Below are 72,089 nucleotides of genomic sequence, written 5' to 3' on the forward strand. Positions count from 1 at the left end.
TATTTATAGGTAAATGAGACAAAAAAATAAAACTAGAAGAAGAATGTGAAGAGGAAGAACTTGTGGATGAAGAAGATTGGTAGGGATGAACAAAACCTTGTAACCAAGAAGGGGGCTTAATGGTTCTGCTAGATCTTCTAAGTTCAACAATGGGCAGATTAGAAGAGACTAGAGGGTGAGATGTACTTACTGAAGCTGGGACAGATTGGGGTACAGTAAAGAAGAAGTGGAGGGGTACTTCGTAGAGGATTTATTGGAGAAGAATGAGTAGGGGTGGAAATGATAGAAGTAGGAATGAGCAAGAATTCTGAATCTGGTATTACAGGGGTAGGCGAAAACAAAACAGGAAACTCAATAGAATTGAACTGAAAAGGAAACACATCTTCAACAAACTTGACATTTCTGCTGACAAAATCTTTTAGATTCCAAACAAAACAATACATAACCTTTTTGAGAAGAAGAATATCCTAGAAAAATTGAAGAAAATGATTTGGAAGAAAACTTATCAGAATAATGGCGTTTTACCGCAAAACATAGACACCCAAAAACACGAAAGTGGGAAAATCTGGAGGTTTTTTATAGAGCAGTTCAAATGGTGTTTTCCAAGCTGGATTAGAGGAATGGAGCCTATTTATAATGTAACAGGCAGCTAAAATGCAGTCACCCCAGAATTTAATTGGAACATTTGATTGAAAACGTAAAGCACGAGCAATTTCTAATAGATGTTTATGCTTACGCTCAACAATGCCATTTTGCTGAAGTGTATCAACACATGAACTTTGATGGAACTCAGAACCATTATCACTCCTAAAAATTTGAATTACAACAGAAAATTGAGTTTTGACCATCATAAAGAACTGTTTAAAAGCTAAAACAACATCAGATTTAAGCTTTAGCAAGTACACCCAGGTCATTCTAGTGTGATCATCCACAATGGTTAAGAAAAAACGATGTCCACTATGGGTGGACACCCTATAAGGCCTCTAAACATCAACATGTATCAAACTAAATAGAGTCTCTACCCTAGAAATACTTGTTGGAAAAGACAATTTAGATTGTCTAGCCATGGGACATATAGAACAAGTGAAATCTTTATTAATTGTCAAATTATCAAAGAAAGACAAATGATATAACTTGTTCATAGGCACATTCCCTAATCTAGCATGCCATAAGGGAATCTTATTTGCAATAGAGGTCATACAAGAAACAGAATCGGGTAAAAAATAACCATTATGTAACAAAGGGAATTGAGGTAAAGAAACTGAGTTGGACAATGATAGAAGAGAACCAGGGGACCTAACTAAAGAAGAAGAAGGCTCAAATAAGTAGAGTCCATTCAGGTCTCTACCAATCCCCTTCATCCTGCCATTGGAGAGATCCTGCAAGAGGCAGAAATCAGGGTAAAAAATTACTGCACAATGCAAATCTTGAGCCAATTTGGAAACAGAAACAAGATTATGGTTAAAGGTGGGTATACAAAGAACATTAGTGAGGGTAATATCAGGAGATAAAGGAAAAGAACCAGAATGAGTGATAGGAGAGTGTTTACCATTAGGAAGCTGAATAGAACGGGAATTAGGAGGGTAAGCAATAGGCAAATTCAGACCCTTAGAATCAAAACATATATGATTAGTTGCACCAGTGTCCAAAATCCAGGAAAAATTACTATAAACTGAAAAAAGAATAGAAGGTATACCTGCACAATTTACAACAGGTGCAATAGCAGCTTGATTCTTATTCAGCAACTCCAAGATCCAGGAATATTGTTGAGGAGTGAAGACAGGGGCACTCTGAGGATTAAGTACAGCTTGAGGACTAAGTGGAGACTCATCAGAGGAAACGGCAAGAGTAGCTTGAGAAGCATTCTTACAGTTGAACTTAAAGTCAAGTGGGAATCCAATCAATCGGTAACAGGATTCTTTCTTATGCCCCTTCAACTTACAAAAATCACATGTACCAATGAACTTCTTATGGTTTCTAGATGCTGTAGAAGACAAAGTAATAGGATCTGGAGTATGAGATAAAACAGAGGAAAAACTCCTTTGAGCTTCTTCTTGGACAATCATGGAATATGCCCGATTCACTGAAGGTAAAGGTTGCATAAAGAGGATCTGGCTTCGAGCTGTAGCATAAGTCTCATTGAGACCCATCAAGAATTGGAATAACTGCTGCTGATGAATATGACTCAAATTTTGCTGAGCGACTTCTCATTTATAAGCGGAAAAAGATACTAGAGTAGTGTATTCATCACAAAGCAACTTTAATTGCGTGAAATAAGAAAAAACAATAGCATCACCTTGAGTAAGATGTACAATGGATCAATGGAGAAAGAAAATACGGGAACCATCCACCTTGCTAAATTGATCCTTGAGATAGACAAATCCGGATTCACTGTGTTGAGAATCCAGGAAAGCACAAAAGCATTACACCGATCCCATTGAGCACGAAGAGATTCAGGATAAACTCGACAACCACTGTCGACGAACCTTAGCTTGTTCTTCGCAAACAAAGCAATTCGAAGCGAACGGCTCCAAACTGTATAGTTCTCAACACCGGTAAAACTATGAGAAAAAAAGATCGTTCCCGGTGTATCTGATGGATGAAGGAACAAAGGATGGTGAAATCAATATCGTCCATGAAAATGAGGATTTGCGCCTAAGAAGAGAGAAAAGAAACAGCCCAGAGCTAAAAAAATGGCTCATCTGATACCATGTCAGAAAGTGTAAAGAATGTATCTGTATTCTCATAAATCATAAGGTTACAACTATTAAATATTTATACAACTTAGGCTCAACTAATTCATAACAAAAAAACTAACTATTCTAACTGGTTCAATAACCAATAACTCTTTCTACAAAGACACTTACAAATAGTCTTGAACCAAATGAGGAACCATTAAGGTTCCTTCCTTTATGATGAATCATGGAATCAAAGGATGAGGAGTTAAGGGGATATGAAATGGTGTTACTTCAATCAATAAAGCAATATTGGAGAAAAGCAGTTACTTCAACCAATAAAGCGATATTGGAGAAAAGCAACAACCAAATCCGAGAAAAACAACCACTCTAGTACACCCCTTTCCTTGCATTGCCATGTGCCAACTGGGAAGGAAAAAACTTCACACTTCAAATCTTCTAAGAATTCCAATCAATCACCCTTAACCAGAGGACAATGACGAGGAAAGGATAAAAATATATGTAAGAGGGGAAAGTAAACAATGATTGACAGAAACTCAAAATGATTAGAAATAGAAAAAGATTTGGGAAGAAGAAAAGGAGAAGTCTATTTGCATTAGGCTAAACCCCAAAGGAAAAAGGAAGGATTGCAAATGTTGATGTACTATCCTTGAAGGAAGGATTCCAAATGTTGATGTACTATCCTTGAACAAATGGTACCAAACTTGAACAAATGACCTTTATTCATGTTTATTTATTTTTAAGCTTGAACATATTCACAAGCATAAATGAATTAAACACGCTTTCTTTGTGTTCAAATGTTTAATTAACGAGTCTCAAATTTTTATTTATTTTGAGAAAAAATATAAACAAATAAAAATTGAAATGCTCACGAATTGTTAGCCGATCATTCTGTTCATTTACAACCCTAAACTTAAACTAGACAATCTGCATAGATTCCATTAACACCAAAGCGTGTGCATACGTTGAAAAGATAACCATCCTTAAACAAGTTTTTGGTGAAACTTGTTGTGAGGTACAAACGTTTTAACAAGGTGAAGATATACTTGGCCAGGCCGGCTGGCATGAAAGAAAAGATCAGGCAAGGTGACTGCCCGAGATCCAACAAAGTTTTTAGAAAAATGTCATACAAAATACAGTACACAACATATGATATTACTATCAAAAGGACAATGGCAAGCCACTCGGCAAATCTATGTTTGTTGACCAACTTCATTAACCTCTGAGCATTCCAAACTAGGGCTTCTGCCGAATGTTCTGTTTCCATTCATTAACATAGAAATCTTGAGTCTCTAGTATTTAATGAAGATGCATTAAGCCTTTACCATAGTTAAACAATACCCACCATTTTCATACCAATTATTACTCCGATCATTGCCTTAAAAGTAAAATATATACGTTTCAGCTTTAATTTACTCTTTCCAAAAACCAAATTTACAAAGTTAACCAAATTAGATGTTTGTATTGGACAGAGAGAAAAGGAAGTAGTTTCCAGGTTGGTTGGGTGGTGGATGATACAAAACCAATCCAATTCCAGTATAACAACATATGCTACAAGGGACAAATTGCATGGCATTACATTGCAGCCGTCCAGAGCCAGTATTTGAGAAGCAAAATTGTTTCACTTGGTTCTGGGTGGCTTATCTAATGCAAATGCCAAATCTTTTTTTCACTTTGGGAGGCTTCCATGGCGGCGTATATCAAACAACAAAAAACACAATTTCCTTATGTGAACAGTGGACAATATACGTGGTATGCAACAACAAACAATCACTCCAATCTTGTGCACTTCTTATCATTAGTTCTCAACAAATAGATATTCCTGCCAGCCTAACCAAGATTTGGCATGAGAAACTTAGCTAACCATGTCGATAAACCTCATATTTGCACACCAAACCTCATCTATTCCAACTTTCTGGTTAAAGATTCAACCCGTCACAAATGAATCAGCTTTCTCAGCTCCCACCTGCATACACTCCAACATTATTTTCTGACAAATAGTAATCAAATACCCTACTTGACAAACCTTTTCCCTCCCAATCATAAAACATAACTAGACTTTTGGCAGATAAAAAAGAACGGAAATAAAAATGCCAACTTGCATAAAAAAAGGTAATGGAGCCTCAAGCCTGGAAATACCTCTGATTTGGCCAGAATGAGATGCCACTTCAGAAACACTGGGTATTGGTTTAGTGGGCATTGACGAAGGCAATGCAACTTCTCCATCCTTATCTGGAACTTGTGAAGCCTCCAAAAGCCTGGAAAACGTTGCTCTTTGATTTCTAGTTGGCATAGAGAAGCTTCTCGGTACTATCAAAGGTGGAGTCGGTAGACGAGATGCTCCACTTACTGCCAGTGGAGAAATATTACTTGCAGAAAGCTCTTGATTTCTCAAGATTAGAGAAGCAGAGTGACCAACCAAGGAAGGAGATTTTGCTGACTTGGCAGCTGAACTATTAGGCGGCCTTGGAAGCTCATGAAGCTCGTTTAATCTGGGTGAAGAAACAAGGGGAGGTGATGCACTTGGGGATACTCTGGGAGGTGATAATGATCGAGGAATTGTTAAATGAGAAAATACTGCAGAAGCTAAATGAGGAAGTTCAGCTGATGGGATGGAACTGGTTGCCGATAAAATTGGCTTTGTTGACAATTGTTTACTAGTTAATGGACCAGAAACAGCTTTTCTTTTTATTTTTTTGGCTTCAGTGGAATCCAACTGGGTAGATTCTCGTCCTTCAGACAAAGGAGGGGGTAGTTGTGTAGAGGTACTATTACTACTGTTGGTCTCCTTGAGACCTGACTCAGAATTCAAGATGGTAAACTCTGATGGTTGACCGTCGCCAGAATCTTTCTCACGATTCTTTTGCTCTAGCGGGGAAGAATGCCATGTATTGTATGGATGCCCAGCTACATTTGTAGGTTTTGTGTGTGAAATGGAGCTATTTGTTCTTGAAGAAACTGCAAATGTTGAATCATTTGGTGTTGGAAGAACATATGTGTTGGACGTTCTTGTAGATGACTGAAGCATCTGTTTTACTCTTTCAGCAGCATCAAGCTTCCTTTCTGGAAATATGGGGGCTGAATGGCTACTCACTCTATGATCCCTACTTGAGACCTGGAAATCCCCATGGCTTTTCACTGGGTTTGCCTAAGGCAAACAGCAGAAAATAATAAAAACATATACTTCAAAAAACCACATAATATGAGCAGCAAACTTGACAAATGTACTAATAGAGAATCAGGAAACAGCTCTAAATTAGAAAATAATAAAATATATACTTTGAATGCCAGTTTTTCGAAATAGGGCCAAAAATGACAATTGTACCAATGGAGATTTACCTCTGCATTTTCCATCTTCAAAGTTTGGGGAAATGAAGTACTTACTTCATCTACCTGGAGAATAAACCACTATATTTTAGGAATAAAAGGAAGGTGTCAACGACACAAATGGATCATGATAAAATATCAATGTACAATATCATACAAACAAAAATGACATCATCCCCATCCACTAAAACTAGAATGAATTGAACCACTAAACTGACCAAAATAAACTATTATTTGTATGGAATTCTGGCTGAAGAAACCAATCCTACTAGTAGTTAAAAATGGAGAAAAAATAGGGGATAAGGAGAAAGTGAAATATAAGTTTTGGACCTCAATTTTCCAAGTCTTTATGTTTAAAGGTGCAACTCTAGCTTACAACAATAATAGCTTCAAAAATGAATTAATAAATTTGCAATAGCATAAGAATCTTACCTCCATTGAATTCATTGATGCAGAAGTAACATCAAACTCCTTCTCATTAGCTCTATTGTCAAAACTTAATTCCACATCCTTGTTTGGGTCATAAGCAATCTCACCATCTTCCCCATCATCATCTTCAAGGCCACAGAATTGATAATCAATGTGATGCTGTTCTGTAACTTGCCTAACATGAGGTTCAATTGCCTCAAGTGATTTAAGTCCTTTCCTAAAGAAATTCAACTGCACCCACACAAGAAAGTGAAATGAAAAGTGGGGAGGAGGTTATCTGCATTGAACTTAATGATAAGGCAGAAGCCACTGACATTTGAAACTTGTGAAAATAAATTCAGAAACCTGAGCTGCATGGTAACGAGCAGCTTGTGTTACAAGACTTCTGGATTGACCTTGCTTCAGAGATTTCAATCGGAAAACACAAAGGGTTGCCACTTCAACATATTCGTCACGAGCTGTTTGCAACTGTTGCAAAGTGAAAGTTTCCCCTTTTCCACCTTTGGACTTTCCTTTTTCCTTCTGTTGTGTCACCATGTATTCATAGACATTTCTGAAGATCATGAATCAGGTTCAGAAAACGACTTACATAACCAAATAAAAAAAAGTATGCAGAGAAAATGTGATGGACCTTTTCTCATCACACTGCCGCTTCATATCCTGCATCAGCAAACAAGAGAAAGGCCACTAAGCATGATAGTTGTAACAGAATATGTACAAAGGTAAAATTATTATCATTGGCACAGAAGAAATAATGTTGAAAATTCCTGATTTCTTGATTAAACAATAGAGATTCAAATGAACAAACCTCAACAGTCCTAAGCTCATTTAGAAGTGACTCAGACGGATTTGTAATTGTCAGCAATATATGGGAGCGCTGAAGCACAAAGAGCATCAATTTGGCTAAACAAAGGATTATTGGAAAAGGCAACATTTAACAAATTGCAAGAAGTTTATTTTGTTCAAGTTACAAATATGATTAAAACTCACATAATTATCCACAAGTTTCCGGAGTTCAAACTGCAAGTTCCCCAACATTAACAGGATCCTACCTGCAAATAAGTGCAATGTAATTACAGCAGAACCACTATACCACAATAACTTGGGCCAGGGAAACCATTTTCTGACACTCCCTTGCCATTCCACCAAAAAGAAGGTAACAGACTATACAGAAGCTTGCAAGTGCATAGTTACTTGATGAAATTGTTTCCCAGATGCAGCATAAGTATTTTTATGCAAGAGAAATCAAACATTGAAAGAATAAGAATTTAATGAAAGGCACGAAGCCTAAGACATTGACTAAGGAACATCATTGTATGCACTGCCCACTGAAAGTTGCTACGTTCAAGTAGAAATTCTGACCCATTTCGTTCTTTTTTTTTCTGTAAGGGGGATATCAGGGCATGTAAATGTCCACGTGCAAATTGGGAGGGGATACCAATGAATATAAGTACATAATGAGAGCATTAAGGTTAGACTAGAACAAGTTGTTTCAGATGTTACTTGAACCAATTGGAGGTTCTATTGCAAGGTGCGATCTGCAGCCTCATTTAACAAAATAGGAATATGTCAAATGAAATGGTCAATTCCTTAATTTGGTTTAGCTTTTCAAGTTCTGGGTTAAATCATACACAACATATGTGTCTATTAATGATCTAACAGCACAAGCAACTTAGGTAAGCAGAGGACTCTACTTACGGCTTTCTTCATCATCAGGTAGCAGTCTTTTTTCTTGCAGACAGGAGCCCATTTCTTGCAGTGACTCTGAGAATTCTGAACAAAAATCTCGTCAAAGGCAGATTCATTCAACACTATGTTTCATTAAGCTTAAGTTTCTCTGATTTTACTGTAATCTAACAGCTTGAGTAAGGTGGCCTCTAGATTGTGCTACAGGGTAAAAGTAAGATTCTTTTGTGTGCAACTTATGTTTCTATGGATTCATATGGATTCCACATTGGCAAACATGTCATGACCACACAACAGCTCATATTGAATCATTTTCTTAAAAATAAAAACTTGATCATGTTATTTCTAAAACCAACTGTTTCTTCAAAATTAACAATTCTTTTTGGCTAGAAACATGTAATTGCCATAGCCACCCATTTAGAAACACACAGGATGACAAAACATAGTGATACCTAGGAATCAATATGTATGACAATATAACACATAACATGTTTACCATATGCACTGTTAGCTGTTGCTGCAGCTGCCAAAAGTAAGCTATCATAGCAATTTCTCATCTCCTGCATATCCTGTAAATGCATTCAAATGAAAAAAAAAAATCCAATTATTAATCTTTCAAATTGACTAAAGACAATCTCCAAGAAGCATTAGTCATTTAGAGGAAGAGGATGTTAACTGTCCTATAGCAATACAAAAGCGTAATGCTATCATATTTCACACCTAAAGTTTAAGAGTTTTCTTTCATATTGGAATCTAGTACTCCATTATTTTCTGCCTCATTATCAAAATTAAGATATTAAAACCATCTATTATGAATCTAAGGGCTCGTAAACTATCATTAAACATAGAAGCCTACAACTTCCCCGTAGATATTCTTATCCGGATTTAAATTCTCTCCTATCCTTAAGCATTTCAGATTCTCTTAACGTTGAACTATACAGGATTTAGACTAATCTGATTTACAGAATACCAATAATAATAATAATAAAGATTCATAATTTAGAGTATTTGAAACTTAAATTATTCAAATTTCTACAGTTCTCCCAAAGCAATAATTCTCCAAATATGTATTTCTAAAATCTCCGAAATTACGGCATTAGAAAATCGCTTCACTCAACCGAACCCGATCCAACCCTAATTTAATTACAGTTGAAATAATATCAAAACCCATTTCCCAACTCGAAAAGTAACTTTAACCTGCACTTAAATCAAACCAAAGCCAAAGCATAACTTTAAAAAGAGAAAATAAAAAGGTAATAATATACAGGAAAAGTACCTGAGCTGCTTGAGCGAGCTCATCCAAATGAGCCGCTGATAAAAAATCTAATTTATCCTTTCCATCGTTCTTGTGGAGAGCAAATCTTCGAAGTTTACCAAACGAAGACTTCATTTAAAAAAAAAAAAAAAACCCTAACGCAATGAGCCAAATAAGAGAGAGAGAGAGAGAGAGAGAGAGAGAGAGAGAGAGAGAGAGAGAGAGAGAGGGAATCAGTGAGCTCTTTGCTTGGAGAATCAAAATGAAAAGCGAAGCGAAATTTGGAAATTTCAAGTCTGGGGCAATGGCAAAACCCGATTCACTTGGAGCGAAGAGATTTTTAAAACAGGTGGCTCATTTCTTAAAAATATTATTTAACTCGTGAAAATATATATTTGAAAGTTTTGATATTTAATATCTTTATCGAAATTAAAATCAAAAGCTCTAAAGTACGTAAAAATTACTTTAGGTTTATCATATTTTGCTATTTTTCCTATGTGACAAGTGTACAATTCAACTTTATTATGTGATTGAATCCTACACAATTTCCCATCAAATTTATTATTCGGAGAAATTGTCTACCCAAATATTTTACCTAGGTAAACTATTAAAATTTTCACCTACATTTTTGTCACTTGTGTTTAAAATTTTATTTTTTGTCACTTAATTAGAGCTAACGTAACATATTAAATCATCATTTGAAATAAAAATTTTAGGTTAAATTATAATTGGTAAATATGATTTTTTCGTTTTAAGCAAATTTTTTTCTTTTATGTTAAAAGAAATAAAAAGGATGAAAATAGAGGAGAAATAGAAGATAATAGAAAATAAATTAAAAATTAAAAAACATAAAATAAAAAATTAAATTACTCAAAACAAAAAATATAGGGACCAATTATATAATTTAATCTAAATTTTTTGTTTGAATTGACATTTAACGTACCATGTCAGTTTACCCATTAGATCATTAACGGTAATGAATGACATGATGACTAAAATGTTATAACACGTTAAAATAAGTGACTAAAACGTAACATTTCAAATAAAAATGACTAAAATATAACATGAAAGAAACAAAAATGACTATTTTGATAATTTACCCCTTACTCTAACAAAACATCATCACTAATGCATACATTTCGAAAATAATGATATATTTTGAAAATCGAAATTTAAGTTTGGAATTTTTAAGATGCATCAGTTAAAAAATAAGCAAAATAAAATTTTACATGTTCATGACTGTATTAAAATTACAACGATTATGCATTAAAAATGTTTTCTCCTGAATTTCCTTAATGCACAAGAATTATATATATAATATAAAAGAATATAGGAGGTAAGGAGAAGCCAAAAATTATTTTAAAGGGATTGAAATTAAATTTTAATTTTTACAATAATAAAATATAATTTTAAGAGATTAAATTAAAATTTTATCATTTTATTTTTATTAATTTAAAATTTTAAAAATTAAAAAATCTAAAAAAATTTAGATTTTAGGAGTTCGGCCTGCCCAACCCCTTGACTGGGAGCATTGAGTTTTAATTTAATTTTTGAGTTCTGAATTTTTTATCATTTTAATTAGAATTTATTTACAATTTTAATAATGATGTACAATTACATTAATAAAATATTTAAATATATAAAATTTAAACCCATAATTATATTGGTTTTATTGATATGTATTAACACAACAAATGGTACATCATTCGATAATGATAATTATATTTATTTTATTGATAATATATAAAATTGTATAATTACTTTTTAAAAATGATCTCATTAATCAACACCAGTAATAAATATCATAATGTATAAAGGGTTTTAAATTGCAACTAAGATAATATATTATTACTGATTAATTATTATCGGTTTCATATTTTTAAGAAAAATTATAATTATAGGATAAAATATATTGCTTTATTATAACTACGAGTTTTATAACCTATCAATCAAATATGATTTTACATACATAATTAAAAATATAATCAAATTTTTGTAGTTATTTGAAGATTCAACACGGATATTAAACATTATATGATAATCAAGATGTATAAATGGTTCAAAATTACAACCAATACAACTTATCATCATCGATTGATTATTATCAGTTTTATGTTTCTTAACCTATCAATCAAATATCATGATACAATTTTGTCAAAATAAATATAATTATATATATTATAAAAGAAGGTACGAAACTTGAGTTTCAAAATATTCTTTTAATTATATTTAAAGTGGGTCACATTTAATAATAATAACAATAAAAATAAGAAAAAATATATTTTATAAAAATTAATTAATTAAAATATTTTAAAGAATATAACTCAAAGCTTAGAAGAATTATTAAGAATATTACTTAAACGAGATAATTAGAACAAAAGAGTCTACTTAATATGAAATTGATATAATTAATAAAACAAGCAATGAATAGTGTTTTTTGCGGATTAGACATTATAGATTACCATAAAATTCAATTTCATCATTCCTCTCTTTTAAAAATTCTATCCGCTTAACTTTTTTTAATTAAAATTTTGCTTTATCGGCAACGTTGTCGGCCTTTGGGCTGGTCAAGGTTTCTCCAACATTCTTTTTCATAGTTTTATTTTATTTTTATTTTCAATTCATATTATTGTGATTTTCTTCTACAGTTTCATGGTTTTATTTTTTTTACTCTATTTTTTTTTTAAATCGAAAGTGACTTTATTTTTATTTTTAATTTTTAGTCAGATTCTAACGTCGATGTAAAAGTGCCACTAGGATTTACTCTCGAAGGGTTCATGATAGATCATAGTAATGATAATAGATTCAAGATGATGAGGAGAATGATAAACCATCTGAGACTTAGCCTTTTGTGCACCACTAATGCGGTGGGTCTATTGAGGCTTTTGGCAGTCTTTTTTTGGTTGATTGTTATTCATCGTTGGATTGATTTGATGATGACAATGCTAGGATGCAAATTTCAACGATTTGATCAAGTTGATGCACCTTTGGTTTGTTTTTGAATTATTTCAATGTTGAAGTTATTGTCAGTCTGTTATTCTCTTTTTCTTTTCTTTTTTTTTTAAGATTACTTTGAAGACATGGCATTTGTACATTATTTTATAATAATGTATTTATCGTTTATACTATGTGCTATGTCTTTTTATTATTATTGTTCATGACTCCTATTACTAGTATTTTATTTTCAAAAAGATAAAATTCAATTTCAATTTATAACTATAATATTGTAGAACAAGTATGAATATTAACCATTAAATAGCAAATTTGTAGGTAAAAGTACCATGTAAACATTTGTACCATGAGTTGAATTGCATTTTGTCCTTTCTAAAAAAAGGATAACTAAGGCTATGTATGCTAGAAAAAAAATACAAACTGACCATTATGTTAAAAATTCTATCTATTTGTGTTGTTAAGTGATTATTTGACTTTTTCAAAAAAAAATTAATGCAAGTGATGTGGAATTGAAGAATGATAGGATTAGATAAAATACCATAGAGACCCCTGTACTAGAACTCAGATTGCATTTTACCATTTACTAAAAAATGGGTAAAATAGTCCATGTACATTAGATCAAAGAGCAAATTGGTCATTCTTGTCATATCAAAAGTCTAACGGGTCCAAGATTTAGGCGTATTCTAGTGAAACAATCTATTTGGCGAAGTGTAATCTACTCAATTTCCTTTTTTGGAGAATAGGTGTAGGAGTATAGTAATCGTCGTATAAGTAAGTGAAGATTTTATTTCAAATTATTTTGTTATTTTATATAAATATTTTGTTAAGTGGAAAAGTAATTATGGTATGAGTTAACACTAAAAGTATAATACGCCATATTTGTCTTAAATATTGTGCTAATTAGGTTGTAAAGTAACTTGGTTAGGAACCAATTGGATAGATTGGTCTAATATCTATAATGTAGGATTTTCATTTATGTTTCTCTCGAAATCTGTAGGTCATTAAGAAAGACAAATTTTAAAATATGTGACACTTGTTAAATTCCACTAAATAGGATGGGTCATATTTAATGGGGTAAACTACAAAAATAGTTACTTTTGTTTGTCTCAGATTACATTTTAGTCACTTATATTTGAAATATTATGTTTTAGTCACTAACGTTATTATTTTGTTATGAAGTAGTCATTCTACCGTTAAGCTCTGTTACCTCCCTAACGGCGGTCTTCTGTGGCAGTCTAAATGGGTATTAAATGCCAACTTAGATGTCATATGTGGCAGTCTAAATTAAATTTATTTAATTAAAAACCTATTTTCATCCTAACAACTGGACATCCAAGTTGGCATTTAAAACCCATTTGGACTGCCATGTAGGACTGTCATTAGGGAGGTAATGGAGTTTAACGGTAGAGTGACCACTTTGTAACAAAACAATAATATAAGTGACTAAAACATAAGTGACTAAAACATAAGTGACTAAAATGTAATCTAAGGTAAACAAAAGTTACTACTTTTGTAGTTTACCCTATTTATATGAGTGAGAAGGGTTCTTTAAAAAGGTTTTTCTCTCTTGAATATGCTACACTCTGATTCTTTTTCTTTAGTCCAATATCATTTTTTCCTTCTCAAGCTGGAAGCTAAGGTTCTTGGTTTAATCAATGGTCACTCTATCTTCGAATAAGGATTACAACTTTGCATGTTAGGTGTTTTGAAAGAGTAAGTCTGTATGTGGTATATGAGCAGTAAAACTTTAAGTACAAGGCTTTGCATGAGGTTGTCAGTGATTGAGATGATGAGTAAATTGTATGTATAAGAGTTGTAATAGCGAATCTATGTTCTTTAACAGTTGTTGTTGCTGGTTCGAAAAGGATGTCTGAGTCTGGAACTTCGAACTACTGTAGGTGAGTATCAAGTGAGTCTCTACCCCGACTCTTATATGTAAAATGTTCAAGTAAAAGCATATATATAAAAGATGATGATATCTATGATAATTGGTAAGTGTATAAGTATAATAAAGATGAGATATATGTTGTAATGATATGTATAAAGTTTTGTTGAAAATAAGTTGATTAGTAAGCATGCAGGTAAAGTTTGATATACGAAAAGTATGAATTAGTCAAAAATGTAAACAAATCTAGGTAAGTGGATACTGAGCAATGTCCTTCTGTGATGCCTTTGGTAGGGCAATTAGATTGACAAATCACGATATGAAATTAAGTGTAAGACCATAAGGTTGAGGCCCATTGTATCGTATGATATGAAAACACTCATGGTGTAGCCTCCAGTAAGATAAAAACTAGACTGACAGATAACGATCTATAGGAGTGAGTAAAACTCGATTCGACTCGAAAAAATCAAAAAAAATATCGAATATTGAGTTAAACAAATAGAGTTAATCAAGTCAACTCGAATTTTTTTTGAATTTTGAGTTCGAATCAAGTTAAGTTTTTGAATTCGAATAATTTAAATAAACAAAATACCAAACTATAATATTTTACATTTTTACCCCAAACCTTCAAGCCTTTTTACTTTTCCCTCCAAAATTTTTACTCCCTCCCACTTCCCCCAAAACTTTTACTTTCACCCCAAACCCCCTTCCTCCACCCTAAACCCATCTACTCCCTCAAAATTTTCTAAATATTTCCCCCCCCCCAAAATTTACTCATTTATTTACTTTCCCCCTAAACTTTTTACTCCTCTCCTATTCCAACCCCTTATCTTCCCCAAAATTTTATTGAATATTTTCTCTCTAAAATTTACTCCATTATTTACTTTTCCCTTAAAACTTTTACTCCTCTCCTATCCTAACATCTCTTCTACCCCAAACCAATTTTCTCCCAAATTCTTTTTTGAATATTTTCTTCCCAAAATTTACTCCTCTATTTACTTTTCCTCCAATATTTTTACTCCCTATCACTTTCCTCACAAATTGTTTACTCCTCTACCCTCAAACCCATTTTCTCCCCAATTTTTTTTGAATTTTTTTCCCCAAAAGTTACTCCCCTATTTATTTTTCCCCAAAATTTTTACTCCTTCCCACTTTTCCCTTAACACTTTTACTCCTCTCCCATCCTAACCCACTCTCTACCCCAAACCCATCCCCCCCCCCAATTTTTTTTAAATATTTCTTCATCAAAATTTACTCCCCCAAACTCCTAAAACTTTTTATTTTCACCTTAAATTTTTACTTTTCATCATTTACCCCAAATCAAAAATCAAAATCATCCAAAAAATTTTCTTAAACTTAAATAACAATAATTTTATTTATATCTATAATTTATATTATTAAATTAAATTTCAAATTTTGAACTATTTATATTATTTAATTGTTTAATTATCTTGAATCTTTATAAATTTATGTTAAAATTGAATTATTAATGATACCATAAAATATTCCTATTAAAATTTTATATTGGTATAAATTTCATATTTTATCTTTAAAATAAATTTTATTAAAAATTACATTTTTTTAATTTCAAAATACACGATTAAAAGAATCGAAAAATAATTGAAGCAACTAAGCAAGCAAATAAGCTAACCCGTATATAAAAGATTAATAAATAAATTATGATGGGATGAAAGTTAATAACAAATTTAATTATGGTGGGTGACAGTGGTTTCAAGGACCCAAAGTCATTTTTTAAATTTAATTCAAACAAAAATATTCGATTCGATTTGAATTTCATTTCACTCGACTCGATTCGAAAAAATTTCAAATCGAGTTAGGATGATAAAATGGGATTCATCAACTAGATTAACTTAAAATTTTCCATTCGATTCGATTTGATTTGATTTGATCGAACACTCACCCCTAACGATATATGAAAGTGTGTAAGTCCATGTGGTTTGAAACCATGGCAACATATGACTGTATGCATGTTAATGGTGTAGCCTTCGATAATGTGTGGATCGAATTAGCAGATCATGATACATGAAATTTATGTATAAGTTCGTAAGGGAGAAACCTAGAGCACCTTTTGTGAAAATCCATCAGGACAATAAACACATGATTCTATATGATGCCTTGGTGGCGTATTTTGTTTGGCCCTTATGGTGTACTCGGTTAAGTCTGTCTGGTAGAATATGATTATTTGACCTTATGGTAAGTTTTGGATAAATTCTTATTGCTTTGTATTGCTATGATAATGTTATGATATGTCTGAAGTTAAGGTGGTTGAATAAGATCAGTGATGTAATTGAATAAGTCTTAAAGGGAATTTCTTGAAAAGAAGTGTGTATCTATATGTTCAGAAAGGGTATCTGCCATGATAACCTATTAGTTTGGAATTTGGGCGTGTTCGTAGTTATGAATGATATAAGTATCCATTAGTCTAAGTTTGTCTGTACTATGTAGGGTCGAATCTGGGTTATCCGGTATCCGCCATATCTAAACAGTATCATGTCTTCTTCTGAAATCTTATGGAATCTAAGTCATCATATTTCTGAGTATTTGGGGTTCTGTAATAAAATTGTGTGAATTTCATTTGGATTATCTATATAATTCATTATTAGTGTGAGCTTGTAAGGTATCAAACAAGAATATGATTTGACTAGTAAATCGATAGTATTTAAATCTGCGTGAGTATCCGCTAAATGTATATGTATCAGTTAGTGAATAATATCTGTAATCAACTATTCTGAGATCAATGTATGTATGAAAATGTGGTATGTATGTAGCGAGCTCTAAAGAGATATTCTTTGAAAAGCACCTTTGTGGTTCTAAGAAAAAGAAAAGATTAAGGTAATTTCTGGAAGGATCTTAAGTTAGTCAAGTAGTTAAGAGAGAATTGATATGATTAAGAGTATAAGTCTAAGAAACTGTGATAGTATTCGCCCAAGCAGAAGTAAGTGGTTAAGAAGGGTAGTTGGCATACAAATGTTCTTCTAATATTATAAAAGAATCTACCAATGTATTCTGTATTAACTCTCACTAGGTTCTCTTGAACTTACATTGTTTGCTATTGTTTCAGGTGATGTAGTAAGAGATTGCACCAAGAGGGACTACGCCAGGAGTACGTCAAGGTAGTGGCGAAGTGGACTATTATGCATACAGTAGAAAAGTGGTGTACTCTAGTACCATACACTAAGAGTCAGTCTTTAATAAATGTTTGTATTGTAATGAGATGTAATTGGTTTGATGTAATATTTTATTTCTAAAACACTTTCCTTAGTTTTATTGATATTAAGTCTTTAAAAGAAATGATGAAAATAAATGTTTTAAGTAATAAGTGTCTGTCTACAGTTCGAAAAATTTGTTAAGTATTATGTGATTTAACATCCGAGATCTGAACCTAGTGAATCGGGTCAGGTTGAGGGCGTTACAATTCTATTAAAAATTGCATTCGTTTCTAATGTTAAGTAATGGCATGACTGACGTAACAACTAGGTAGTGGTACATGATGCATCACGTGTACCTTATACTGATGTGATAAATGACATGTCAATAAATATTTAAAAATTAAAAATCTTAAAATAAATAAAATTTCCCATGGCGTGGTTTTTAAATAACTAAAAATTATATAAAATTATTTAAAATTATAAATATATTAAAATAATTTAAAACAACATCAGAAGAATTGATTTTCTAGATTTAAATAACTTGAAATAACCATTTGTCCAATTAATTTGGAATAGTTTCTTAAATAATTATCAAATAGTTATAAAAATATATAAAACTATAGAAAATTATTAAAAAAGCTTATATGTCGAAAAGACTCTTAAGAAAATGTAAAAAAAATCAATTAAGCCCTTGTTGTTAACTAAAATAACCAATTAAGCTCTTCCGTTAACAGTTCCGTCATTGACCACGTTGACCATTAAAATAAATCAACAAACTAATCAGATAGTGACACGTGGCAGTTTTGGTTTAATCTAATATTTTTCCAAAAAGGATTATTAAAAATAAAAAATTATCAAATAATATAAAAATTATTAAATATTAGAAATATGAAAATTGATATATACTTATACAAATTATAATTTTTATAAATATTATAAAAAATCTAATAAATTCTAGTAAATTATAAAAAATTATAAAAGTAATAAAACATATTTAAAACATTTAAAATTTTATAAAAACATATTAAGATTCTATAAAAATCATAAAAATTAAAAAAATTAAAATTATATATACTTATAAAAGATCATAAAACTTAGAAATGGACAAGATCAATAAGTTAGACCGATTATACCGAAATCAGAAAGGGTATCAGTCTGAAGAAAACCATTAGAGCGGTTGACCTGTGAACTACATGGTTGAACCGATTTTTTAATTTTTTTTATTTAATTGAACTAGATGAATTAGTCGAACTGAAAAATTAGTGACCATGTAACAGCCCGGTTTTAGCTAAATAGGAACAGTGATTTTGGAACCACAAATTTGAGGTCGTAAAATTATTTTAATATTATTTTTTGTGTTTACATCATGTGAATATATATGTGTGAAAATTTCGTGAGCTAATTTTATCGTTTAATAGCTCAATTTGATAAAAAGACTAAATCGCGTAAAATGAAAAAGTTGCATTCTATATGTTAAAAGTGCTTAATTGTCATGTCTTATTAAGTGAAAGGTCCTTATGTTGTAATTATACCATGGATAGTGAAAATTGACATAAATGACCAACCATTAATTGTTTTGTTAATGTTTTAAGTAAGGTTAATTAAATAATTTGTGAATTAAAGCTTAAATAATAAAAATAAAATAAAATAAAATGGTGGCCATTTTGTTCATATTTTATGGCCGAATGTAGCATGGAAGAAATCTAAAAATAGGGTTTGAAATTTCGGCTAGCATATTCCTTGATTAAGGTATGTTCTTTGCTCGGTTTTTGATGATTTTTACGTTTTTGTGATCGTTGCTTTGAGTACTAGCTAGCCCGTACCCTAGTTTCTGAAATTGTTGATGATTTTGTGAAATTTCATTGATGAATTCATGTGTTTTACGATGTTTGATGATGAATTATGAAAGCTTGGTGCTTGATATACATGTTTTGTAAAATGATTTTGAGTAAAAATGCATATTAGGGATTAAATTGTGAAAAGTGTAAATTGAGGGGTTGAATTTTGAAATAAATGAAAAATATAGGCTGCTAGGGACCTATAGAGAATTTGGCTAAGCATGGGCTTTGTTAAATTTTGTGTAATTTGTGTTTTTGTGGTTAAAGGACTAAATTGAATAAATGTGGAACTTTAGGGGCTAAAGTGTAAAAATTCCAAAATATGTGTTTGTGGACTAAATTGAATGTGTTGATGAATAAAAAAGTTAAATTTGATTGTCTTTAGATCAAGAAAAGAGGAATCCAGACTTAGATCGAGGCAAGAGCAAAGTACTCGATTAATCGACTAGTTTTGTCATTTTTACGTCTGAGTTAACTTTGTACGTGATAAACATTGTTACAATTATGTTTTTAATGCTTTGATAATGCATAGATTGTATATACGCGACTACGATTGCGTACAACGACAAGTCGACTATGTTTGGCACTTAGTGTGCGTTTCGAGATAGCTTCGGCTATATACAGCACTAAATGTGTGAATTGAAATAGCTTCGGCTTTATGTAGCATTAAGTGTGCGATACCGAGATAGCTTCGGTTTAATGTGATGGCACTTAGTGTACGATATCGTTATAGCTTCAGCTAAAGATTTATGCACTAAGTGTGCGAGTTCTTAAAGCATTGAAAGATTTTCGAACGATTTAACGTATTGAATAAAGAGGTGAGAATGAAATAAATAAATACGGGACGTACGATACCTATGTGGTAGTTGATACTATGTGCATGAAGCTTGATGAAATTGTATATACATGATAAATAGTCATGGATTAAAATTGAATGATGATATGAGAACTACTAAGTGTTTTGATGATTTGTATTTTATGAACTGTTGAGTATTTTTTGTACAAACTTACTAAGCTATGAAGCTTACTGTGTGTTATTTGTCTTTTTTTTTTTATAGAGTATTGAAGTTAGCACGAACATCAGGGATCATCAGGAATCATCATCACACTGTCGACTACTTGTTGGTATTTTTGGATGCTTATAAATATGGTATATGACATGTATAGGTTAGTGAGTTGATGATATGTTTTGAGACTTGATTTTAGCCATGAGATTTGGCTTGTAAATGTTGGTGTGGATTTGGTCATTTAAGTTGCCTCAAGTTATGTGTTTGATAAGTTATTTCTGTGATGTATATAATGCCTTATATGTTGGCTAGATTGGTATGGTTATAAAGTTGTTCTTTTAATTAGTTGTAAATGGATTAAGGTTGGAATAATGGTATGTTGTGAACTGATTATGGGATGTTGAAATGGTAAGTTTTGAGGTATGAAGCAAGTGATAAGATGATGATGAAATGCATTTAGAAATTATACAAGTTTGATGATTTTGGCATATTGTTTTGGTATGGTTTTGGTTGTAAATTTAAGTAGTGAAATGGTTGACTATGTAATGGCATGAAATGTATTTGAATTGGCATGTTTTTTGTTGCCTAAAGATGTATTGAAATGGTGTTATTTTGGTTGCTATGTGTGTTTGTGAAAGGGTGGCAAATTGGCTTTACAAATGGCTTATTTTTTTTCCACACGGGCAGAGACACAGGTGTATGTCTTAATTGTGTGTGACACACGGTCATGTTACACGGCCGTGTGTCTCCTAGGGTACCTTTCGAATTAAAATCAGTATACCCTACAGTTTTAGCACGGCCTAGACACACGGGCATGTCTATTGACCGTGTGTGGTACATAGGCTGGCACATGGGCGTGTGGTTGGCCATATGACCCAAGTCAGTAACCCCCTTAGATTTCACACCGCCTGGCACACGGGTGTGTCCTCGGTCGCGTGGTACAAGTCAGTATGTATGCCCTGTTTTCACACGGTTTGTGACACGGGCGTGTCTGGTGGCCGTGTGAGGTGCACGGCCTGTTCACACGAGCGTGTGATCCTGAAATTAAAGAAAATTTTCCATGTTTCCTAAAGTTTACAAATGTTATCGGTTTAGTCCCGAACCTCTTTTAAGCATGTTTTAAGGTCTCATAGGACCTTATAAGGGACAATGTGATTGATATGAATGGATTGTGAGTATGAATGTATAAATGTTTGTGAATGAAGTGTGTTATCCGGAAATGTCTCGTAACCCTATTCCGGCGACAGATACGGGTTAGGGGTGTTACAGACCAAACCAGATAGGTCGCCGATTTGGTTTTGAAAACATTGCTTAGAATATTTCATCCTAACATATGCTAATAGTTGGATAATGAAATTTTAGTTTGATAAAAGATATTAAAAAAATAAAAAATCGATTCAACCGCCCAATTTATTGGTCAATTGGTTCAAATCTTTCGAATCGACACCCTTACTAATTTCAGGCTAACCAGTCCAATTTAGGTTTTTATGTTTTTTTTTAAGTTTTATAAGTTTTTTTGCCATAATATTTTTTTTAAGTTTATAAGTTTACATCAATTTTATTTTTTTATAATTTTTTACATTTTAATTATTTTTAAGAATTCTAATAATTTTTAATTTAAATAAGTTTTATTAATTTTATAATTTTTATATTTTATCTATTTTATAATATTTACAAGTTTTTATATTTTTATTATAGTTATTATTATAATTTTAATAAGTTGATATCATTTTAATATTTAATATTTTTGTAATTTTTCTTATTTTTATAATTTTTAAGAGTTTTAATCATTTTATATAAAAAGATGTTAGATTAAACCATGAGCTACCATGTGTCACCATCTAATTGGTCCATCAATTTATTTTAACAGTCAATATGGTGAGGTTGAATTGATTATTTTAAATAACGACAGAGACTTAATTGAGTGCTAATTTAATCTGAAACTTAATTGATTTTTTTTATATTTTCTTAAGGACTTTTCGACATATAAGCCATGATTAAGAATATAAGAATTTATAAATAATTATTAAATTATTAAATAATAATAATAAAGTTATTATGAAAGGTTACTATCGTATATATTTTTGTATATATATTTGAGTTAAAAGAAATTATAAAAAATTAAGAATTATAAGAAATTAATAAAATTTGACTAATAAACATGGTTAATTAAAATATCAACTAGATTAAGAAGATATATATGTGTATATATGTGTTTATTTGAATTCTTTAAAAATTCTATATGTGTTTATATAGTTTTAATAATATTTAAAAGTTTTAAAATTATTTATAATTCTTAATATTTTTAAAATAATTTTCTCTATTTTGTATAATTATTTTTAATTATTTAAGAAACCGCTCGAATGATTGAACAATCATTTATTCAAGTTCATTTTAGACGTTGTTGTTTTATAATTTTAAATAGTCTCCATTAAATTTTAATAATTTATTATAATTGTTATTAAATTTTAAAAGATTTTCCATATATTATTTTTTATAATCATTTAGAAAACCATGTCCAGTATGGACAAATGATTGTCCATGTTCAAATGAATCCGAACAACAATATGTCTAAGTTCATCTTGGATGCAATTGTTAAATAATTATAAAAAATATTTTTTTACAGATTTTTAATTTTTTTTAAATATTAACATGTTAGCATCAAGCATGTGTGACACACTATGTGTCACTGTCTGGTTGCTTCATTAACCTTGTCAACTCTTAACTATAAAAAAGAATGAGATTTTTAATAGAATGACCAGATTGCTATTTGATTTAACTTAGAGGGACTAATTTGCCCATGCTTTTCAGTTGAAGGGACAAAATGCAATATAACTCCTAGTACAAGTGCCTCCACCATACTTCTATTTCTTTTGTTCAAATAAAAAAAATTAGTTCCACCTTGATTATTTCTTTCTATGTTATCATTTAACAGAATAAGCAATTTATATTTTTTTTTGGTAACATATAAAGGTTAATTTGCCTATTATTTGAGTAAAAAAAAATAAAATGTAATCCAAATGTGGGTAATAATTTTACCCAGATTTGTATTGTTTTTCAAATACAAAAAGTTGGTAATAAGTAACCATTTGAGATGTGTGTTAAAAAGGAAAACAACCCCAAAAATCTAAAATATAGAATTGAGTTAAATGAAAGAATAGAAGGGAATATAAGAGAAAATTACATGATCAGGTAATACCCGTATGGTTTTGAGAAGCAAGGCTACCACTACTAGACTAACAAGTTACATGGTAGCTTCGAAAATTACATGAACCGGTAATACCCGTATGGTTCTCATACCCCTCTTAGGTATCTGTATCCTTGCTCCCTGAACTAACCTGGACAACCATTCTGTTCCTGTGAAGAAACCTCATACATCACTTTTCCTGTTCTATATGATAGAAAAGAAAAAACACATCTCTGTATTTGTTCTAGCATGTACCACCAAGAAAGCCTTTTTTCTCAATGCTGCTAACATGAGGAGTGGAATATATTTCGAAATATATGGATCTTGAAAATCTTTTTTTCTTCTCCTTTGCCATTTGTCTTCCCTCGTCCTATACTTGATCTCTGCTTAAACAAATCAAATATTAGTTCTTTATTAACTTGAAAAACAATATATGCATACATTCTATGAGAGCTCTAGTAGGTTTATAGAATGAAAGTGCAAAAAACTCTACTTGGACTGGTAACTTTAAAAAATTTTAAAATTATTGAGAGGAAATTGGACTCTCTTTTGAGAGAAGTCTTCAAAGTGTCATCCGCTTGGGAGTTAACGAATCCCCTCAACAAAAGTTATTGTTCCTGTGTCGAGATTTTGTCCCCAAACCTCCACGGAGAGTTGCCATATGGTTCATGGAAAAGGGCACCTCGATTGGTAGAGTTACGATCAGTAAAACTCATGAGATAGGTGTTAGTATTGTGCAAATATTAATTATGAAGAATGTACGTGCCTCAGGTTGTATCTCTATCACATGAGGCGCCCTTCTGTGAGCCGTATAGTGACTCTCTACAAAGGTTGGGGACACAACCCCAACACAAAGACAATACCTTTCGTTGAGAGATCTAATGACTCCCAAGTGAACGACACCTCAAAGATTTCTCCAAAGAAAGAGTCCAACCTCCCTTCAACAAAAACCACAAGCCGTTTATGCATACCTTCTTGTCATTTTCAACATGTACCTGTTGGTCGTCCTTTATTTCCTCTATATTACAATCACATTCATTATTACCATCGTCAGATTGAGATGGAATGCAGTATACCCTAAAACTTGGTGATCGTGTGTATGAAATGTCATCGTCTCTATCATATACATCATCCTCAAAACCTTGTTTATCAACGAAGGCCTCTTCCTTTTCCCTTTGTTTGATTCCTTTTTCCTCGGGATTCACCTTCTTATTATGAATACCTTCTCCTTTTGCATGCTCTTCCCTCTTGTTGGGTAACGGTTTCTTTGAAACAAGGTGACTATGAGTAATGGCACGGTCATTGGGTCGATGAACGAGGCTTAATTGAGTGTATAACTGCGAGGCGTCTCCCTCTTTGGTGATGTCGAATCTGGAAATTCCACAACCCATTAAAAGAGGGAGAGGGACATGCAAAAGGAGGCGAAGGGTATAATCTAATAATTCAGGTGAGCAAAGGAAAGAGTCCACGACCTTTCTTTTGATAATGAAGTTTTGCATGCAAAGATAAAAATAAAATGAGAGATCCAACGAGAATTGTGGGATTACCTAAGAATAACCATAGGTGACTCGAGGGATTACATTGCATCTTTGGCTTTTTGAGGTTAGTTATGTTATTTGACTGCTTAATTAATCATTTTGATCGTTTATATTCAAAATAATTTATGTTCATAATAACCCTTATTTAGAATATATGTGGTTTATAACATATCTTCCAAAGTATTTTTTTTCTTGATTTAGCAATTTCAATACCGAGGAATAGAATGCCAAGGAGCATCAAAGGTTGTGTTGGGGATAAATCCAGTTTAAGCAGCAAACAAGTAAAATAATAAAAAAAATTGAAAAGATCAAACATAAATATTTTATGTGAAAAAACTCCTTTGAAGAAAATAAAAAATTACAGGCAAATATAATTTCACTGAAACGGCAAAAAACGAATAGTACAAATGATAGAGATAAAATTAAACCTTAATATCCGAAATAAAAACCCTCAAAACGTACACACAAACTTCTCTAAAAGTTTGTAAAAGGCTAATATCTGAATGTGTAATGGATTATCTTTCTAGGGTGAAAAAGGGTCTATTTATAGGCAAAATTTGTAGCTAAGATAATAGTAAAATAACATACACGAACAAGAGTTTAAATGAAATACTAATATTAAAATAATCTACACTAATCAAAGTTTAAGTGAGAAATTAAAAACAAAGTTAACTGGGAAAAAAAAGTCGAAAAATACGAGGCATAACTCCCAAAGTTGAATGCCTTAAAAAGAGTTACAGATGTTAGCACATCTTGCATGTATTTTTACAACCATATTCTTTAATTGCTTGCATAATTTGTTTGTATGTTCATTAAGGCCCCTGTGGATTCAATCTTAAGTCACAAAACAGAATGGAACCATCTAAGTCAGCAATAAACGCCGCAAGTCAACCCCACATATCTCTCTCTTGGCGTCTTTAACCACTGCCACAAGAAACTTTGGTCGGCAGTTGTGTAGCAACCCTACCTCTCACAACGCAAGCTGCCAACTATTTTTTAGTACTTCCCTTACACCAAATTGGCTTCATGTTAATGTCAACACACTCTATGACAAGCAAGAAACTGCTTATTGGGGTTTTCCTTAGAGACTTGATAACTTTTGAATTCACAGATTCTTATCCAAATCATACAATAGTCATGCAACTTATATCTACTTAGTGTCGTTTTGTCTAAATGTGGTAAAAATAATAATCAAACAAACAAATCAAAAATGTTGGTTAAGGTAATATGTTTTCATCTCAATGCATATATATGTAGTAAGGATATGAATTAGGTAGCTATCATCTCAAATCTACTGTCCTCTGTTTGTACATTACATGTAGTATAGACATTGTGATGTGCGTTGTAATTGAACCAACTTGCATTTGGGTCCTACTGAGGAGATTGCACGCTTTGTTTCATCATATCTAAACTAACAAATCCATTTTCTGCAGTTTATAATGCTCGAATTGCGACGTGTTTTCGACAATGTTATGTTTATTTATCGTAACTGCAAATGTAATAAATGTTATCTTTGTTTGTGTTCCATTCCTAACCACAATATTTAAAGAGAATCCTTTTGAATTGAAAGACAGTAAGAGAATCTCTTTTTTACTTTGCAAGTGTGGCTGAAAACCTTGAAATGATGAGAACAACAGAAGCCTGAGAAAGTCACATAGATTCGATAAGTGGAAAACATATTTTAGGAGGGTATTGAGTTCTTGTAACGTAAGGGAGAATCAGCATGTGCGGATGCCCTTAGCTTCCAATCACCATTGACACCATGCTATGATTAGATAATGCAGAACCTTTCTTTCCTTGGATGCCTTCTATTTTGTATGTATTTGTTTCATAGTATTATCTACTTTTGATCATCTTCTTGATGGTAAAAGCTTAGATACTGAGCAATAATTTATGCCACCACTTTCCCTATCATCATAATTGCTTCAAATTTGTAAGGAAAAAAAAAAAGAGAAAAGAAAGGAAGCTGGTTTGGGATTTGCTTGCAGAACACAATTTCTCAAGTCCTTTTTGCCCATTTTTTCTCATTTGTTTCACAACAGTTAAAAGGTATCTGATACAAAGTTTAGTGGAACTTGTATTTTTTTTTTTTACCGGTTCCTCATACAACCATTAGAATAGTAACTAGTAATGAAAGCACTGCTTTCTTCTTGATCTAGTCCATGGGATGAAACCTCAGTGATTTCAGTTGAACTTGGTGAAGTAGGTTGAGGAGGTAGACCAAACACAGAGCTGTCTTCCACTGTAAAATCAATACAACTAGGCATGTTCATTGCACTACTGGTCTCACTTTTGTGAGAAACCACTTCATGTTTTTTACCTCTTCTGCTTCTCTTCCTTTGAAACACTCGGAAAACTAACCAATCTGGTCCACACATTTCACTCCTGGATATCTGCAAACATGGGAAACCCATTGCTAAGATTATGGTTCTAATCAATATTTGGGGTTACTTGCAACTTATATTAATTACCTGAGTTGAATCAAGAGTTGGCATTGAGTCAACAAGGCGATATTGATGCAAGAGCCACCGAGTCTGAGTCCCATTAGAACACTTCCTTTGACAGAAAATAAAAGCTCTTCTCATCCCAACTACTTGATTGGTTCCAGAAGCTAAAATTGGCTTCTCTTTGCCAATGGGCTTCCAGTAACCAGAACCAGCTGCTCTCTTGCATTTGTTGTTAATGAAGCTGTCATGTCTGGTGCTAAAGAAATACTTGCTTTCTTTCATATCACCTAAAAAACCCCCCACAAAAAGTTAATTTCTTTTAGATAACATGAGAAGTACCACTTGTATTCTATACCACAAATTCTCAACCAGCAAATATATATATGTATATATAGACATTGTTCCTATATACTCCATAACTAAAGCATGGAATCCTCAAAGAAAAATAGAAATTAATGGGCAACAAACCTGGCATGCTCCAAGGATCAGTCTGAAAAACATCAAACTCAGGAATGACAGAAGCTGGTAATGGAAGGCACAAAGCCTTTCTCTTCAAGTAATGAACCACAAGCTCTTCATCTGTAGGATGGAATCTGAAGCCAATGGGCATCTTAACCCCTCCATTCACAACAAAGTTTTGACTTTCCATATTTGAAAATTCTCAGAAAACTTGAGATTGAAAATCAAGGAAAGTAGCCCATGTGAGATTGGAATAAGTTAAGTGGGTTTTATGGGGGGGGTAATATGGAGAAGAAGAACAAAGAGGGAGACCTTTTATATAGAGAGACCAAACAGCAAAACAACTCCCTACTCTGTCTCCCAACTCATTCCATTGCTTGCTTTACGTTGAGAAGGGGGGTGGTTTCTTAGACAAACGTGTAAGAAAACTCTTGGTTTGGGTCATAACTCTTAAGGAGTAAGAGAACCCAACTCGCCTTGTCCTTTTATGCTCCTTCTAATGTGAGCCCCACGTGTGGTTCATTTCAATCCCCTTAATTCATGGGTTTCTTCAAAAGGATCCAAGGGTCCATATCGTGCTCCATGTAATTGTTGGTTCATTTGAAAACCGAATCTGACATAGGATAACCAATAAGATAATGATTAACAAAAATGATGAATTAAGTTGTGTGTACATCAACCACTCTAATTTTTTTTTTTTTTGTCCAACTTGCTGCTACCCAATAAGCATTATTGTCCCCCTTTCCCATGTGGCTCCTAAACTATCCCATACTTGTTCTGTTACAATGGCAATTAAGAGTTAATATAATAACATGCTCCTTCGTTACGAAGCTCTTCATTCAACTTTCCCTCGTCTTTCACATAAAAAATTTCCCCAACCATATTCTTAATCTCATAAAATCAATAACAAAGAGTATCTTGCACAACTAAAAGTTAATGATGAGATGCCTCACTTGTCACGTGAAGATTTTTTTCTATCATATTTAAGTGTCATAACTTTACTACTAATTCTAGGTGATATGATGAAATTGTATCCTATTACATCTAAATAAGATTCTCCATAAATTTATCTCCAAAAGACATGATGAAATTGTATCCTATTACATCTAAATAAGATTCTCCATAAATTTATCTCCAAAAGACCCACATCAAACTCCTCATCTTAATAACCTCTATCCATCAGCTAAAAACATTTCATTTCTTTCACAACTCTAAACACACCTCTGACCTCCTATGTATCATCACTTTTATATTACAAGGATTTTGGCAATGCTTGCAGGAAATGCAGGAACCATGTCCGTGCATCTTCCCTCCGTTTCCATGTTCTTAATAAACTCCATCAAAAGCATGTTCCAATAAAAAGACAAAATTGAGTTTGGTATTGGGAATGCCGGAATTAATGACCATTAGCAGCAGCCCAAAAACCAGAAACACCCATTTCAAAACAAATTAAGCAAAGATTGTATCAGTCATGGACTCATTAATAACAAAACAACAAATAATGACTCTCTTTCCCATTCCTTTCTTAGCTTGGTCAACCATGAAAAATGAGCATAATTAGAAAATCCCATTTTGAAGAGCACAAGGCCTCTAGATGCGTGTTCCAACACACTAATCTTGATATATTAATTTCAAGGACAGACCAATATTTTTGAAAATGTATATTAATTAATGAGATTTGCCATGTTTGACAGACAGACACAGAGGCTGTCTCTGATGTATAGCCAGCCTTGAAGTTCTTCTAGTTGACAAACTGATTGGGATTATAATATATTATAATGGATTTGTGTCAGATTTTTTTTGTTTACATTATCATTAATATTATTCTTTTCTAATAATCCAACCAAACCTTACAGTTAATTTCCCATTTACTTTTCCTTTTTACTATATAAGGTGGTTGTAATCACAAATATTTTTGGTAGCTGATGTTCCCTCACATTCTTTGTATTCGGGCGCGAACCCACCGGCTGGTAGGTGTCTCTACTTAATGGAAAATTTTTATTTAAATTTTTAAAAATTTTAAAATTAATAAAAATAAAATTATATTTTAATTTTAAATGATTATTTCTTTCAAGTATATTTTTATTTTAAAATATTTGATTCATTTATTTTTTATAATTAAATTGATGTGTAATTAATTTATGAGATCGATTTAGTAATTTTATTATTAGTATAAATATATAATTTTATTTTTTTTCCCATGAATAGAAGCCTCCATCCCTATGTTAAATGGACTCATTTTAATTTTAATCTTTCCTCCATATTAATAAAGCCACTTTATTAGATGAAAAATTATATTTTATCCCTGTTACAAATTAATAATTTACTTTAAGCTATTTTAATATAATTTTTAACTTTCACCTCTCAAAATTTCTTAATTTTATTTTGGTCAATGATGAGCCCTTCCTTTAAAATAGAAAATTTTTATTTAGGTCTTTTATAATTTATAAAAATTTAAATTAATAATAGTAAAATTTCACTTTGACTCTTCAAAATAATAAAAATTTAATTTAATCTTTTAAAAATTATAAAGATATAGAATATTAAAATTATAAAATTACATTTTAAATACATGTTCATGCACAGTATAATAGTAAATTTAAAACCATGTATCAATTAATAATTGAAATTAGACACATGCTAGCTACAACTAGTCCTAAAAGTATATTATACATTTGCATCTGTCCCTACAGTTCTTGCCCTAATGCAAGTGTAAGATTTACAAACATTTTACTAGTCATTATTTTCCAAATAATTTGATTAGGTTAAATTAATTTAATTTAGTATAACATCTATAATTTATAACATATATAAAAATAAATAAATAAATACAATCGATTGAGTTTTAATTGATTAGCATGAATATTATTGTTAATACAGGAGGGCGTGGGTTTGAGTCCGTTGAAACGCATTATTCTCCTATTTATGAGTTGGAGAAGGACTATGAATAGTTCTAAACATTATGTCAATAAAAGCACAATTATAATCAGTTATACTGGGTTCGAGATATAGTTACTATAATTTAATTTGAAATAATTAGTTAGTCCAAATAATTAACACGATTAATAATTTCAATAATTTTTTCTTAAATATACTTATTCCAACAAAATAATCTATATTAGTAAGCTTAGTTAGAATTGGAATAATTGGCATTATTTTAAGAAAAATACATGACATTATTTTAATTGGCATAGTTAAAATTGTTAGAAGTTTGGAATAATAATGATGTAATAAAAATTAAGGACCAAATTATGTCAAAATTAAAATATAATCACTTAATCTTAAATTTGGATATAATAAAGGGACTGGCACTAGGTAAATATAATTTATTAATATTTTATTTTAAGAATTGATTGGCTCCTTCAATTCTTAAAAAAGGAAAAAGTGTGTGAAGTGTGAATAAAGTCAACTAAAAATAAATTAAAAATGGTGTTGGAATACTCCTCCTTACCAGAAAGAAGTCAGTTTAAAATATAGTTTGTAATTAGATTTGAATATTTAAAGTTTGACCCTAATTTAAACTCTTTTTAAAATTTATAATGTTTTATATTATATTATTTTATATATATTCTGTAATTTATAATACATAAAAATTAAATTTATAGTAATATATAATATTATTTTAATGTAAATATTAAAAAATTAAGTTGACTAAATATAAAATTTGATTAAATAAAAAATTAAAATAATTTTTAAAATTATAAAAAAATGGGTTTAAGTTAGACATTTATAAATATAAGCAAACTTAACGAAATTTTAAGCTCGTATTTTGAATCAAAGCTAAACTTTAACAAAAATAAAATATATTAATATCATATTCAAATTCGACTCATATCTCACCTATGAACAAATAAGAATACATACGGAGGCTCGAAGGTAGCAATTACATATTGCAATGAACATCCGTACAAAATGGATATTTATGGCTAGGAAAATAGGGATCCAAACTTAATTTCATCTTCTACCACTAATCTTTTGGATGAAAACTTTAATGTATCAAAACATGAACAAATGAGGAATCATTTATTAAAAACATCAACTTTGCGTCACATCTAGGACCAATGCCCATCACCCTCGTAACCATCTCCAAAATGTCTCCTTCTATACCGGTCGGGTTAGCTGGACCAATGTACAAAGAATAGACCCGTTTTTTAAATTTGGGTTTGGTACAACTGAAAAAATGTGTCTTAAGATTTTATTCAAATTCGATTCGGATAAGAAATGCTAAATTTGAACTTGACTCACTTGTATTAATTTTTTTAGATTATTTTTATATAATAAAATTTTAAAAATTTAATACATCAAATAAGCTAAAAACATTAAAATAGATATTTCCCAACAAATTAAAAATATATATAAAAAATCTTTATACTTAATAACACTAACATATTGCAACTTAACAAGTAAATACCTTTAAAATAGTAGCAAAATTAACAATAAAACAAGAGTTATACAATATCCAAATAATAACAATAAGATAGTAACAATATAATAAAGAAATGATAGCAAAACATCAACATAGCAGTAACAAAACAACAATAAACAATAGTAGAATTTTTTTTGTTAAATTAGGGTCGGGCCGAGTTCAGGCCAAAAAAGACTTGCCCGAGGTTTGACCTGTTTTTTAAACGGATTTTATTTTTTTGTTCAAACTCATTTTTTAATCTTATATTTTTATCTAAATCTTTTTACTTTTCGAATGAATAACCCGACCCATGATTAAGTGTATTCATGACTCTTAGTACAATGGTAAAACTCTTGAGAGGAGGAAAGAAGGAAGAAACCCCAAAAATGGGAATCAATAAATTAAAATCAAATCGAAAGGAAAGGAAAGAAAATTAGGAAAAAAAAGTTGACACTTTGGAGAGAGAAAAGAGGCAAGATGCATGTATAGTAAACTGTAAAAGCGGTAGTTTATTAGAATCAATGAAAGCCAAGCTTGTACTCACCTTAGGAGTAGCGGAGGACTTAACACCAATGCTAGTGCAACCTTGCTTCATGATTAAGAAGGCTATGTTTGGTTTTAAGAATTAGAAGGTATTTTCTTTTTATTTTCTTAGAAAATGAAAAGAAAATATATTTGGTTAAAAATTTTAAAATATCTAAAAAAAGTAAGTTGTTTTAATGTTTTCATTAAAAATGATTTGTACTATTAAAAATATAAAATCAAGGATTTTTAACTTAAAATAAATTGTTTATGGCTCAAATTCAGATTGAATTTCCAAAAAATGTCGAAAAAAACGTGTTTAGGCTATTTTCTCGAAAAATGGCGAGAATAGATTGACTTTACGAAAACGTTTCTAGCTGAAAGCGTGTTCTATGTGTAACATTTTATTTAAGGTTAGGGTTTTGTGGCTTTTTTACTAAAATAAATTAAAAAAATTTTATTTATCAAAATAGGTTGTCAGCCCGATTATATACGAAAATGAGATTTTTTTTCATTCGCATCTATCTGACGGGCGCAATTCATTATTTTATATTAATTTTTTTTAATAAAATATTATTTTTTTATTTTCGGGTCAGTATGACGTGTATAAATACGAATACAGGTTGCGCCTACCTGAGAGGCGCCACTAATCGAGCCTTTCTTTGATGTGCAAATGGTTTTGCCTATCTCATAGGCGCAAATGGTTGTGCCTATCCCAGAGGCGCAAATGGTGGGGCCCACACGTGCTTACCTTTTCCCCTATATATACTCCCGAAAATTAAATGAACACATACACAAAATTTAGCATAGCAAGTTGAACAAAAATAAGAAGATAGGGAGAAGAAAAAAAAGAAAGGAGAAGAAAACAAGGAGGAGGATAAGGTATTTTAGTATTTTTTTAAAATAGAATGTAAAGTTTTATTAGCAATTTTATTATTTGAAAGCTATTTTGTTAGGTTATTAATTTTGTTAACTTATGAATAAAATTTTTTCATTAAAATTTTATGTATTTTTTTGCTATTCAAACTGTTCTGAAAATTTTGAAAATTTTTTAACAGATCTAGTATTGAAGATGGAGAATTAGTTTTTCGTATGTGTTTTTTTTTATGGAGAAATTTTGACAATAATCGTGGGATGTATATTTAAATGTCGCAAACAAGTAGCAATGAGAGTTAATAAAAATATCTCGTTTGATGATATGAAGGAAAAAACTAGTGAAAAAATTTATAGACGTTGTGGGAGAAGGATGTCGAAACTTTTCCACAAGTTTCCAATTTCGACAGATCCCATAAAATTCACTGAAATGGAACTTATAGACGATGAAGACATGGAGACAATGGTAGCTGTTTATTGTGGGACTCGAAGCAACCAAAATACACTGATTCAGTTATTTGATGAGTTAGCTGGTATAGAGGCAACTGAAGATCCCACTTCATTAAGTAAAGAAGATGGAGCTCAAGAGCCGTGTATGGTGGTTCCGATATCGTACGTTGATAGTCAATCAACTATACACGGGATCGACATTGATCTTAATGCTACACCTGAGACTGATGTGGTTGGTGATGATGTATACCATAGTAGTGATCCTTCTGATCACGAAGTCGACAGTGAGAGTGATCCCGACGTAGGCGGGGTCCCAAATGATATTGAAGACGAAGGCGTGAATGATGATGGAAACATTAACGCGTCTTCAGTCGGGAACCAGATTCTTCGTATTGTGATACATAATAATCTTGGGGTACACATGTCTCGGATAGACCCGATGCAGCGCACGCAACTGAGTTTCCGGAGTACCCTAAAATACTACCTGCTCACCGGATGGCTGTATATTCTGATCCTGAAGAGTTGTTCGTGGGCTAGAAATTCGAAAGTAAGGAAGAATGCGTTTTTTCTATTAAGCGGTATAGCATGAATATATCAGTAGACTATAAAGTTGTAACGTCTAAACTGACATTATATATTGGAGAGTGTTGACGATCGGCGGAAGGCTGCAATTGGCGGATACTAGCTACATTTATCTAGAAGTCGCGGACGTGGGAGATACGAAAATTTATTAGGCCTCACACATGCACTTCAACACATATGACAAAAGATCATCGAAAACTTGATTCCAAAACTATCTATATGTGCATCATGCCAATGGTGAAAGACATGCCTACCATTAAAGTTTCGATACTGATTACTGAAATGCAAGCACGATTCCAGTATCGAGTATTATACCGAAAGGCATGAATAGCTAAACAAATGGTAATGGAACAATTGTACGGAGATTTTGATGCATCGTACAATGAGTTACAGGGATGGATAGTCACTATGAGGGAGTACGTGTCGGGGACTGTTGTAATAGGCCCATTTCGCCCTGGCCTATACCAAAACTAAAATAGAAAAATAATAAAACCAAAATAATTTAAAAATCAAGTCCATTTACATTTATTAATCCAATTAACCCAAATAGCCCAGCACCCCATGGCCCAAAACTAAATCAAATTTTCAGCAGAAACCCTAAGGTTCCTTTGTGCCGAACAGGTTTCCAGCAGCTTCCAGCACCGCTGCTGCCTCTGGCCAGTCCTACGTGCGCCATCAGCCAGCTGGCTCCATACCTGCAACAAATGGAAATCACAACAGCAAATGACAGATAATATAACAGAATAATAGCAAACAAATGAAGGGGGAAAAGGGGAAATTTGTAAATTTTGATTTTGGCTATATAAAGCCAATTGTATACTGTAAATGGGGGATTATTTTTTTTTCTACAGAAATACAGACGCATATTGAAAGTGAAATAAAAATCGAAAAGGTGATTTCCAGTCTTATTGTTTTCCTTTTTTTTTCTTTTTTTTTTTGCGTTTTTCTTCTTTAGGATTACATGAAATTTTAAAACAAAAGAAAGAAGGGGATTTACATGAAATTTTAAAATAAAAAGAAGGGATTTACCTTAGTAGTCAATAACCGTCTTCTTCGTCACAATCGAAGCAGGGACAGGATTTTGAAAATGAAGCAAATAGTCTTCGAGGTTTAACCCTCCATGGCTCCTCTGTGCATCTTAAGTCACTGATCAAAACGAAGCAAGAACATTCAAATAAGGGGGCTATGGGGATCGGCCGAAGGGAGAGGAGTGAATTAGAGTGCTTCTGTCTTCTCTCTTTTGTTAGTATTTTTTTTTTCCTTTTGTTTTTTATGAAACAAACAAAATGGCACCGTTTGAGAAAGGTAAAGGTTTGCGTGAAAACCTGATTTAGAAGTTGGATTTGTGCCTTTTTATTTAAATGGATAATTTACATGTTTGATCCTTCCTCCTTGCACCGCGTTGTAATCTGCTCCCATTTGCATTTGATTTGCTTTATTTTCTTTTAGATTATTCCCAAAATTTGAAGTACTTTTATGTTTTAGTCCGCATCTCAACACAATGTTTCAGGATCAGGGATTATTTCAATCTTGATCCCTGTGAATTCATGTGTGTTATATATGAGTCTCCATTAGTAGTTTACTTATTTTGTAAATTATCTTTTATTTTTACTTTGATTTCAATTAAGTATTTTATTAGATTTATGTTATAAATTTGGGTTTATTCACTCATATATTTTGGTCCTTTTATTAATGTATGTATATTCATCATTATTTTATTTTCATTTTTTTATTGTTTATATTATTTGTAATGTTAATATTAATTGTATTATTTGTATTGTTGGTTACTTATTTGTTGTAATTTGAATAATTGAAGTTCCCCATGTTGCATACTATTTTATGTAGTGTTTTATGCGTTATTATACATGTATATACCTCATAGTAATTGGTTTTATTCCATGAACATTATTAACATTAAATTATTATATACGTTTAACTTTTTTTTTCACATATTAATGTTATATATGTATATGTTTTTCAAAATGAAATAGCATGTTGTATACATTAATTAAATTTTAACTATACATATACAAAAATTATTGGTATATATAATTTAAATACATTTTAAACATTAGTATTTTTGTACATATAATTTCTTTTAGATTTATTCACATATCTTTCTTATTCAAAAGAAAATCCCACATATTTTGTGTATTATTTAAGTTATTATTAAACATATATTTAGAACTTATATTTAATTTGTATTCATTATTAAAGCCAAGATATTCTTATACATATATATTTTTAAATAAACTCATATAATGGTGTTTTTAAAATTATTACGTATATAAGTTATGGTTAATTTTATAATTCATATTTTAATTAAATGATATTTTGACATATAATTATTTCTAACATTTTTTCACATGTATATAGCACATATTAAATTATTTTTACTATTATACATGTTATTATTTTCATATAACTTTATGTAAATATTTTTCTATGTATATATCCTCTTTAAAATTATTTATGTGTATAATATTTTTTTAAGAACCCTATTTTAAACTATATAATTTATTATATACACTCTCATGTTATCCTTATGTTTTATTTTTTTATATATATATTTTGTTACTCATATAACTTATATATTTACTTCATTTCTTTCATACATTATTAATTTTATTTTTTTACAAATAAATATACCCAATTTTTACTTGTATATACATGTTTCATAAATTTATTTTGTATATTATTTTATATCATGTATTGTCATTCTTAATACATTATTTAAGGTATCATGAGAATTATCAATTTTGAATGGATTTGTGTTTTAAATATTTCATATATAATTTGATTTGAACTTTGTATTTTGTAATAACAATTCCAATAAACATGTATCCCAAGTTTCTATGCAAATAAACGTGTTTTTGAGCAAATTTCCAATTTTCTGTTATTTAAAAAATCTGAAATAAGGTAATATCTAATATTTGGGGAATTCTGAAAATCGTGCTCAATCGTACTGGGTATGACTTTTCCGGTGAACCAAATATTTAGATAACCCTTTATAATTTTAATGTACGAGTTTTTCAAAAGTCGAAAATCGATCGCATCTTAAAGGTGTAAGGGATCGTATCCAATCGTACTGGGTATGAAACCGCATGTCTTTGAAACGAGATATTTTTGACTGCTAATTTGAGCTATTCAAACATTTTTAAGAAAAAATCATACTTCGGAAAATCTTTTCCTTTAAAAATTTTGATATAAGGACAGCAGTAAATCAATTTGGTACCAGTTTTTTGGGCGTAATGAGGGTGCTAACCCTTCCTCATGCGTAACCGACTCCTGAACCCGTTTCTTTTTATTTTTACCTAAACCAAATTTATTTTTCATTGAATAAAGCGTTTTAATAGGTGGTCCAATCACACCTAAATCAAGAGATTGGTGGAGACTCCACATTTTTGTTTTCAAATGTCGATCCCCATTGCTTTCAAAATAAAAAAGGTTTCGACAACTGTCATTGAGTTGCAGACACGACCTTATTAGGGCCGGATGACCAACTACAATCGTAAAAAAGAAATTTTCATTTGATGTTCTGGACGTTTGATCCATGTGTGCGCACATTTCCCCACTGCAAGCCTTTTGTGCAAGTAGATGGGGCATGGCTATATGGAAAATATACACAGATCATACTTCTTGCGATTGCTCAAGACAGCAATAGAAACGTACTCCCGATAGTATTTTCCATTGTCGATAAGGAGAACATGGAATTGTGGGAATTCCTTTTTACCAACCTACGGAGGTATGTTATTAGCAACGATAATATTTGCATCATCTCCGATAGAGGGAAATGATTAGTTGCTGCCATTAGGCGTTTCGGTGTGCCATGGAGATCCGTTTACTGCATCCGGCACATCGCGACTAACTTCTAGCGAGATTATAAGAATACAGACTGGAAAAGACAAGTTGTGAGAATGGGTAAAGGATTACCTTATCTTTTCAATATAAGTTTTAATATTTTAGGGCAATGCTGTAACTTATCTTTTCTTAATACATATGCAGCACACGAGTTAGAGCCACACATTTTTTGCCGAAGAATGACTCGACTTGTGAGCGATATGAAGAGTCAAACAAACACATCTTTCTAACAGTGGTTGGGTACTATGGAGCCGTGGCAATGGGCTCAAAGTTTTGACGAGGGCTTTCGTTATGGTCAAATGACCATAAACTTGGTAGAGGGTGTAACACCCCGTACCCGAGACCGTTTCCGGAGTCGAACACGAGGTGTTAACGGACTTAATTCATTAATTAAACAGCTCATACAATTCATTTTAAAATTTCCAGACAAGCTGGCTAACTGCATCACAGTCGTTTTAAAAATCATATCTCGAGTTACGAAACTCGAAATCCAATTCCGTAAATTTTTGCTGAAACTAGACTCATATATATATCTACTAATTTTTTTCTAGAATTTTTGGTTGGGCCAATTAGTACAGTTTATTAGTTAAAGTCTCCCCTGTTTCAGGGTTCAACTACTCTGACCTCAGTGTATTACGAATCAGATATCTCCCTGTACAGAGCTTCAATGACTATGCCGTTTATCTCTAATAAAACTAGACTCAATAAGGAATCTGTACATATAAAGCATGACTTCTAATTATCTTTGTAAAATTTATGGTGAATTTCAAAGTCAGAACAGGGGATCCAGAAATCGCTCTGGCCCTGTTTCACAAAAATTTAAACATCTCATAAAATATAGCTCATATACCTGTTTCGCTTATTCCATATGAAAATAGACTCATCAAGCTTCGATTCCATAACTTATTCATTATTTAATTCCATTTCTACTATTTTTAGTGATTTTTCAAACTCACGTCACTGCTGCTGTCTGAATCTATTTTATGGTAAATTTTACCTATTTCATGGTTTCCATGGATTAGCTAGCAATTTGACATACATAATACCAAATATGATCATGATTAGCCATTCCAATGGCTAATCATTACCAAGCATTTCTATCTCCATACCACTCAATAACCATATCATAAGACCATATATACAAAATGATTATAATGCTATACATGCCATACTCAAAATATACAAGCCATTATGTCAAGATGGTATACGGATAGTGTGAGCGTGCCTCCGACCGCTTCCGATTTCCGAGCTGGCTTGTCAACACTACAAGGAATGAAAAGGAGGAGTAAGCATAAATGCTCAGTAAGCTCACATGCAAATAGCAAGTAACATAACCATATAAGCAAACATAAAACATCATTTGCATAATCATCACCAAGACATTCATATCACCTTTTCATTTATCATCTTACCATATTGTTGTTATATCGAGTTTTCAACCCGAGGGTTAAGTACATACCTGTTCAAATTATCCATTTCACAACACTTACCAATACGTCCCTTTCATCTTGAGTATTCCTCCATTTGAGTAGAACTTTACCCGTTGAACACATCGAATATAATTCGGATACATGGATAACTTGCACATAAGTGCCACATATGTAGCCAAGCTACCATGTAACCCGCCCATAAGCGAACTCGGACTCAACTCAACGAGCTCGGGCGTTCGCATCCATAAGTGAACTCGGACTCAACTCAACGAGTTCGGATGCCTAGTTACATCTCACGAACTCGGACTCAACTCAACGAGTTCGGACGCCGCATCCATAAGTGAACTCGGACTCAACTCAACGAGTTCGGATGCCCAAATATCCCAGTGACATGTCACTTGTATCCTAATCCATTCCTGAGGTTCAACGGACCTTTTCCCAATCATGTGTCTCAACCATCTTCTACGGAATGCCGATACCGATACTCGGTAGTATTTCACATTTTCCAAGTATATCACATAATTTGACATATTATCAAACAATTATCACAAGTATAATATTTCATAATAATTATCATATCATTTAAAAACATTAAAACATTTAAAATAATAACTATGTTACCAACATTTACATATGAACTTACCTCGTATGCGAAAATGGCTATTTTACCATTTCGTCCACAACTTGGTATTTTCCCCATTTTAGCCCGAATTTCAGTTTTCCTTGCTCTATCATTTAAAATATAGTCTAATTAGGACTCACATTATTCAAATTGACCCAAAATCATATTTTGGAAAAATTATAATTTTGCCCCTAAACTTTTGCATATTTACACTTTTGCCCCAAAGCTCGTAAATTAAAATTCAGCCTATTTTCTTATGTTTTATGACATGCTGATCATTTTTCCCTTCTATGGCAACATCAAATTCTCACTCTAACATGTACTTATGACTATTAGGTATTTTTACCGATTAAGCCCTTTTGCTCGTTTTCACTTAAAACCGAGTAGCACAAGTTGTCTAACATAATTTAAAACCTCATATTCTATCATAAAACACCAAAATACACAAATTTCACCTATGGGTATTTTTCCAAATATAAACCCTAGGTTAAATTATTGCTAGCATAAGCTAAATCGAGCTACGGGACTCCAAAACGTAAAAATCATTAAAAACGAGGCTAGAACGGACTTACAATCGAGCTTGGAAGCTTGAAAACCCTAGCCATGGTTTCTCCTTGCTATATTCGGCCATGGGGTTGAAGATGAGCAAAATTGGCTTTTAATTTTGTATTTTAATTCATTTTACCCCTAAATGACCAAAATGCCCTTACTACTAAACTTTCCAAAATTCCATCCATGTCCAATTTTTGTCCATAGACTTAGAAATTGGTAAAATTACTCTTTAAGGACCTCTAATTAATAATCTAATTCAATTTTATGCAAAATACTTCTAGAACACAAGTTTTGCAATTTATTCAATTTAGTCCCAAATTTCAAATTAAGCACTTTATACATAAAATTTCTTCACGAAATTTTCACACAATCATGCAATCATATCATAGACCTTAAAATAATCATAAAATAATTATTTATATCTCGGATTTTGTGGTCACGAAACCACTATTCCGACTAGGCCCAAAATCAGGATATTACAGAGGGGATCAACGCTGTGTTGTTAAAAACACGACATCCTCCAATTTCATCTGTCTTCTCAGCTACATTCTACAGGTTAGCTACCTTGATGCCAAGAATGGTTCAACAACAAGTCAACCAAATGGAGGCGGGACACGTGTTTGTAGAAGATGTCAGGGATACAATTGCTGCAAACCATCGGATGGCGAGGTCAATGACTGTAGAAGTATATTCACGGTGTAATGAAATGTTTCGAGTTACTGAGACTATCGGTTGTCGACTCGGTATACCACCTAGATCCTACAGAGTTGATATTTGAAACAGACAATGCAATTGCAGGAGGTTTCAAACACTTCATTATCCATGTGCACATGTTGTGGCAGCTTGTACTAAAGTCTCACTTAATATAGAACAATTTATCGATGAAGTGTACACCCTCGAACGTATGTTGTGCGTATGGGAGAACGAGTTCCCCGTGCTTCTTGACCTATCTACTTAGGAGGTACCTCCGATGACCTTCGAGCTTGTCCTAGATAAAGGGTTACGTAGGAACCCGAAAGGTCGTCCGCAATCATCCAGAATCCATAACGAAATGGACATTAGGGAGAAATTCGACTGGAAGCTGTGTGGCGTATGCAGATTAACCGGTCATAATCGAAGTAAATGCCCACTCCGAAACTACCATGTTGGACAATCGTCACAATCAGGTAGAAATTAAGATGTAGTTCATTACATGTTAAAAGGATTGAGTCACAAATTTGTCAACAATTTGTTGCAGTTAATCTAATTTGACTTACATAGTTAGTATAAAGTTTATTTATTTAAATAATAAATAAAAAAACCATAAAATTGATAAATAAAATGGAAAAAAAGTCATTACATAAATACAAAGTTAACTATTTAAATTGCAAAAAAAATTAAATTGATAAATAAAATGCCAAAAAATTCATTACATAAATATGAAGTTGTTTATATTACAAAACCCCCTAAAATTGATGGTTTGATGGTGTCGTTCTAGGGGTATATTTTTGTGGAGCTCGACTGTAACACCCCTAACCCGTATCCGCTGCCAGAACAGGGTTTCGGAGCATTACTACCATTTACAGATCACTAAAAAAAATTTAAATACTTACCGATTCAATGCATCATATAAATAAATATATTACCATTCAATCAACAGTTTGACAGTTGTATAAGCATCAAACAAACAACATTGTTAGTATACTTGCACATATCTCATATAAATTCAACATCGATATATCTATTTTCTCGACATATCGCACTTGAGTTTAATAATAGTCTCAATTACATAATTTCCTTGTATCAACATATCAAAGATAATCATATATGTACATGTCATGAAACATATCATGCTCTTACCGCTTTCTTCATAAGCATATATCATTCATTTCATTATATCAATATTTCATGCTCCATCATTTCCATATATTTTATGTATATTTATTCCTAATAGCTTATATCAAACTTAACATAAATTATATTTCATGTACTTATACTTATTTCGTTTATCTATCTTCATAATTATTTCATATAACCATTCGTCATCCGATACATATTACCGAATATCAATTGTTCAACAGATGCTAGAGCGTCTCCGTCCACGGTCTTATTTATCTTTGACATGATGCCATAGTGTCTTTCAACTATGGTCTTACTCATTTTCGTCATGTTGCCATGGTATCTTTCAACCATGGTCTTGTTCATTTCATATCACATTGCCATGGTATCTTTCAACCATGGTCTTACACATTTCATATCAGTTGCCATGGTATCTTTCAACCATGGTCTTACACATTTTATATCGAGTTGCCATGGTATCTTTCAACCATGGTCTTACACTCAAGTTGCCATGGTATCTTTCAACCATGGTCTTACACATTTCATATCGAGAGCACACTCATGAACCTCATCCTTGCAATGGATTACCATCGAGCTAAATCCTCGCAATATAAACTCATAGAGTATTGTCGGGATTACCACCCGAGCTAAATCCTCGCAACGACAATTACTCTAATGAGATTGGATCTGAATTACCAGTCCAAAGCTAAATTCAGACCTAATTTGGATTACCCGTCCGGCTAAATCCATTTTACACGTATTCTTCGGAGGGCTATATCAGATAGGATCACCCGTCCTGCTAGATCCTTTTTACCGTCAATTCCTTTTCGAGATCCATCGAATTTTCCTTTCATTCAACCGTATTTCTTCCCATTTTATCAAATATATCAATGTTTTATAAATTTTCATACAATGAACATTCAAATCATATTCACATCAATAACATACAATCTCAAGCATTTCGAATATAATTCAAGTTACACGAACTTACCTCATTGATTGCTCGTGTTTATTATTTCATTATTCGATATATTTTCTTTTCCATGATCAAGTCTCGTATTTGTGTCGTCCGGATCTTTATAAATAAATTTGATCATCATTTTCATTCATTTCATATTCTAATACATTTAATTAATGCTCTAGGCAAAATTACCATTTTGCCCCTAAACTTTAATTAATAACGATTTCATCCTTAGGGACGTGAAAGTAAAATTCTTGCAATTTAATCCTTATTTCCAACTATTATTCTCATATATATTGATAACAGTCCATGAATTCTATAAAATATCAAAATTTTCCATAATTTCAACACTTTTCAATTTAATCCCTAAAATATGTTTTCCCGATCTTGAACTAAATTGATAATTTCGTTAAATTTTGTAATTTAAATAATAAAATAATCTATTTCATGCAATTTAGTCATTTCGACATATTTACAAAATTGCCCATAAAATTTTACTTTTATTCAATTTAGTCCCCGAGCCTAAAACATGCAAATTAGCCATGCTAGATGAATATTCATACATATTTTCCTCCTCCTCCTCTCCATTCCACATCCTTAATTTATATAACATACAACAAGTAACATTATCAATAATTTCACTATTTACTTATATGTACATTCAAAACTGTCCATTTGCGTCATAGTCACTAAATTATTTATATATTAAGCTACAGAACTCGAAATTAAGATCTGTTAATTTTTCCTAAACCTAGACTCACATTTATTCTTATCATAAAATTTTCAGAATTTTGGTTTAGCCAATTAGTACAGTTTATTCATTAAAGTCACCCCTGTTCTGCTGTCTGACAGTTCTGACCCTTCTTCACTAAAAATTAGTTATCTCCTTTTACAGAATTCAAATGATGTTCTAGTTTGTTTCTAATAAAACTAGACTCATTAAGAATTCTATAAATATAAATTTAAGCCTCTAATTATTTTTATTCATTTTTTTATTATTTTTCAAAGTTTGAACAGGGGAACCCGAATTCATTCTGACCTTATCTCACAAAATTCATTATATATAAAATTTACAAATTCATTGCTTACACTGTTTCTTCTATGAGAAACTAGGCTCATTAAGATTTAATTCCATATTTTTTTCATCTTCTAATTCAATTTATACAATTTATAGTGATTTTTCAAAGTTAGACTACTGCTGCTGTCCATAACTGTTTTAGTGCAAGATATTAATTACCATGTTATAACACCCTTATTTTCTTTTTCTACACCATTTCTCATCACTTTCTCTTATTTTCTCTTCACTAACATATCAAGAACATAGGACCTTATGTAATAAAACTCTACTATAACATTATTTCCATGATTTATCAACAATAACAAACTTAAAAACATATTGAAATCTTGATGTACTTACCTTATTCTCTTGATACCAATCTTTAACTTGATTTTCTCTCTCCTCCAGCTTCTATTTCTTGAATCCAACTTGATATTCTAACTCCCCATGTTCTCCTTAACATTTCTCTCTCTTGGTAGCTATGGAAATTCATTTGATTTTTGGGTGAAAATGGTGAATTTTTGGTAAAGGACCAAATTGTAAAGAAAGTAAAACTTTCTTTCTTCCTCTCTTTCTCTCACGTTAGTTTGCATGGAAAGGAAAGATGATGAAAATTCTTCATCTTTCTTTCCTTATATACTAAATAAATAATAATAAAATAATATTAAATATCTCATAAAATATTAATAAAATAATATTTATCTAATTAATTAATTTAAAATATCATTAACATAATCATTACATTCTAGAATTCTCTCTCTTACTAATTGACCATTTTGCCCTTCATGATCTTTTAGAATTCCATCCTTGAGTCATCATTTAATTTGGTAAAATTGCAATTTAGTCCCTCATAGTTCTTCACTTATTCAATTTGGTCCTAATTCATCCATTTTCCTTAGTTTCTAGATCATTCTACCCTTAAAATATTTACACTATTGGTCCTTCAACTTTTCATATTTACACTTTAACCCTTTAAGTCTTGAGTATTTACTCTTAGGCAACAAAACTTTTCTAACTTTTACAATTTAGTCCTTTCCTAAATCAAGATATCATAATTTACTTCCCAATGTTGCCATAACTCAAAACTTCCCTTTTTTATCACTTTATTTCCTTATTTTATTATATCAAGGATAATGTATTACTGTAAAGATTTTCAGGGTATTACATCGACGTTCACGTTGTGGGCGATTACGGTGATAAACATTCTTTTCATCCATATGTGGGGGTGTGCGAAACATGGATGAAAAATCATATGCCTCAAACGCCATCGATGAACTTGAGCCGGAAGGAGTGGAGTACGACAATTGATACGGGCCGGGAGGAGTGGAGTACGGCTATGGATACGGGCCAGAAGGAGCGGAGTACTGAGGTGGATACGAGCCAGGATAACTGGAGCACTGATGTGGTAGTGGGCTGAAGATATCAAACTCTGAATGATATCCGTGGCCTGACGAGCCTGGGAAATAGTCATCGCCCCCCAAATCTGGATGATAAGAACTATCTCCAAAGTGTAGTTCCGGCTCTGGCTCTTGTGCATGATGCGAATCTGAAAAGGGTTGCCCAATTCGTGTTGTATGCGGATGGACTACCATCGACCGCCCACCAAACAAAAATAGTTTCCCTATCTCACAGTACCACTGTATGTACTCTAACGAGGGCTGCAGATCCAAAGCACGATCCATCTGAGGCACCCTCCCTAATCGGTTGTTCCACATTGTAATATATTCTTCATGCACTTCTCCCCAATTATTTCCATATGCCCCCTCCTGCTCATCCCATGGATATTCCCCAATTGTAGTGGCAGTGTCAGGATATACTGTATGTAACCAAACTGCCGGAGTACTCGATCGCCACGATACCACTCCACTATATGAAAATTGATAACAGGTGGGCTAATGCACCATAGGTTTGAGTGGACGTGGCAGATGAGGGAATAACCGCCATAATTTTTGGAACAGAATACGGCATCCAAACGAACTGCACAGTTAATAACATTTTTATATTAATGCGGGTCGAGTGAGATAAAATAAATAAATTTAAGTTTATATTGGAAAAACTTACCCCTTCTCCAGCATGATTTTCAATCATCAGACGGTATATCAGAATCGTGTATGACCTCCCGATACCCGGATTAGTGTTGCATCTACGAAAACAAATTGTTAGAACAATATAATCTGAAAAAAAGTCAACTAATTCTTATAACGAGTAAAAATTCATCACCTATTAACGAGTGGAAATATATATGATTGATGACTAATGGATGCCAAGAATGGCATCCGGTAAAGTGCCCACGACTGTAGCAGTATAAGGCATTCGCCTATGTCCATCGCAGAAGGATCTGTCGTCCGAAAAAGTTCGCGATATAGCATGGCTAACACTACGGACCCCTAACTGTATGAATGGGTGTTATGCAAATTGGATAATAGGGGTAAGTACATCAAGTGGACCATACTGTTGTTTGCATCCGGCATGAGTACACCCCCTATAAGGTGCATAATGTAAGCTCGAATGGCCTGCATCACCTCCCATTCATTGGCAATACTCGAAAAATGCTCAAAATTGGCCTTTAGCCATGAAAACCTCAAACCGGTAAATTTCCCCTCACTTGGCGAGCGTCCAAGTAATTTATAGCGAAGGATAGCCGGCCTAGAGATCAAACTTACGCCCGTGACCACATTCCTGTTAATGGGAAGCCTGAATTGTAGTATGGTAGACTCCCTACACGGCAAATGAAATGTGTGGGTCTCCGGACGCCATCGCTCGACTAAAGCGGAAATCAAGTCGTATCGCAGATCAAAAGTTCGGATCAATACCGCTGATCCAAACGTGGCTAATTCCAAGTATGGTATTAGGCGTTCATCTGGCAGAAACCCTACACTATTAACATGGCCCCTCAATACGCGGTACGAGTCCTGACATTATTAAATTAGCAAAATAGTTAATCCAATATAATTTTATTTCGCAAATAATATGAGTATCAAATAAAAATTTTATTACCATCTCTTTAATAGTACTTGATATGTGATTATTATTATTAATCAAAGAACCCATTTGCTGCAAATCTGCAATTAAAAAATAAATTCATTTAATTTGTTTCAAAAATATAATAAACTATTTCAAATTTCAAAAACAAAACACGGTAAATATATAATAACTTCCCATAATTTACCTACAATAAAAAAAATTATGTTAGATTACAATAATAATATAATTAAAGTTAATATAAACTATGTAAACATAAAAACATACTAATTAAAAAATAAAAATAGAAATAGAAATATACCTTATTAGTTTCTTTCAAACAAACAACCTATAAAAATAACAACAAATTTAATCAATATTTTAATAAATCAATAAAATTGTCAAATAAATGAAAAATCAAATAAAATTACACTGCATAACAAATACTTTATAACTTTTTCAAATATTGTATTGAAAAATCAAACACATGAAAATTAATTATATATAATAGTGATTTGAATTAAGATTTTATAACTTTTTCTAATACCAATAACTCTCAAATCCTTAAATCAAATGATAATTTTATAAATTTAGACGTTTTTAATTAGGCGGCATATAAATGAAGTATTTGTTATGCTCTTATAATTGGTGAATACAATATCAATATTCTAGATTTTGTAGCAGGTGAAAGTTACCAATTGTATTGTTTCTTTTATGGTCTCAATCATATTGTATGTATATGCTAAAGTTTAAAAAAAAGTTTGTATAATTTTTAACTTAATTTTCAAATAAATAAAAATAATAATCATTCTTTACGGGCTCGATCCCCTATAAATGAAGCTATTGAGAGGACAGCAAGTAAAAAAGAAAGATCGGTGTGTGTTTTGTGCAAGCAAGGGAGAGAGAGAGGGGGGCTATGATAATTGGTCTATCTTTTTTATATGTAATTTTTTGGTAAATTCTTAAACCATTCTACGAAAATCAATGGAGGATGTGAATGAAAATGGTTGATAGCATAGTGGGTGTCTTTGGTCTCCACCTCATAAATTGATATTACCTATAATGCTGAAACCATCATACAGAGGCAATGCCATGATTTAACATCAATATAATATATATGTTCATAACTAAATGCGATTATTGGTTTAATTTGTTTAAATATGTGAGTCGATATTATACTTCTTCAATAATCGACTTAGTTACTTTTTATATGATATCTTAATAGAGTATTTTTAAATAATACTTGTAAGATAGAGTAAGCAAGCATCTACATCTGCTTGGGCTAAATATGAATTTTCATTGTTTGGCCTAAAATCAAATAATAACATACCAAGACTTAACAATAACTTAAAAATTTAAATGACCTTAAATATCATTTGTCCAAATTCATTTTCAAAATGAAATGATTTTAAATTTTTTATAAACTTATATGTTAAACTCACCAAATACTAAACTAAACACAACAATTTATAACTTAATCCTAAATTACTAATAAATTAATTTTAAAATAATTACAAACATAAAAATTTTAACATAATCCTAAATTACTAACAAATTAATTTTAAAATAATTATAAAAACAAAAAATACATTCATACAAAATATTAATCTAAAACTATAAACACTAAGCATAAATATTTTATAATTAATAATTAATAACAAAAAAATCACAATATCTTAATTTAACTCTTTAAATTATAAACAAAATTATTTACTAAAAATACATTACCTTTTTTTTTTCTTTCTTCTTCTTCTTCTTCTTCTTCTTTTTCTTCTCATTTCTCTCTTTTCTTTCTCTCTTTCGGTGTGTGGATGGGGTTTGGGGGACCATACTTATAAGGTCCCCAATTTGCAACTTTTTCCCATTGAAGGGACTACACGGCAGCATGGTGCAGCAACAACTGCTGAAAGATGGAGCTGGGGATGGGGGCATGCATGTAGAGGCTGCAGGTAGGCACTGTGTGGGCAGAAGGCCAACGGCGTGGGCGGCATGCAGCAACTGCAGGGGACTGTGCGGGCAGCCCATTTGCGCGTAGCTGTCAGGCGTGATTAATCGTGCCTATCCGACAGACGCGACCCGTTTTTACCCGTATTTTGACCCGTTAAACCGTATTTTTATATGTATATATATTTAAATATTTTTAATAAAAATAAAAAAATAATTTTTTTAATATAAAATAATGAATCGCGCCTGTCAGATAGGCGTGAATGAAAAAAATACTCCATTTTCGTATATAAAAAATACCAATTTTGATAAATAAATTTTTTTTAATTTATTTCAGTAAAAAAGTTGGGTTTTGTTTTTTAAAATTAGGATTAGTGTTTAGGATTTTTTAAGTAGGGTTTGGGTTTTTTGGGATTTTAGGTTTGTTTTATATAATTTTTTATTTTTATATATAATTTTTTATAATTTGTTGTGATGTAAAATTAATAATTATTTAATTCAATTTTTAGAGGGATTGTATTTACACCAATCGTATATTCTAATTATTCGAATTGCAAAATTTTATTCACATCATAATCAAAACTCGAACTGCTCGGTTTGATTAAATATTCTAGTGTATTATTTTCAAATATCGATATAGGTTCAGAAAATATATCCCGGGAATCCCGAAATATGTGATGGTTAGAGTGGCTAAAATTTTGGGGTTAAATTCTTAAAGAGAAAGCGCTTCATGTAGGACGCTTTTTCAATGCATGTTAGTGAAAAGCACTAAAAGCGCCTCCAACTGGATGCTTTTTCAGCTGATGTAGCAAGAAGGAAGGTTAAAGATACTACCTTCGGTAGAGATAGAAAAAAATTATGTTGATTATACCAGAAAACCCCTTCGTTTTTCCTTATGATTATGATCTCAATCTTATGTATGGTGTCAACAAGCCACCATGTCCGGGTATATCCAAAGCTTGAAACCTATGTCAACTACCTCCCAAGTTATACTCCAACTCATGATCGCATAATGGCTGTCAACTGAGACATTTACATACACTTAAACTCATGACCGTATAAAACACTATCACCCTAGAACTTGACTTCCATAGGATGAGCTACTAAAGTAATGGTCCTATCCCAACGCGACATATGAAATGTGTGTGCCTCCAAACGTTATCGCATCCCCGACAACTCAAATCTACCTTTAAGCTTTTACATTATCTATCTAAAACCCTAAAATAGAAAAACTCTAAACTCATAAAAAACCTTAAAACATAAAAACATAAAAATTCAAAACCTTAAATACCAAAAACCCTAACAAATAAAAAAAAACATAAAATCTCAAAACCTAAAAATATCCTAACCCTAAAAATCATAATCCTAAATAACTTAACCCTAAAGAAAAAACAGCCAAGGAGAGAGAGAGGAAAGTGTGACCTATAACACTCCTATACCATATTCGTCTCAAGAAACTTGATATAGGAATATTACATTTGGTGCCAAAGTAATTCTTTGCTAATTACTATTATATTCGAACATAAAAATGGATAAATAATAAATTTAAATAATTTATATTTAAATCCATTACTACTACTTGGGACATACTAAATTTTTTCTAAGTACATGTCATTCTATTCAAAATTTAAAAACGTACCCTCTTGTTGCTTGAAGATGTGATGAGATGAAGACTCATAATCTCAAATACAACTCTTCAAAATTTTTGTACCTAACCTGCGCACAGAAACAAATCGTATGCTGAGTATACACCCAGTGGTATTACTATAATTCAAATACAATATATATACACATTAAATCTTACCACTATTTTACCTTTAATAAATCATTCATGCATTTAAACTTTAAATTTATTCTAATAATATGTATCTTAAATAGCTTTTCTTTGTTTTAATTTACATATCTTCTTATTATATCAATATCCATTTCATGCATTTCATCAATAGCCATTTCATTAAATCATTATTTCATATATTTCATTTCTATATCCTAATTCAATAATTTATTCTATTCCATATCTAAAACCTTACAACATTAGTCCTTCGATAATTATTTAAACCAACATTTTCAATAAAAATAATTATAATTAATTCATAAGATTATATTCAACTAACTCACACTATTTCATTATTTCCAATTCATTCTATTTTCACTTCTTATTTCGATATCTTAATTTCAATTCACATTTCAATTCATAATTTCACTTTCTCATACTTTCAATAGTTCAATCGATCAATTTATTTGATTTTCTCATTTCATTTATTCAACTTATTTCAATATCAATGATTCGATATTTTAGCAAATTCATGAACCTTAAGTTCATGCTTCAAATTCACTTTTCCACTTTCTAATCAATAAAGAATTCAATACCAATACATATTTCAAATAATCACGTATAATCATATTTCGATTCAATTCAAACCACTTTTCAATCAATACACAATTCACATATTCACACATATTCATAAATTAATTTACTTTTATTTAATTCATATTTTAAATTCATTTTCCATTCAAATTCAAATCACTAATTACTTTTCAATCAATATACATTTCAAATATTCACCTAATTCATAATTCAATTACTTAATTCAAATCACTTTTAATTTCTAATTTGTTCACATTCAATTTCAATGGCCATAAACATTTTTGAATGAATTTCATTCAAATCAATATCATCATTTCAATTGCTTACCTAATTTTACTTTTCATGCATTTTAATTAAAATATAACAATTAATAATAAATAGATTTGAATTATAGTAATACAAACCCGGACTTGTTTTATTACTCCTCGATAACTTTTCCTTTCCTTTCGGTGCCGATGCCTCGAGTTCTTTGCTAACTACAAAAAAAATAATAATAGTTTACACTTATTAATTGCAACACTAATTTATAATAAATGATTGAATTTGTATTCAATTTATACCCTAATTCCAATTTAATCCTAATTAACTCATTTACTTTTATAATTCAATTCATACTTCATTTCTATTCAATTTCCTTTCATATTTCACTTAACTGTCTAATGTTCATAATAAAATTATAATTTAAAATTTCTTTCAATTTAGTCCTTTAAACACAAAACTATAGATTCTTTTACAATTCAATCCCTTACCAAATCTAACTTGAAATTCATTCAATTAAATCCCTAATTCATCTTTTTGTTCAACATGAACTATACTTATAAACCTATGAACTTTCAAACATCAAAACCATGTTCTAAAGCTTCTAAAACATCAAAATTAAGTAAAAATGACTTAATTGACTTACCTATTAAAGCTTTAAACCTTCAAACCCTAATTTTCCCCTCTCTTTTTTTTCTTTCCCTTTTCTTTCTTCTTGTTTTCGAATGGCTTCTGCTATTCTTTCTTTTGCTTTCTTTCTTTTGTATCTTATATATATTAGTTAATAATGATAATAATTATAATAATAATTATAATAAATATCTTTTAATAACATATATTTACATTACATTTGTCACCACTTAATTGGTTTATCATACACAAAATTTCATAATATAATTATTTAATTAATAACTATCTTTTACTTAATTTTCAAGCAAATAAATAAATATAATACAAATGTATATATTTACATTATTGCAATTGTCACTATCCAATTTGTTTATTATACAAAATCTCACAATTTAATTATTTATCTAATAAATATCTTTTACTTAGTAATAATAAATAATAAATATATATTTACTAATTAAATATAAATATTACAAATGTACATATATATTTTTACATTGTATAATATCATCACCATCAAATTGTCAAATTTTTGATTTATTCGTATAATATAATAATTTTAATTTATAACTAATATAAATTACCATATAATAAAATAATTATATACATTATAATTTAATAATAATTAATTAAACAATAAAATTCTTAGATTTTTATCAACATTTGCCGCCTCATTTATGGTGAATGGTATATTTTCCATTTTGGTCCCCTTTCTTTTTATTAATCTATAATTCTACTTTTACCCCTTATTCAATTTAGCCCTTTTTCCTAATTTCTCTTACTTAAAGCCTAATTAAACACACAACTAGCCTCACAAATATTCTTAATAAATATTTACGAACTCGGTTCACTTAGACGGACGCCCTATAACTCGCTTTTTCGGTGCCTGTGAATTTTGGGTCATTACATGACCAGCCTAATTAGAGGAAAATGCGTTTAACTGGTTGCACTTTTCTGCCAACTATGTAGAAAAACTATCTTTTCACACATTCCCTCTAAAATCAACCTATTTCCCTAATTTTCAAAAAAAAATGGCCGATTGTAAAAATTATTATTATTTGATATTTTTGGTTAATATTTCCAATTATACATCTTAAATAATAAGTATAAATTTATATTTACATTTATATTAAATCAATAATCAAATAACAATTAAATCCATTATCTAAAATGTAAAAAAATTTTACCCAACTAAATAACCCAATCCAAAATATAAAATGTTAAAATTATATTTAATATAATAAAATATTTATTATATTTATTTGTATTTTTAAATACAATAAACATTTATTATACTTATGTTAGTGTTTTTAATATAAATATTTTTAATGTGTTAGAAAATTTTTATTTTTACGTTTTATAGTTTATTTAATATATTATATTTTTAAAAATATATTTTTAAATAAAAACTAATTTAAAAAATTCAAATGAGTGGGTCAGGTCGAGTCCGAATTTACGTTTTTTAAATTGGACCAGACATGGACAAAAAAGTAAACTCATTTTTCAGATCGAGGAAAACTCTTTGTCGATACCATTTTTTTATTTGAAAAACGGGAGTCGACTTAAAAACAAAAATGGAGTCGCCACCGATCTGTTTTCGAGGTGTGATCAGATCACCTTGAGATTGATCATTTTAATAAAACATTTTGATTTATTAAAACAATGATTTTGGGTCTACGAAATTTGAGAAAAAAAAGGGTTCGGGAGTCGGTTACGCACGAGAAAGGGTTAGCACCCTTGTAACGCCCAAAATTGGTACCAATTGATTAATTAATGTTCTATTGTTTAAAATTTTAAAAAAAATATTTTGAAATACAATTTCTTTTAAAACATTTGAATAACTCAAATTGAACATTAAAATTCTCCTGTTTCGAAGGAATATAATATCATATCCAGCACGTTAGGACATGATTCTTTAAACCTTCAAAACCACCATCAATTCTTGATTTCCAAAAGCTCATACATTTGAAAATTACAAAAGGATATTCGATTATTTGGTCCAACGAAAAACCGAAACCCAACACGTTAGGGCACGATTTCTCGGATTTCCAAACATAGAACATTGCCTTTATTTTTTTAGAAATCCTTATCTCGAGATACAAAATGTCATATCCAGTGAGTTAGGGCACAACACCTCGAATTCTTGAGAATAAGCTTTTATTTGAAACTTATGCGTTTTGATTGAAAAAATGGGTACTCGGTTACTTAGATCCAACAAGGAAAATTGGAACCCAGTAAGTTAGGGCACAACCTTCTCGAAGATGCAAAATACCGAGTATTGCCTTATTTTGAAAACTTTTGAATAAAATGACTTTAAAACTTAAACGATATTAAAACACGACCTTTTAAGCGAATAAAATGCGATGGAATAGCACTATACAACACAAAGTAATAATTCATAAACAAAATGTTATAATCATGAATCACAAATAACAAATAAATAAAAAGTAAAAAATCTAAAATAAAATATAAAACAATTCTAAGCAAATGATACATAAAAAGTATTTAAAATGGATGTTATAAAAGCGATCTAAAGTATATAAAATAATTTTAAAAAATTAGTATCCATTCAAGATAAAATAATATATAAAACTCTTTAAAATAATATATAAATAATTCAAAATATATAATGTGTAAAAAGTTTGAAATACATAATATATAAAAATATTAAAGTAAATAATGTATAAAAATTTGAATTAAGCGCTATATAAAAGTTAAAATAGATAATAACAAAAATATAAAATAAATAAATAAATAAATAGAATATTAATAAGAAAAGTAAAAACCATATATAAGAAAAATAATAATGAAAATAATATTAGTATATAAATATAAATAAAAATATAATAAATAGAAATATAAATAGATAAATAATAATAGTATTAGAATAACAAAATAAATATAAATAGAAACATAATAATAATAGTAATAATATATTAAATTAGTTAATTTGATAATAAAATAGCGAAAATAAAAAAAAGATTAAATCGAACTTTAAAGCAAAATTTTGGGGCAAATCAAAAATAAATTAAAGAAAATGGACCATTTGAATATGCGAATAACAAGGAGGAACCAAAAGGAAAATAATCCCCACCCTCCAAAACGCACAGCTTCAAAGAGGACCAAAATGCAGTCAAAACAAATTTTAGGGCAAAAAAATAAAAACTTAATTGCAAAACAATAAAAAAACGGAGGGGCTAAAAACAATTGAACGAATTTAGAAAAAAAAACAAAGAAATTGAAATGAAATGGACAAAATTCCCATGTAATTGAAAGAAAAAAGAAAATAATTCAATTCCAATGGAAATAGGAAAAGAGAGAATAATCAAATTCCAAATTGAAGTAGGAATACAAAAGTAATTCATCCAAATCCCCCTTTAAAGAACAAAATATCTTTATTTATATACATGGGTTTACTAAAAATAACCTGATTAATTTAATAATAAAATAAAATAAAAATAAATATCAAATATTCCTATTTTTAGCCTTTTACTAAGTCAACAAATTTTGATAACTTATTGGCTTTCTCCATCTTTTTTATTTCACCACAATTTAATGATTGTCTTTTAATTTGATCCTTTTTAACTTATTTTCGACTAATTATATCCTTTTGACTTCGGCTATTATTTTTTTGACCCAGGCCAAAATTAACCTATTACACTTAAATTTAAAAATTATTCTAAAATACTTTAAAGACGTCCGGGTCAATTCGACTCCATTGATTAACACCTCTATTTGCAACTATGACTGGTACTCTGTTCCTGCAAGCCGATTTCATAGTCCTAATCACAATCACTAGATCAGAATCCACTATTTTCTTGCTGATTAAGTGGATTTTTCTTCACTTACATCAACTATTTTAATATCAAACTCAATCCACTAGGGATTTTGTAATGCTCATCGCCATTATCCTTTTTGAGTACTGTACTCATTGCCTCATCACCTTATTGGGTTTTGTTCAAACATGTTGATTGCTATGATTATTTACCAAGATTTGCGCTTGAAATTTGAAACCATTTTTAATGCAACACAACAGTGTTAATTCCTCCAATACCACACTAATTTTCAAAGGTTTGCAATTAAAAATTGAACTACCCCGTTCTTCTTGGACTTGACCAATATTTTCTCCAATCATTTTAACCAACCCAGCCATGCACCACAAACATTTTCATTTTTTAATTTCAATCAAGAGCCCTTAATCACTATTCTCTTATTGACAGAAAAAAAAATTGATATATTGGCACCAAATGTCAAGGTTCAAGCTTTGGTAACCTCATCCTGAAAAACAAAAATGAAACAGCTTATGAAGAACCAATTCCATGATTTGGGTATTCTATAGTCACAATGAGAACCTTGCCAGTTGCCCCTCTATCCATGGATTTCTAGTTTCCACATGCAATTAAGACCTTTAGCTATACAACTTTTTTCTCAAGATGTGGACATCTACATCATTCACACATGGTTTGCATCTACTCTTTTTATTTTTTATTTCTTCCTTTTATACAATGGCACCTTATTCTACATTCGATTATCCTTCCCTCCCTCCCCCCTCTTCTGTTAACGTGTGCTGAGTATGAGTCCCAATATCAAATATGTAATTTTCACAGTGACGACAAAACACAACACAACTGAAACTATGATAGATCAGCTTTTCATGTTGCAGTTGTATCAGTGTTCATACACATGTCTTATCCTTAAACTTCTTTCTACAGTTGAGATACCTATATTGTAAGTCAATTGCATTTTGTTTCTCTAATAGTTAGATTAGAGATCAAGCTGGCTTTTTCTGTTAAATATTTCTATCTTATAATATATATGGACTAATTTTTAACCAAAAAATTTATTTTGCTATTTAATATAGAGGACTTACTCATTATTTTAATTGCAATCTGTGATTTTTTTTTAATGTAAAGGCATTAAAAGTAATGGATTAATTATGTACTTTATATATAAAAATGTCACCTTGACTTCTTAGAAGGAATCCAGCAAGACAGCCCCAAAATATTTAAAAAAAAAGAAAAAGAGAGGTAAAGTTGGTAAAAAAACAAAAAACTATAGTGGTAGGGACAAGTTAGTGGTGTATCAACTCTGGAATTAGCTTTAAGAGAAAAGAGAGCTCCTGCTGTGAGAACTGCAGCTTTGACTTGGTCTCAGTCTCCTCGTCCCCTTCTCTTAATCCCTCATTTAAAGGCTTGACAATCATGTCATCCACTGCATGCGAGATCTCTTGAACAAAATCAACTATCACTCCATCAATCCCCATCAAATGTTGCATGCAAACAGCTTCAGGCACATTGCTGCAATAACAAGTTCAATTCTGTATTAGATCCAACCTTCCAAGCAATCAACTCTTTACAGATTTGAAAAGGGATGCAAGTTTATTTGACAATGTCAACATCAGAATTAAAACGTGTTGAAGTTTATTAGGAAATTACTTAAGCTTGCCGTATGTGAGGAGAGACAGCTTCGACTCTTTGATCCTAGGCACTGCTCCTGGATTTCCGAACACTCCTTTGACCTCAGAAACAATCCCTTGTAAACCTCCTTCCATGCACACCTTTATGGCCTCCTCCAGGGAGTTTCTTCTTACATCATAGTAAACTTGAGTCCCGCCGTTTGTTAAGAAGAAAACCTGTTGATTTTCCAAGTTCAAAACATCAATAAAATTGTATATGATGCATAAAAAAATAATAATAAAATTGTAGCTGGAGCCCTTACAGGGTAAGTGTTCTGCAATTTCCTAACCAGTTGAGCAGCATCAGGGTGAAAGCTAGAGAAGATTATGGGCCTATCTTTAGCATACTCAGATACCACCTATGACATGATAAAGTTCCTATATTATAAAAGGCTTTCTAATTACAAATGTTGAAAAAAAAAAAGCTGCCTCCTTTGATGTACCTGCAAGATGACTTGGAGGACATGGATGAGATGGTCTTGTTGGTAAACAATATGGTCATCAAATTTCAATTCAATATTGAAACCTAAAGAAGGATCAACTTTCTGGAAGGTTTCAGCCAATGTACAAAATGAATCATCAGTTTCAACATTCCAGTTGAGAATTTTCCCATCTTTGGTTTTCCTCAACAAACTCTTTCCCTGTTTCCCTGCTTCTCTCTGGGGTCCAAAGCATAGAAATTCCTCCAGAGATAACTCTGTGACTCTTTTTTCGAAGACAGTACCCTGAAATAAAAATTTAATTTTGATAAGCTTAAATAACCTCGCTAAATAAGATGCAAGTTTTGAAGGAAAATATGTAACTTACATTTTCTTCAGAGAAGATAAAGTCGTCATGGAAAATGACAGGGCAGTCATCTTTCGTCACCTACAAAAAACCACAATGGCTTTCTTTACTTTCCTGTGATTGGCTCATGGCCAGTTTTTCATCACCTCCATAGCTTTTTATTTTCTTTTTTAGAATCTTAAAATCAAAATATTTTTTGTTTTAATTTAAAAAAAGAACACCCCCAAAGAAAACCCACCAAGAAAATAAACACAAATCAGTAATCTTTCATTTGAAAATAAGAACCAGAAATCGAAATTCATAATAATGAAAAAAAAAGACTCCAATCTTTCCAAGGAAATATAAACTCAGGGTTTTATTTTATTTTCCTGTTTTTAAAAGGAAAAAATTGGGGAAAATTTCTTTTGGACACGCTTGTAGGCACGTGAGGGAAGAAACAAACCAATCATGAATCATATTATCCACCCTATCCACTCAGATTAAGACAGAACATCTTGTCGTACGCGGCGAACGTACGACGCTTGTCCACAGAACAACGCGGTTTCACTTGTTCTAGCAAGATCTCAAGGTAATTAAAAAAAAAAAAAACAAAAAGGTTCCCAAGAAATAGAAGAGTTACCTGAACGTCGAATTCAATGAAATCAATGGGAAATTTAGCAGCGGAATTGAAGGAAAGAATGGTGTTTTCTTTAATGGCTTTCATCCTCGAATCAGTGCTTTGTAAAATATTCATCCCATGCCCTCTATGCCCTATTACCAAAAACTTCGGTACCTTAAACGTTGCTTCACTGTTCAACTCCAGCCCTAAACACGAACAAATATATATAAAACCATCATTAGCCCAAAAAGAAGAATAAACCCAGATATTATAATAAAGATGGAAGCTATATATATATATATGCACCTTCGGAACTAAAAAGAGACGAGTAGAGAGACAGAGAAGCGTTATTTTCTGGGACTTGGTCGAGGTTAGGGACGTCGGTGACATTAACAGCTTTAAGAGCCATTTATCTTGTAACAAAGGGGGATAGAGTAAGAGAGGGAAAAATAAAGGATCTTTAGCTTGTTTGATTGTGAGGATATGGAGAAGAAGGGTGTGTGTATTTAAAGGAGGGGGGTTCCATGAAGGTGAGGAAAAGAGGGATCTTAAAATCAGAATTTAGAATATTCTCTCCCCGTTTTCCAAACCCTAAATTATGCCATTGGATATTCTTTGTTTTAACGTCGGCTTCTGTCTTAAGTTACCCACTCACTGGTTGACATGTCACCTTATTCCGTTAAGTTTAACGGCGATTTTATCTCTTGAAATGTGGTTATTTTTGTTAATTTATTTATTAAAAGGAACTTTTATTGACTAGACCGGGACATAATTTCAACAAATTACTTCTATTAATTTTTTTCTTTTTTTTTGAGCTCATATGATAATTAAAGATATTTATCATCTCAAATATGATTTAAATTCAAGTCTTGCTAATAATTGTTTATAATTAAAATAATCATAGAATTAGAAAAAGAATCCATCACATTCATCGAAATTGGTTTAAAAATTCCTTTTTGGGAAGGAGATGGGCCAATTCATTCTAGATTAGTTGAGATCAGATTAATGTAAAATTTTAGGTTCTGATTTAAAATGAGATATTATAATAAAGATAAAAGTTATATATATATATATATATATATATATATATATATGCATCTTCCAAATTAAAATGAGACGAGTAGAGAGATAGAGAAGCGTTGTTTTTTGGGACTTGGTTGGGGTTAGGGATGTCGGTGACATTAACAAATAAAATTTTGTTTAAGCTCAGCCCAAATAAAAAAATACTAAATTTGAGTTTGACCTGTTCAGATTAAGTTTTTTATATTATATTTTATATAAAAATAAATTTAAAAATATAATATATCAAATATCCTAAAATATTAAAATAAATGTTTCCTAACAAATTGAAAATATATTTAAAAAAAGTCTTTTATACTTAAATAACACTAAGATAATCGCAACTTAGCAATTTCTAAACTAGTAGCAAAATTAATAATAAAATAAGAGTCATACAATATTCAAACAATAATAACAAAATAATAGTAATATAATAGCAAATTGGTAGCAAAACAACATCAAAATGGCAACAAACAACAACAAAACAACAGTAAAAAAATTAGACAAATTCGAACTAAGTCAAGTCAAGGCCATGTTAAAAAATCTTACCCGAGGCTCAACCAATTTAAAAAAGGAACTTTATTTTTCCCTCTATATTTTTATCTAAATGTACTCCCACTTTTTTGAACAAATCATCCTACCCAAAATTTGTTATAGATAGAATAAAAAGTAGTATGAATGTTGTATGGTAGAATTTTCATATTTGGAAATCTTATAAAAGGAATTAGCATCCGGAAGAATTTTATCTCTAATTTATTTAATTTCTCCAAAGATAAAAGAACCATCCAAATGACGTACTATGTTACCAACAGACACGTGGCTGACAAAATAATTTGACATTTACTAGGTCTAATTTCATTTTGGTCCCTTTACTATGTTAAACTTTAATATTTAATCATTTCATATTAATTTAACATAATTTAATCCTATTCTTTAATAGCATTGCTAACTAATGACATTAAAGTGAAACTATTAAAGATTTACTTTAAGAAAGTTATTCAAGTTCCAAATAATGTGAAATTGAAAATGAAGAGGGACTAAAACTAGAATTAGAGAGATTGTTAAGGGTAAGAAGCAATTGGATGAGGAAGATGATGTGTTTCCACGATAGAGTTGCCTGTGATCCAGTGGACGATAGTTACAAAAAAATATTATAAAATTCTGCAATGTTTGGAACGTGGGAGTTGTGTAATTAATTGGACTCGTAGATAAAGATGGGGTTGAGGTGGACTACCTACTTGCTACTTAATTATACCAAAATTCAACTTAGTTTATGAAAACAAAATGAATTAACCCAAATTATTTAGTTTCTCTTAATCAATTTTGATTATGTTATGTAACTTCTTTTTACTTAATATTTGATCAAATTTTGAGTATATTGTTAGCAAATTATGTTAATTTAATTTATATTAAGACATTGAGCATGATTTTAATAAATTTGTAATTTTATTAATTTTTACAATTAATTTTACATACAATTAAGTTATATCGCTACATATTTAATAATGTGATTAATATATTGCAATGTGACCATAGAATTGACTAAACATGGGAGCAAATTAAATGCCACACATGAACAAGTCATATAGACGGCTAGAGTATGATTGGGTTAAGAAATTTGACTTTGACCTAGTTGAAGTTGGTTGTTGAAAAGAAATTTAATTGTGTCTTAAACTGGGTTTCAAGAGAAGCCCAAATTCGATAAGCATCAAGATTAGCCTAAAAATCATGTTTTGGGATAATTAAATTGAGGTCATTATACTTGCAGAAAGATCACAAATGATCCCCTAACTTCCACCACCAAAACTATCCTACCTATTCCATGAATCAGGGGAGAATCGGTCAATCAACAATTTCCCAACCATGCATCCCACAATTCATAGCCGGCCATGAGAATGAGAAAATCAAGGGATTTTCATGCAATCTTCAACAACCTCTCAAGCCCTCCATCCACTATAAATACTACCTTTCACTTCACCATCCCTCATCCATCAATAATTCATTCATTTTTCATTCTTCACTTGTTCAATTTTCATTCTTTACGCATAAATCCATTCATTCTCCCTATTCCCCTTAGCTAGCAATTCCTTAAGAAAATTCTCCCTTGGTCGGCCATCTTGAGACGCACTTTATGAAGGAGCAAACACAAGGATCGAGAGAAGCCATCATGGTGATTTCCTGGAGGATCTGAAGTTATTAAACATGTTCGCAAATTATTTTAATGTTTTTTTCATTAACAATGATAACTTAATTTTGTTTTAGTTAGAATGATTACATTAATTTGATGAAGTTTATTTTATTCATGTTTATAATGTTTATGCCTCAATCATCCATGCTTTCAATTAAACTCATGCATGTATTTCATTCATTAAAATGTGATTGAATGTATTAGAATTAGTTTTAATCCTAGCTAGATGACGATTAATGGACACAATAATTGAAAGATGCATACTTAATTTAGATTCTAATCCGATTAAATTAAAGGTTCGTAATAACTCGAGAGAGCTCTATTACCTTGCATAACTTTTAGCTTTGTGTGATTAAAGTGTTTCAAACCTAATCTATCCCTGTTATTTCACATAACTCTAAGAAACCTTTAGTTAAATATGATCATGGTAGTATGCATGTTTTTCTTGGTAAAAGGTTCTAAAAGGACTTATAACTAGTTTCAAGTTAATGAAAGATCGAGTTGCCATGGAATACTTTTTGGATATTATTAAACACGATGAAAGATGAATTGAGTCAAATGTTGAATTGTTCTAGCTCATTCATGTTATTATTGTTGAAGCTTGTGAAATTGCTACTAAACCATCTCATCTCATTCCTTGCATTTAGATCAATTCATTTGTATTTAGTTAATATTAGATTTATCCATCAAATGAAAATTATTGTATTTTCTTACCAAATTGTAATCTTTAATTTTGCAATTATTTTATTAACATAAATAGTCCATGTGGAGACGATAACTCTTATATTTACTTATTACTTGATAACAATTGTATATACTCGTACAAACCTACGCGTTACAATAATTAATGTTTATATAGTTCAATTAATAAATATAGGATATAATTAGACCTGATTATGGGTCGGGTCATTTGTCCAAGTCGAAGATTTGTTCGAAAAATAAGAAGGTTTGGGTAAAAATATAGACTTGAAAAATGGGTTGAACAAAAAAAAAAGACATATTTTCTAAATGGGTTGAGCCTTAAGTAGGATTTTTTGGCCTGGGCCTGGCCCGAATCAATTGTTTTGTTGCTGTTTGGCTGACATTTCGCTGCTCATTTGCTACCTTTTCGCTATTATATTGTTACTATTTTATTGTTATTATTTGGATATCGTATAACTATTGTTTTATTGTTAATTTTGCTACTACTTTAGAGGCATTTTCTTGTTAAATTGCAATTATTTTAGTACAGATTTTTTTAATGTATTTTCAATTGGTTGGGAAACATTTATTTTAATGTTTTTAGTGCATTTGATTTATTATATTTTTAAATTTGTTTTATATAAAAGTTAATCTAAAAAAATTAATACGGGTGAGTTGGATTGGGCTTGGATTTAGCATTTTTAATTTAGATTGGGCTTATGTTGAATTTTAGGCCCATTTTTGGGCCAGACCAAACTCGAACCTAAACTTTTACATTGACTTGGCCCAAACCCAATTTGACCAGACCCATGATAATTCTATATATAATTAGTAATCAAATCAACCAAATTAAGGCTCCTAGTGCTAGGTTATGTATTGGTAAAATTCCAAAAGAAGATGATATATGAGATTATTATTGCTAGACCTTTTAATTGATTTTTCCTATAGGGGTTTTTTTCATGAACCAAACATTAATAAATAAAATATTGCTATATACCCCCAACATTAGTTCCATGAGAGTCACTAAATGAAGAAAATAAAACTAAATGAGAAAAAGAAGAGAATTGATGGATACAAGGTTGGTAGATGTGAAAAACAGGATTCAATAATCTATTCATTTAATTGATGTTGATATGCAGACTTAAAAATTGGATTTTGTACGCTCAATGTTTACTTACCAAGACGCTCAGAAGATTTTTTGTCTTCTATTGGCACAACATGGTACAGTTGACATATTACGGTGGTGCCTCAAGAATTTCAAGGAATATTCCATGAAGAATGGTTATCGACTCTTTCTTTGTGGTTATCCCGAATTAGATGAGGATCAATATAATGTTGTGAATGTGGGTACTAGATCATGTATAGACAACATTAGCAAATTCAAACACCTTTAAAAATTAAGAATACAACTTGGAAATTTCTACATGATTTTGTACCCACTAATTCTAATATGTTTCGTCGTCAATTGTAGAGGGATGCGATGTGTCCTAGGTGTGGCACCGATGCTGAAACTCCTCTTCATGCATGTCGAGATTGCTCATTAGTGCTTTTCGTATGGTTAAAGTAGGGTTTTTTCCTAGCAACCGGATCTTTCTGATAAGGTTTTGGCGGCATGGGTGCAACATCTCTTCTCTGGAAGTACCCCTACAACACGATTAACCGTCGTAGTCACAATTTAGGCATTATGGTGCTCACAAAATCTTTTGGTCCATGAGAGGATATGATAGTCAAGACAGGATATGATTGATTACCTTTATTTCGAGACATGTTCTATAGTTGGAATGGTTATTCATAGCTTTAGTCATTAGACCCACTTCGATTTTAGGGTTTTGGCAACTAACCATGGACCCTTTTATCAAGTTTAACTTCGATACTAGTTTTTCCAATCAGTTGGGTGCTGTAAGGGGAGTTGTCATTCACAATGCCTCAGGTTTGCTTACGGGGTCCACCTGTTTCTTGAATGAGTATGTTTCCTCTCTGTTGACTGCAGAGGCCTTGTAACACCCTTAACCCGTATCCATCGTCGGAATAGGGTTACAAGGCATTATCGATCAATACACATCATTCACAAACATTTATGCATTTCAATAACAAAATACTTTCATCTCAATCATATTGTCCCTTCTAAGGTCCTATGAGACCTTAAAACATGCTTAGAAGTGGTTCGAGCATAAACCGATAACATTCACAAACTTTGAGAAACTTATAAAATTTTCAAACTTTAAAGGTCACACGCCCATATGAACAGACTGTGTGCTTCACACAGTTATCAGACACGTCCGTGTTACAGGCCGTGTGAAAATAGGGCACACATACTGACTTGTACCACACGGGCACACGGTCGAAGACACGCCCGCGTGCCAAGCCATGTGAAATCTAAAGAGGTTACTGACTTGGGTCACACGACTGGCTACACGTCCATGTGCCAGCCCGTGTGCCACACACGGCCAGCAGACACACCCGTGTGTCTAAGCTTTGTCAAAACTATAGGGTATACTGACTTTAATTCGAATGGCACCCCAAGGGACACACAGCCATGTAACATGACCGTGTGTCGCACAAGGCTGAGACACACGCCCATGTCTCTACTCGTGTGGACAAAAATAGGCCATTTGCAAGGCCAATTTGCCACTCTTTTCTTATGTTCACCTAGCCATCAAAAATGATATCTTTTCATCATATCAAAACCAAGTCACAACTTACCATTATTCCAACCATGATACTCCAATTTACAACCAATCAAAAGAACAACTATGTAACCATATCAACAACTATGACAAACATACCAAAGCAAGCCAACATATAAGGAATTATATACATCATATATTTCACTTATCAAACACATTATTCAAGCCAACTTAAATGGCCATACACACCAACAATTACAAGCCAAATCTCATGGCTATAATTATGACTTATAACATACCAAAATGACACTAGCCTATACATGCCATATACCATATATAGAAAACTCCAAAAGTACCAACAAGATGATCAATAGTGCGACGACATATTCCTGACGATCCCCGAGTCTGAGCTAGTTTCGATAATCTATAAAACATGGAAAGAACACACAAAGTAAGCTTTAAAAGCTTAGTAAGCCATATACAAACAAAGCTATCACATGAACATTTGCATTTCCATTCAAATATGTTTAACATAGCTAATATCATTCAAATTCCCAAACCTTTCCATTGAACATATATTCAATGTCTTAATCAAGTTCATCAAGTATTTCCCTTTTTCAATATTCGTATGAATTTCGTAAGTACCTAAGTCACTTAGCCCATTCACATATTATTTCTCAACTTGACTTTGCTCGTTGAACCATTCGGAATCATTAAGTATGCTCAAAAATCAAATAAGCTCGTACAATGCCATATCCCAAATATGGTCTTACACGAAATCGATTAACTGTGCCAATGTCCCAGGCATGGTCTTACACGTAATCTCAATACAATTCCAATGTCCCAGACATAGTATTACATGTAATCACATCCCGGTAACCTAATGTCATGACATTCGTATCCTATACTATTCCTAAGGTTCGTACGAGACTTTCGGATGTCGTAAATTCGTCGATTCATGCTCGTACTTGCTTGTTCAACATTCGTAGCAATTCAATGATAATAAAATATATATAATTCAATTCAAAGACATTTATTTGTATATGAACTTACCTCATAGTCGGAATAGACGAATCAGATCGATTACTCAATAACTTTCGATTTTCCTCGATCTAAATCCGATTTCTTTCTTTCAAGATCTATATAAATTCAAAATTAACTCTTTTATTCCTCAATTCATTCAATTTCATCCAAAACACACAATTTGGGGCATTTTCACATTAACCCCTATAATTTCACATTTCTTACAATTCAGTCATTATTTTACAAAATCACAAATTACACAATTTCTTTTTAATTTCTTGCTATCCGAATTTCATATAGCTTCATATAAGCCTATATTTTCATTTATTTTACACATTATACACCTTTCACAAATTAGTCTCTTTTATGCAATTTCACTAAAAATCAGTTTACAAAACTTCAATATCTATCATCAAGCTTTCAAAATTCATCAACAATCATTCAAAATCTCAAGCATTCATAAATGGAAACTCATAAATTCATCAAAAATTTCAAAAATTAGGGTACGGGCTAGCTAGATTATTAAGCAACAATCACAAAAATATATAAATTATCGAAAACGAAACAAAAATGGACCTTCAATTGAGCTTCAATATGGCCTAACCTAAAGCTTCATATTTTCCTTCTTTCTCTTTTAATTTCGGTGATGATGATGATAATTTAAACCTATTATAGCTTTGTTTTATTTATTATAACCTTATTAACCAAATTACAATTTTAACCTTAATGAATAAACATTAAAAACTTATAATGGATGTCCATAAAGATCCATTATCACAATCAATGGTCTAATATCAACATAATGACCTTTCATTTAATGCCTTATAGCAAATAGACACTTTTAACTTATAGAATGCAACTTTTACATTTTACGCGATTAAGTTCTTTTATCAAATTAACCACTTAAACAAGAAAATTTTCACACGAAATTTTCACACATACATATTCGCATATTGTAAACACCAAAAATAATATAAAAATAACTTTATAACCTCAGATTTGTGGTCTAAAAACCACTGTTCTGATTTAGCTAAAACCGGGTAGTTACAACTCTACCCCCCTTAGGGATTTTCGTCCCCGAAAATCTTACCAATGAATAGGTTTGGATATTGCTTTCTCATAGCATCCTCGGGTTCCCACGTAGCTTCTTCTACCCTGTGTCGATGCCATAACACTTTCATTAACGTTATTCTTTTATTTCTCAGTTCTTTTATCTTACTAGCTAGAATTCGGATCGATTCTTCACTGTACGATAAATTTGAATGAATCTCAACTTCTGTCAGAGGAATAATATGTGAAGGATCGGATCAGTATCGTCGAAGCATAGACACATGAAACACATTATGAATCTTTTCTAACTCAAACGGCAATGCCAGCCGATAAACAACTGGTCCGACTTGCTCGATGGCTTCATACGACCCTATAAACCTCGGACTTAATTTGCCTTTACAACCAAATCGAAGTATTTTCTTCCACGGAGACACTTTCAAAAACACTCTATCCCCAATCTAAAACTCAGTATCTTTCCGTTTCAAGTCTGCGCAAGATTTATGTCGATCTGACGCTGCTTTCAGACTATCACGTATTAGTTTCACCTTTTCTTCTGTTTCTCTAATCAAATCAACCCCGTGAATCTTTTTTCACTAAGTTCAGTCCAGCACAAAGGTGTTCAACACTTTCGACCGTATAAAGCTTCATAATGTGTCATTTTAATACTCGATTGAAAACTGTTATTATACACAAATTCAATCAACAACAAATACCTTTCTCACGTACCTTCAAACTTAAGAATGCAACATCTCAACATATCCTCGAGTATCTGTATAACTCTCTCGGATTGACCATCCGTTTGCAGGTGAAATACGATACTAAGATGTAGTTTTGTACCCAGTGCATCTTGCAGTTTCTTCCAAAACCTCGATGTGAACCTCGGATCTCTATCTGAAACAATAAAAATAAGTACTCCGTGTAATCTCACAACTTCAAAGATATACAACTCAGCTAACTTTTCAAGTGAATAGTTCGTTCGTACCGGAATGAAATGAGCTAGTTTTGTTAATTTGTCAACTATAACCCAAATCGGATCTTTCTTACTCAGAGATAGGGGTAATCCCGACACAAAATCTATAGTCACTCTATCCCACTTCCACTTGGGAATCATAATCGGATGCAATAAACCAGACAGTACCTGATGCTCAGCTTTAACTTGCTGACAAATTAAACATTTAGAAACAAACTCTGAAATGTCACGTTTCATACCATGCCACCAATAGAGTTGTTTCAAATCGTTATACATTTTTGTGCTTCTTGGATTAACAGACAAATGACTACTATGTGCTTCACTCAAAATCATCTGAATCAACTCTGAATTTCTCGGAACACATATTCGGCCTCTGAATCTTAAAAAATCATCTGAATCAACTTGAAACTCTGAATCACATTGAGCTCATTTTGTTAACATTTCATTATCAACTTTATCGGCTTCGCAAATCTGCTGTAAAAACAACAGTCTCGCTTTTAACTCAGCTACAATTAATCCTTCATCAGATAGAGTCAACTGAGTATTCATTACACGTAAAGCAAACAAAGATTTTTGGCTTAATGCATCAGCAACAACATTTGCTTTTCCTGGATAGTAGTCAATTACTAACTCGTAATATTTTAGCAATTCTAGCCATCTCCGCTGTCGCAAATTCAAACCTTTCTGAGTCATCAAATATTTCAAGCTTTTGTGATCAGAATAAACATGACATTTCTCACCAAATAGATAATGACGCTAAATCTTCAACGCAAACACAATAGCTGCCAACTCTAATCGTGCGTCGGGTAACTTTTTTCATGCTGCTTCAACTGTATCAAGGCATAGGCTATTACTTTGCCTTCTTGCATCAAAACACAACCTAGACCATTCAACGATGCATCACTATAAATCATCAACTCTTTACCGATTTTGGCTGTACTAACACTGGAGCTTCAGTCAAAAAAGCTTTCAGTTGATCAAAACTTTTCTAACATTTCTCAGATCATTCAAACTTTACATCTTTCTGAAGCAAGCTCATCAACGGAGTCACAATCATTGAAAAACCTTTCACAAATCGTCTATAATAGCCGGCTAGTCCCAGAAAACTGCGGACTTTAGATACATTTCTCAGAGGCTTCCAATCCATAATCGCAGAAATCTTACTCGGATCAACTCGAATACCCGATGCTGATACAATATGCCCCAGGAAACTAACCCCACGCAACCAGAATTCACTTTTACTAAACTTTGCATATAACTGTTTATCACGTAGGTTTGTAATACAATTCTCAAATGCTCGGCATGTTCAATTTCATCTCGTGAATATATCAATATGTCATCGATAAACACAACAACAAATCGATCTAAGTGCAGACTGAAAATCCAGTTCATTAAGTCCATAAATACAACAAATGCATTCGTTAATCCAAAAGGTATAACCAAAAATTCATAGTGACCATACCTCGTTCTGAATATAGTCTTTGGCATATCAGAATCTCTAACTCGCAACTGATAATAGCCCGACCTCAAATCTATCTTTGAAAACATTGTAACCCTTTTCAATTGATCAAACAAATCGTCTATTTTGGGCAGAGGATATTTATTCTTGATCGTCACTTTGTTAAGCTATCTGTAGTCTATACACATTTTCATCGTGCCATCTTTCTTTTTCAAACTCGGTCTTACAAGCCCTCTGTCTGTAAGCTCTTGCAACTGAGCTTTTAATTCTTTTAACATTGTCAGTGCCATTCTGTACGGAGCTATTGATATCGGTGTTGTACCCGGTATTAACTCAATACCAAATTCAACATCTCGTATCGGTGGTAAACCAAGTAACTCTTCAGTAAACACATCTAGATACTCACACACAATTGGCACTGATTCAATCTTCTTTTCAGTCACTTTTGTATCAATCACATAAGTAAAATAGGCTTCACAACCCTTTCTCACATATATCTGAGTCAACATCGATGAAATCATTGCTGGTAAGCCATTTAAATCATTTGACGCAATTCGAATAATCTCATTATTCTGACATATCAAATCTATCGTCTCTCTTTTACAATTCACAACAACATCATGCAACATTAGACAATTCATACCCAGGATTATATGAAACTCGTCAAATGGCAATAACATCGAATCAGGTGGAAAATAATTATCCTGAATCATTAATGGACAATTCTTGCACACTTTATCAACCAAAACACACCTGCCAAAGGGGTTCAATACTCTAATTACAAATTTAGTAGACTCTACAAGTGAAGTTTTACTGGATACTAAATTCACACATATATACAAATGAGTTGATCATGGATTTATCAATGCAATAAGTTTAGTATCATAGAGAGTAAAAGTACCGGTAATGATGTCTAGAGATGATGCTTCTTCGCGAGTTCGAATAGAGTAAATTCGTGCAGATGCTCTCGCCTCTGACCTCACAGCAGAGTCTTTAGTTACTTTCTGGCTACTACTCATATTT

At 31.6% G+C, this 72,089-nt stretch overlaps 4 protein-coding genes and 1 long non-coding RNA gene across 8 annotated transcripts; all 5 read right to left on the reverse strand.

The window, feature by feature from the left end:
- Positions 1 to 4,095: 4,095 nt before the first annotated feature.
- LOC108489762 (uncharacterized protein At2g33490-like) lies at positions 4,096 to 9,791 on the reverse strand. 2 transcript variants are annotated; one of them, XM_053020645.1, is made up of 11 exons: positions 9,415 to 9,791; positions 8,635 to 8,707; positions 8,151 to 8,216; positions 7,443 to 7,504; positions 7,261 to 7,329; positions 7,084 to 7,112; positions 6,798 to 7,005; positions 6,456 to 6,683; positions 6,036 to 6,089; positions 4,836 to 5,844; positions 4,096 to 4,662 (listed from the first exon to the last, which is right to left on the reverse strand). In XM_053020645.1, exons 1-11 carry the CDS (start codon positions 9,526 to 9,528, stop codon positions 4,652 to 4,654), a joined length of 1,923 nt encoding a protein of 640 aa, XP_052876605.1. In that variant the 5' UTR covers positions 9,529 to 9,791; the 3' UTR covers positions 4,096 to 4,651. The 2 variants fall into 2 exon arrangements, with proteins under 2 accessions (XP_052876605.1, XP_017649992.1); XM_017794503.2 differs by having other exon boundaries at positions 8,151 to 8,225.
- Positions 9,792 to 23,342: 13,551 nt separating this feature from the next.
- Positions 23,343 to 24,927, reverse strand: LOC128281638 (uncharacterized). 2 transcript variants are annotated; one of them, XM_053019806.1, is made up of 3 exons: positions 24,428 to 24,927; positions 23,688 to 23,815; positions 23,343 to 23,602 (listed from the first exon to the last, which is right to left on the reverse strand). In XM_053019806.1, exons 1-2 carry the CDS (start codon positions 24,821 to 24,823, stop codon positions 23,717 to 23,719), a joined length of 495 nt encoding a protein of 164 aa, XP_052875766.1. In that variant the 5' UTR covers positions 24,824 to 24,927; the 3' UTR covers positions 23,343 to 23,602; positions 23,688 to 23,716. The 2 variants fall into 2 exon arrangements, with proteins under 2 accessions (XP_052875766.1, XP_052875765.1); XM_053019805.1 differs by having other exon boundaries at positions 24,404 to 24,927.
- A 2,020-nt stretch (positions 24,928 to 26,947) lies between these two features.
- Positions 26,948 to 28,335, reverse strand: LOC108488563 (NAC domain-containing protein 83-like). Its single transcript, XM_017792850.2, has 3 exons — positions 27,886 to 28,335; positions 27,442 to 27,704; positions 26,948 to 27,363 (listed from the first exon to the last, which is right to left on the reverse strand). Exons 1-3 carry the CDS (start codon positions 28,064 to 28,066, stop codon positions 27,061 to 27,063), a joined length of 747 nt encoding a protein of 248 aa, XP_017648339.1. The 5' UTR covers positions 28,067 to 28,335; the 3' UTR covers positions 26,948 to 27,060.
- A 6,857-nt stretch (positions 28,336 to 35,192) lies between these two features.
- On the reverse strand, positions 35,193 to 36,030 carry LOC108488376 (uncharacterized). The gene is made up of 2 exons (XR_001871742.2): positions 35,738 to 36,030; positions 35,193 to 35,403 (listed from the first exon to the last, which is right to left on the reverse strand). It is a non-coding gene; the product is annotated as an uncharacterized LOC108488376 (long non-coding RNA).
- Positions 36,031 to 58,112: 22,082 nt separating this feature from the next.
- On the reverse strand, positions 58,113 to 60,514 carry LOC108489719 (glycerophosphodiester phosphodiesterase GDPD1, chloroplastic-like). Of its 2 annotated transcripts, XM_017794429.2 has the most exons (7): positions 60,316 to 60,514; positions 60,031 to 60,215; positions 59,433 to 59,492; positions 59,069 to 59,350; positions 58,889 to 58,984; positions 58,606 to 58,802; positions 58,113 to 58,467 (listed from the first exon to the last, which is right to left on the reverse strand). In XM_017794429.2, exons 1-7 carry the CDS (start codon positions 60,416 to 60,418, stop codon positions 58,242 to 58,244), a joined length of 1,149 nt encoding a protein of 382 aa, XP_017649918.1. In that variant the 5' UTR covers positions 60,419 to 60,514; the 3' UTR covers positions 58,113 to 58,241. The 2 variants fall into 2 exon arrangements, with proteins under 2 accessions (XP_017649918.1, XP_052875990.1); XM_053020030.1 differs by lacking the exon at positions 58,889 to 58,984.
- Positions 60,515 to 72,089: the final 11,575 nt, after the last annotated feature.

This window comes from Gossypium arboreum, chromosome 10, assembly GCF_025698485.1.
Source record: "Gossypium arboreum isolate Shixiya-1 chromosome 10, ASM2569848v2, whole genome shotgun sequence".
Lineage (NCBI taxonomy): Eukaryota > Viridiplantae > Streptophyta > Magnoliopsida > Malvales > Malvaceae > Gossypium > Gossypium arboreum.

What these genes read in the sequence shown, in the direction of transcription:
- LOC108489762 (XM_017794503.2), bottom strand. Translation starts at nt 9,528, where the DNA reads ATGAAGTCTTCGTTTGGTAAACTTCGAAGATTTGCTCTCCACAAGAAC. An exon ending in AGCTCGCTCAAGCAGCTCAG is followed by an intron (nt 8,708 to 9,414) that starts GTACTTTTCCTG and finishes ATGCATTTACAG; the next exon opens with GATATGCAGGAGATGAGAAA. An exon ending in ACCTGATGATGAAGAAAGCC is followed by an intron (nt 7,505 to 8,150) that starts GTAAGTAGAGTC and finishes ACTTATTTGCAG; the next exon opens with GTAGGATCCTGTTAATGTTG.
- LOC128281638 (XM_053019805.1), bottom strand. Translation starts at nt 24,823, where the DNA reads ATGGGTTGTGGAATTTCCAGATTCGACATCACCAAAGAGGGAGACGCC. An exon ending in ATGTTGAAAATGACAAGAAG is followed by an intron (nt 23,816 to 24,403) that starts GTATGCATAAAC and finishes TTGTTTAAGCAG; the next exon opens with AGATCAAGTATAGGACGAGG.
- LOC108489719 (XM_017794429.2), bottom strand. Translation starts at nt 60,418, where the DNA reads ATGGCTCTTAAAGCTGTTAATGTCACCGACGTCCCTAACCTCGACCAA. An exon ending in GTCTCTTTTTAGTTCCGAAG is followed by an intron (nt 60,216 to 60,315) that starts GTGCATATATAT and finishes GTTCGTGTTTAG; the next exon opens with GGCTGGAGTTGAACAGTGAA. An exon ending in TCCTCCAAGTCATCTTGCAG is followed by an intron (nt 58,985 to 59,068) that starts GTACATCAAAGG and finishes ATCATGTCATAG; the next exon opens with GTGGTATCTGAGTATGCTAA.
- LOC108488563 (XM_017792850.2), bottom strand. Translation starts at nt 28,066, where the DNA reads ATGGAAAGTCAAAACTTTGTTGTGAATGGAGGGGTTAAGATGCCCATT. An exon ending in TGATCCTTGGAGCATGCCAG is followed by an intron (nt 27,705 to 27,885) that starts GTTTGTTGCCCA and finishes GGGGTTTTTTAG; the next exon opens with GTGATATGAAAGAAAGCAAG. An exon ending in CAACTCTTGATTCAACTCAG is followed by an intron (nt 27,364 to 27,441) that starts GTAATTAATATA and finishes CCATGTTTGCAG; the next exon opens with ATATCCAGGAGTGAAATGTG.